General features: G+C 34.9%; 3 protein-coding genes across 4 annotated transcripts in view; 2 read left to right on the top strand and 1 right to left on the bottom strand.

The window, feature by feature from the left end:
* The window catches only part of LOC127870835 (transmembrane protein 87A-like), a 78,014-nt gene extending 48,773 nt beyond the window's left edge, over positions 1 to 29,241 (bottom strand). The window contains exons 1-5 of the mRNA XM_052413367.1: positions 29,015 to 29,241; positions 15,067 to 15,121; positions 14,654 to 14,748; positions 13,163 to 13,309; positions 11,400 to 11,438 (exon numbers count right to left, since the gene is read on the bottom strand). Of these exons, the coding sequence (XP_052269327.1) occupies positions 11,400 to 11,438; positions 13,163 to 13,309; positions 14,654 to 14,748; positions 15,067 to 15,121; positions 29,015 to 29,122 (444 nt within the window). The 5' untranslated portion in view covers positions 29,123 to 29,241. The remainder of the gene's footprint in view (positions 1 to 11,399; positions 11,439 to 13,162; positions 13,310 to 14,653; positions 14,749 to 15,066; positions 15,122 to 29,014) is intronic.
* Positions 29,242 to 35,264: 6,023 nt separating this feature from the next.
* Positions 35,265 to 64,238, top strand: LOC127870834 (endoplasmic reticulum lectin 1-like). 2 transcript variants are annotated; one of them, XM_052413366.1, is made up of 14 exons: positions 35,265 to 35,629; positions 36,239 to 36,331; positions 38,817 to 38,897; positions 42,235 to 42,312; positions 48,411 to 48,462; positions 49,868 to 49,917; positions 50,623 to 50,843; positions 54,116 to 54,227; positions 55,291 to 55,482; positions 56,446 to 56,505; positions 57,208 to 57,317; positions 59,827 to 59,904; positions 60,755 to 60,833; positions 61,828 to 64,238. In XM_052413366.1, exons 1-14 carry the CDS (start codon positions 35,483 to 35,485, stop codon positions 61,900 to 61,902), a joined length of 1,428 nt encoding a protein of 475 aa, XP_052269326.1. In that variant the 5' UTR covers positions 35,265 to 35,482; the 3' UTR covers positions 61,903 to 64,238. The 2 variants fall into 2 exon arrangements, with proteins under 2 accessions (XP_052269326.1, XP_052269325.1); XM_052413365.1 differs by having other exon boundaries at positions 35,266 to 35,629; positions 48,408 to 48,462.
* Positions 64,239 to 68,982: 4,744 nt separating this feature from the next.
* LOC127872467 (prostatic spermine-binding protein-like) lies at positions 68,983 to 70,297 on the top strand. Its single transcript, XM_052415801.1, has 2 exons — positions 68,983 to 68,989; positions 69,933 to 70,297. Exons 1-2 carry the CDS (start codon positions 68,983 to 68,985, stop codon positions 70,295 to 70,297), a joined length of 372 nt encoding a protein of 123 aa, XP_052271761.1.
* Positions 70,298 to 72,089: the final 1,792 nt, after the last annotated feature.

Below are 72,089 nucleotides of genomic sequence, written 5' to 3'. Positions count from 1 at the left end.
TTGTGTATTGGGCAAATGTATACATGTATAAGTGCAACTTGACCACAAGACCAGTATCATGTGTTTACCACACACAGAAGTCAGTTATGTAATAGACCATTAATTCCTCTCCCAACTTTGGCCACTTGCCAAGATACTGACCAGTATCAGATGGGGTTGTGAAACTGTGTAAACAGTGAACACCAGTCCATGTAATACTGGCCTACCACTTGTACTAGTTGATTTGGAGTTAATACAGTAATGCATGTACAAATGAGACACTAAGCCTAAAAGTTAATTATATGTGCCTCTGAAAACTAACCAGACAAGTGGGTTGAAATTTACAATCTTTACTTGGCATTTGAGGAAATCTGAACTCTCAGGGTTTGGATAGAACATCCCCAAATTAACTTTTCTTTACACTGTTGTTATTTTTGTTCAATACACAAATATTAACCTAACTTTACAAATCCTGTACAGTAAAGGAAACTAAATCTAAGTTGATATTTTAATATGCTTGATCCTATTTATGTATTAACATTGTTTTATACATACAAACTGTGTTGCTGTTTTTCAATTAACAAGCAGATTAAAAATTAATTATATTTTTATGTATAATTTGAATTGACAAAATTAAATGCAAGTTGCGTAGCAAGAATTACATGTTTGATTTATTGTCAGTGAATCGTGACATTTTCTCAATGTTTCAGACCATCAGTTTGTCAAAGCTATCAACCGCTTGGATGGTCAAGCTAAATAGAATTGACCCAGCAAATCGCAACTGTCCTGTTGCCATATAATATTACATATCATATTACATTGGTTTTTTAAATGTTGAATTCTCACGTCATTTCCATAAACATAGTATTTACTGGCACAGAAACAAAGGCTTATACATCATTATGAATTAACATGTGTCAAAAATTCAATTTGTAAGTCTCTTTACTGGACAGTGTGAAAACAGAATAAACTAGTGACCTGAAAATCAATAGGGGTCATCTGCGAGTCACGATCAATGTACCTATGAAGTGTCATGATCCTAGGCAAAAGTGTTCTTGAGTTATCATCCAAAAATCATTTTACTATTTCGGGTCACCGTGACCTTGACCTTTGACCTTGTGACCTCAAAATCAATAGGGGTCATCTGCGAGTCATGATCAATCTACCTATGAAGTTTCATTATCCTAGGCATATGCGTTCTTGAGTTATCATCCGAAAACCATTTTACTATTTCATGTCACCGTGACCTTGACCTTTGACCTAGTGACCTCAAAATCAATAGGGGTCATCTGCGAGTCTTGATCAATCAACCCATGAAGTTTCATGATCCTAGGTGTATGCATTCTTGAGTTATCATCCGGAAACCATTTTACTATTTCGGGTCACCGTGACCTTGACCTTTGACCTAGTGACCTCAAAATCAATAGGGGTCATCTGTGACTCATGATCAATCTACCCATGAAGTTTCATGATCCTAGGCGTATGCATTCTTGAGTTATCATCCGGAAACCATTTTACTATTGCGGGTCACCGTGACCTTGACCTTTGACCTAGTGACCTCAAAATCAATAGGGGTCATCTGCAAGTCATGATCAATCTACCCATGAAGTTTCATGATCCTAGGCGTATGCGTTCTTGAGTTATCATCCGAAAACCATTTTACTATTTCGGGTCACCGTGACCTTGACCTTTGACCTAGTGACCTCAAAATAAATAGGGGTCATCTGCGAGTCATGATCAATCTACCGATGAAGTTTCATGATCCTAGGCGTATGCGTTCTTGACTTATCATACGACAACCACCTGGTGGACGGACCGACCGACCGACCGACCGACATGAGCAAAGCAATATACCCCCTCTTCTTCGAAGGGGGGCATAAATATTGAAAGTGTCAAAAATATTATGTGGGCTTGATAGTATCAATTATATTTCCTCAACATAAAAAATAAGTATTTGAACTTTCTTATACTGATATTTATACCCCAATACAACAAGGGCTGTTTGTAAAACATGCATGCCCCCCATATGGGCTGTCCGTTGTACTGGCAGCCATTGTGTGAATACGACTTTTGTCACTGTGACCTTGACCTTTGACCTAGTGACCTGAAAATCAATAGGGGTCATCTGCAAGTCACGATCAATGTACCTTTGAAGTGTCATGATCCTAGGCAAAAGCGTTCTTTAGTTATCATCCGAAAATCATTTTACTATTTCGGGTCACTATGACCTTGACCTTTGACCTTGTGACCTCAAAATCAATAGGGGTCATCTGCGAGTCATGATCAATCTACCTATGAAGTTTCATGATCCTAGGCATATGCGTTCTTGAGTTATCATCCGAAAATCATTTTACTATTTCGGGTCACCGTGACCTTGACCTTTGACCTAGTGACCTGAAAATCAATAGGAGTCATCTGCTAGTCATGATCAATCTACCGATAAAGTTTCATGATCCTAGGCATATGCGTTCTTGAATTATCATCCGAAAATCATTTTACTATTTCGGGTCATCGTGACCTTGACCTTTGACCTAGTGACCTCAAAATCAATAGGGGTCATATGCAGGTCATGATCAATCTACCCATGAAGTTTCATGATCCTAGGTGTATGCGTTCTTGAGTTATCATCCGGAAACCATTTTACTATTTCGGGTCACCGTGACCTTGACCTTTGACCTAGTGACCTCAAAATCAATAGGGGTCATCTGCAAGTCATGATCAATGTACCTATGAAGTTTCATTATCCTAGGCCCAAGCGTTCTTGAGTTATCGTCTGACAACCACCTGGTGGACGGACGGACCGACCGACATGAGCAAAGCAATATACCCCCTCTTCTTCGAAGGGGGGCATAATTAATGTCTACCACATTGACTATTTACATACATTTTAAAAGGCAATTAAAATAATATTGATAATATTACTATTATTTGCTAACACCATTCAGACCATTCAGAAGGTTATATTAAAATATTCACAATTAAATATAGCATGCTAATGGTGCTGTGTATTATTCAATAAATATTTTTGATGTTGAAGTGTGCCTATCAGTGGATATTTCCAAGATTGAGTAATTGGCTGAGACAGTAGATCAGATAAGAGATTAGCATCATAAACATTAATCCCTATCAGTGCGCCATCTAAGCCTAACAAAGGGGTGTTGATAGACTTTTGATTGGTTGAGGCACCATCTATTTCAAAACAAGCGACTTTTGATTGGTTGAAGGGCAGGAAGTTATTGAAAACAAGCTTGTTTCAGCCACTGACTTTCTTTGAGTTAAATTTTAGGTATCATAAAATTTTGAGCAACATTAAGACATATAATTCTAGAGTTAAATGTCTTGAAATACTTTCAGCATGAAGTATTGTGTGATGAAAACAATGTGTATTTACTACAATGTGTAAATCAACAATATGTTTGTTGCAAAGGAGATTCAAAGTAAGTGGTTAAAGACATTTAAAGTGATATGGTCTAGTTCAAAAACTGCCTGTATTTTTGGAATACTGAAGAACAGTCTGTTGTAACAGGTTTATATTTTCAAATCTGCATCCCTTTTTTATTAAGTTTATTGAATTAATTATGATCATTATCATATTTATGTATTGTCACTAGGAAATGTAAATGGATGAGTAAATGTAATACAATTTTAAGGAAAAACAACACCATTTGAATTATTATGGCTGTATTTTATGGTTATTGTCATCTTATATGTTATTTATACCCATTTTTGGTCATTAATGAACAGATGTTTTCCGCCATATTAAATGAGAACTTTTATTTTTTAAATTTAAAGGTTACATCCCATGGTAACCGTGAAATTTACATTGATCAGAAGATCCTTTGGAAAGAATGTGCATCATCGCATCGCCTGCCAAAAAAGGGAGAAAAAGGGAGACTACCAGATGTATTGACTTGAATACCAGGTTTTACTGCTAGTAAAACGATATATATTTAACAACCGTAATGTAAAGTCTTTCTTCTTTGTTAAATATACTTTGTCTCAAATTGTTATATTACATTTTGTATATTGTTATAACCCATACGTTGTAATATATAGACACGTGACAATATTTTGTATTATATTTTGTGTATTTAGACGATGTACATTTGTATAAGTCTTAATAAACTGTCTGTTCTGTTCTTTACCCTGCACAAGCTGGCCAACATGAGGAGAACAGGAGTGGGAAAACCACGCCCTCTCCTTGACCAAGAAAAGCTGGATTTGTTTAGAGGTAAAACTATACAGGATACTGGTTATTGCATTATAAAGGCGTCACACTTTCGACCAGTCCACACAGCCAAATGAGAACACATATCTTGGTACATTTTCAAACAGTATTTTCTACCAAACGTATTTATTTATGAAAAGCATTAAGTCACATGTGATCAGGGGATTAAAATTGCAAAAAAATAAAAAAACAAAAACAACAAGCAAACAAACTAGTTTTGATTTAAATTTATAATTTTTATAGCAACGAGATTACCATAACAGCAATATTCAACACTTACATTATAAAATATTTTTCAGGACCTGATCAAATGAGATCATGCACGAGACGCACCGTGCAAAGGCCATGACAGTATAATAGTTTTAAAGAAGTTTGACTGGCTGGTGGCAGACATGGAGAGAAAGATGAGAGCCGCACTCCGCCGCCTCAAAGAAATGACAGGCCTTGATTGATTCTCATCTTTTTTATGTATATAGATGTTCTTGTGTATATACTGTACATGTTATTTATTAGTATGCTATTATGTTTGGTTTATTTATAATCTAATTACAGTCAATCTTGTGGATGCGACCACTTGTATTAAGCGACCTTTGTCTTATGCCACCATTTTGAAATCCCACGGAGCTTTTTCGCTATATAATGATATTGTATTCAGCGACTTTTGTCTTACGCGACCAGCGACCGCTGATTTCTATGTATTTTGATGTCCAAATCTTGAATTAAGCAACCACTAGGAGGTAAAAGTGGTTAATGTATTGATCTTTCAGGGACAAATACGTGTTAATTGTTTATCTAAGCCGATAAGATGTACTGTTACACCGCTGCTTTGTTTTCACACCAACCATTATGATTATGCTTTGTATAGTTGACCTGTTCTAACCGGTATTGTTGTTGACTGCATATCAATTTATTGAGTTCAATAATAGAGGATGTTTTACGCACAGTCTACAGCTTAAAAAGTTTACTATGTGGAACTTTAAGAGACAACGCCGATTTTTCTCGAGTATAGATAACAGGTGCAGAAACATTGCACTGTACGCGACAAACGTTTCCTGAGAAGTGCGGAAAATAAACTATTAATCGGCAACATCTGTTGAAATCCGTACATTACCAATTTGTAATTATGCTAATTAGTAGATATTTGTTAGCCAATCACATTGTTATTTACTTAATAAATTTTCCAATCAGGTCTGTTTTTTTGTTTTCAATTGACGTGTTTTAATTTTTTCAGCTCATTATGTATCATAATCGAGTCAGATTTCCTTAAGCGTACATACAGAAATTAAAATGTCAAAACGAAAAGTGTTAACGTTGAACGAGAAAATTCGGGTTTGGGAATTGTCAAATAATAAAAGTGCACGTAAAATTGCATTTGAGTTTGGAGTCGGTAAACCTCAAATTCAGAACATTCTTAACCGTAAAGCCGAGGTGCTTGAAGACGTGGAAAATTATGTGTCAGGGGTTCTTGGGTGCGATGGTTGGATGGTATTTCAAACATAAAATAATAAAAATAAATAGTTGTGTCTTTTAACCGTAAAAAAAAAAAAAGAGGTGGGGGGGGTATAGTGTGAGGGTGTGGTGGTCATTTGTGAGATGATCTTAAAAAGAAATATTTTTTTTTATAAAAATAGGGGGGGGGATTCGGGGTTTGGGGGGGGGGATTCAGGGGGGGAGGGGGGGCACGGGGGATGGTTTGGGGGGAGTCTATTGTGGTATGTCATGTAAGAGTAGTTTTGTCAAAGTATCAATCAAATCTAATCATAAATAAAGAAGTTATGGCAATTTTACCAAAATTTAATAATTTGACCTAGAGAGTCAAGGTCATTCAAAGGTCAAGGTAAAATTCAACTTGCCAGGTACAGTAACCTCATGATAGCATGAAAGTATTTGAAGTTTGAAAGCAATAGCCTTGATACTTAAGAAGTAAAGTGGATCGAAACACAAAATTTAACCATATATTCAAAGTTACTAAGTCAAAAAAGGGCCATAATTCCGTAAAAATGACAACCAGAGTTATGCAACTTGTCCTTTTACTGTACCCTTATGATAGTTTGCGAGTGTTCCAAGTATGAAAGCAATATCTATGATACTTTAGGGGTAAAGTGGACCAAAACACAAAACTTAACCAAACTTTCAATTTTCTAAGTATAAAGGGCCCATAATTCCGTCCAAATGCCAGTCAGAGTTACATAACTTTGCCTGCACAGTCCCCTTATGATAGTTTATAAGTGTTGCAAGTATGAAAGCAATAGCTTTGATACTGTAGGAACAAAGTGGACCTAAACACAAAACTTAACCAAATTTTCAATTTTCTAAGTATAAAAAGGGCACATAATTCTGTCAAAATGCCAGTCAGAGTTACATTACTTTGCCTGCACAGTCCCCTTATGATAGTTAGTAAGTGTTGCAAGTATGAAAGCAATAGCTTTGATACTTAAGGAATAAAATGGACCTAAACACAAAACTTAACCAAAATTTTCAATTTTCTAAGTATAAAAAGGGCACATAATTCTGTCAATATGCACGCCAGAGTTATCTAACTTTGCCTGCCCAGTCCCCTAATGATAGTAAGTAAGTGTACCAAGTTTGAATGCAATAGCATTGATACTTTCTGAAAAAAGTGGACCTAAACGCAAAACTTAATCAAAATTTTCAATTTTTTAAGTATAAAAAGGGCACATAATTCAGTCAAAATGCACGCCAGAGTTATCTAACTTTGCCTGCCCAGTCCTCTCATGATAGTAAGTAAGTGTACCAAGTTTGAATGCAATAGCATTGATACTTTCTGAGAAAAGTGGGCCTAAACGCAAAACTTAACCGGACGCCGACGCCAAGGTGATGACAATAGCTCATTTTTTTTTTCAAAAAATAGATGAGCTAAAAATGGCAAGTGTATTTCAATTTACATGGGTTTGAGTTAAATATAAGAATGTTGCATGGTCATTATGTTTTTCTGATCTTTGTAGTGCATTTTACCAAAAAAATCTGGAAACTTTTTCTCTAAATTAAATACAAGTTGTGTACCCTGTATCTACTGGGCTACCGTTTTTTAGATCTGTTACATTAACAGTTATTGTATACACCTTCATGTGTTGACAGCATGTTTACAGCTGCGTGAATGCTGATTAGCTGATACGATACCATGTCAGAACAAGAGCACTGCATAACGGGTGCCACGCTCGGCTACGGGTGCAGTTTTTAATAAATTAAAGCTTGTCTGTTTGTTTTTTAACGGTCACAGTGACCTTGACCTTTGACCTAGTGACCCCAAAGTGGGTGTGGTGTGTAGATTGACTCATCAATGTGCATCTACATATGAAGTTTCAAAGTTGTAGGTGGAAGCAAATTTTTTTACAAAATGTTAAGGTTTTAGCACGACACGGACGGCGGACGTCAGATGATAGACAACACGACGAGCTGGCTATGACAATATCTCGGGTTTTCTCCGAAAAAGCAGAGCTAAAAATCAAATAAAACAAGTGGGCCAAGATGGCCCTAGTTCGCTCACCAGAGGAGTAGGTTCATTCAATCTTTACCAAATGTCAAACTTGACCTAGATATTGTCCAGACAAACATCCTGGTCAAGTTTCATCATTATTGAACCAAAACTTTGGCATATTGAGAGTTTTTGTTTTTGTAAGATTTGACCTGGTGACCTTTATTTTTAGTTGACCCCCCCCTTTACCAAACATCAAACTTTGCTTACAAAAATAAATATTATGACCAAGATTCATAAAATCTGAAACAAAATTGTGACCTATAAAGTTTTTACAAGGATTTTGTTTAATATAATTAAAATTTGGACAATCTAAGGGCAATAATTATGGCATTAATTATGTGATATATATAAAACCAATCTTTGTACCAAGTTTCATGATGATTGCACAAAAAATGTGATTTCTAGAGTGTTAACAAGCTTTTTTATACTATATAAATATGAGAAAACTGCCTCCCCCCGGCGGCCATGTTATTCAACTGACCGGAACCATTTTCAAACTCAACTCTCATATCAAGGAAACAAATGTTCTGACCAAATTTCATGAAAATTGGGCCAAAAATGTGACTTCTAGAGTGTTCACATGTTTTCACTATATATATAGAGAGAAAAATGCCCCCCCCACTGGCGGCCATGTATTTTCACCGATCTGGACCATTTTCGAACTCGTCCCATCTTTCATGATGATTGGGCAAAAATTGTGACTTCTAGAGTGTTTTCAAGGTTTCTATATAGCCAAATAAGGAAAACTGCCCTGCCCACTGGCGGCCATCAGGGGTTCTGAAATATGCTGTCCGAGTTGTCCGAGTCGTCAATATCCCCTTCCGGGCAAGCAGTTTTTGAAAGTTCAATATTTTCCGAAAATAAAAAACGAAAGTTTATATAAATAGCTTATGATTAATCTGCGGACTAGCACACTTTTTTTAACTGGAGGTAGGTTATTTTCAGATAATAATTATTTAATGAATTAAACAAGTCCACGCGTATATAGCAAAAGCCAATCACTCATCAGGTAACATTTTTAGTAGAGAAACCAGCGCACGTGTATAGCAACAGCCAATCACGCATTAGATAACATTTTTCGTAAATTGCAAATGGCCGCAAACATGTTTTACCGACCTGCATTCGATTTTTAAATAAAACCACTTTAACGTCAAGCCATGACGCTAATCAGACCAATGATAAAATCATTTCGGCTTCGAAAAAGAAGAGAAAAGCCAAGTATGAATATGATAACGCATACGACGCCAAGCGGAAACAAGAATTTGTTGAGTCTTGGCTGATTGAATTTCCTTGGATTGAAAACATTACCGGTGTGTGTAAATGTAAACTTTGTAAGGAGTTTCCTTTATAAGCGGATAAGTATATACTTATATTTAGCGGAGATTATTTTATTTCAGGTCAATTGTCTAGTCATGTTGAGATTATTCAATATCCGAGATGGTACCATGTGTGAATTAAACGTGTTCTTATTGTTTGCACATCTTGCTTGTATTTTCTAGTTAACTATGTATATACTCAAAAATAGTACTTAAGAAAAGTGTATGTTTGTATTATTTGCTTAATTAGTAATGATGTTTTCCTTTATTTATCTTAAAAGTACGGAAAAGTACTTCTTTGGTACGGACAAGTGAATTTGTGGGTCCAACTTGTCCGTGGACTCATAAAATATTTCAGAACCCCTGGCCATGTTTTTCAACAGATCTGAACCACTTTTGAACTCGACCAACATATCATTAAGGCAAACATTTTGACAAAGTTAATGAAGATTGGGCATGAAATGTGACTTCTACAGTGGTTACAAGGTTTTTCTTTTTTTTTGACCTAGTGACCTAGTTTTTGACCCAGCATGACCCATTTTCGAACTTGATCGAGATATCATTGGGACAAATCTTCTGACCAAGTTTCATGAAGATCAGACATAAAATGTGGCCTCTAGAGTGTTTACAAACCAAATGTGGACGACGGACGGACGGACGACAGACAAAGACCGGTCACAAAAGCTCACCTGAGCAATCAGGTGAGCTAATAAAGAACATTATCAAAAGTCACTCTTGCAAGGACGTTTAACTTGCAATCAAATGCAGGGCAATTAAGTGGGATATAGTTTGTCGCACTTCACAAGTGTGAGGTATAATGAAGGCGCCAAAAGTCTGGACCAACTGGAATTAGTTATGTACAGAAAATTGAAGTGCGTGAAAAAAGATAGGGTCCTCGGCCAATTCGTGATATATTGGACATTGCAATATAAGATACCCCTATAAAACAAAAAAGCAGTATAGACCGGAATAATTTTCTAGCTAGGCCCATTAGTCATAAGAACAAATATTCTGACTAAGTTTCATGCAGATTGGACTATATGTGACTTCTACAGTGTCAACAAGAATTTACTACAGCTATATAGGGAAAACTGATTTTCAACGAGCCGGGACCATTTTCCAACTCAACCAAAACGTCATTAGAACAAATATTCTCATGTAGATTAGTATATAAACAAGACTATAACTAGAGTGATAACAAGTTTTTAATAAACCCATAAAAAGAAAACTGCCCTGTCCCCTATCTGCCACGTTTTTCAATAAACTAGAACCATTTACAAACCAGCTGTGATATCATATCAACAAATATTCTGACATATAACTGCCCGACCTTCCCCACTCACACTCATTATCAAACTCGCCAAGATTTCATTTAGACAAATGTTCTGACAAAGTGTCATGAAGATTGGAGATAAATTTGGCAAATAAGGGTATTTAGAAGGTTCATTATAGCCATAAAAGGACTACTGCCATGCCTCCTGGTGTCCAGGTTTTCTTTAGACAAGAAGCATTTTAGAACTAGACATCTTTAGAACAAATGTTTTCACAAAGTTTAATAAAGATTGGACAAAAATGTGACTTCTATAGTGTTAACAAGGTCACACAAACGCCATAAAGGGAAAACTGATCCACAACCTGGCAGCCATGTTTTTTCACAAAACGAAACCATTTTTGAACTCTGCCTAGATATCATTTGAACAATTTTCTTACCAATGAAGATAAGAATTAAACATTAACAAGGTTTAAATGAAGACATTTAAGAAAATACTGCCCTGCCCCCTGGCAGCCATGTTTTTGACAAGCCAGGTTCAATTTATACTCAACTAGGACTAATTAGAACAAATGTTCTGACCAATGTTCTGAAAAAGTTTGATGAAGATTGGACCAATCTTGCGACTTCTAGAGTGTTACAAATGTTCAATATAACCGTACACAGAAAACTCCCTGCCCCCCTGGCATCTATGTGAACCTTTTCTTTTCAAACTCATCATAGATATTGTTAGAACAAATGTTTCATAATGCTTGGACTTTAAATAACATCAAGAATGTTAACAAGGTTTTTCTTTCATTTGACCTAGTGACATTACAGTTTTTTAACAATAGATACCCAGTTTCAAATTACTGCAAAGATTTCATTGGGACAAATGTTTTGATCAAGTTTCATATAGATTGTACACTAAAAGCGCCCTCTAGAGGGATCATGAAGGTAAATGTTGACAAAGCACGACAAACAAGAGACAAAAGGTGACAACAAAAGCTTCCCACGAGCACGCTGTGCAAAGGATAAATATAGGTAAAGGTTTGAAAGCAAACCTTTACAACAGACTGATTACAAATTAAAATGTGAGCTCTAATGAGGCATATTGGACATACTTACATTAATTTTTTCTTGTTTAAATGATGGAAGCACATCATTCTGAAACAGATATATTCCTTTAGACATTTTCTACCAATAGAAAGCATTCTGCATGGTTCCAAACAAGACAACATTTACAATACAGGGCTAGATATTATGCAAATAAACATCCTGATCAGGTTTCATCCAGATTGAGTCATCAACATGACACTTAGAGTGGTTAGATGTTTTTTTTAGGATAATCATGTGACCTAATTTTCTTATGAAAGTGACACAGCTTAATAGATAATAGATATTATCCTGATAAACATTCTGAACAAGTTTCATCAAGGTCTAGTATTTTTTCCACGCCCTTTTTGCAAACCTGTCTCAAAACTTGAATCGTGTCAAGCTGTTTGTAACAGAATTTGACATCTGACGTCTCAGTCTGACATTTGTAAACCTTTGAGGTGATGAGAAAGCTAATACTTCGAACACTCAGACCCTTCAAGGTAGTCATTTAAGGTTACTTGTGTTAAACTGATTGATGAATTAAAAAGTTACAGCCTGGACAAGTTGTTTAATCACCAAATTCACCGTCACATCTAAGAGTGACCCTTAACTGTGAGGTTTTACAAACAAAAGAGTCGTGTTCTGAGAAAACTGGGCATTATGCATTATGCACAGGCTAATCAGGGACGCAACTTTCTGCCTAAATTGGATTTTTGCTTCGAAGAGACTTCATTTAAACGAAAAATGTCATAAGCGGAAAGTGTTGTCCCTGATTAGCCTGTGCAGACTGCACAGGCTAATCTGGGAGGACACTTTACGCACATGCATTATGCCCAGTTTTCTCAGAACCCAACTCAAAATTTCTGATGAATGAAAAACGCATTGTTGCAATAAGCTTTATATCCAACTAAGACCTTTAAAGCAGGAAGACAAGTGTAACATGCTCCATTCCTTACATGATAAATGTTTTTCTCAGGTAATTTTAAAATGCGTCAATATTCATTCCTGAGACAAGAATTTTGAAAGCTGTTTTATGGACATATTTGACTTTTTACCTCTAAGTGTGTTTTTGTCCTTTGAGGTAAGGAGATGGTTGTTATGCAAGAAATGCAATCCCCTCATGGTTGTCAAAATAGCATAAGGAATGACAAAGTTACAGTAAGAACAAGACTATTGCCAAACAATATTATGTCCCCTACCAGCTCCACTATTGTCAGATAAAAAAAATAAAAATAAATTTGTTGCCATAGCAACCTGAATTTTTGATGTAGGAACAAACTGATATGACTATATTGCCATTTATCCATGTTTGAAGTTTCATGAAAAATTATGAAGAACTTTTTAAGTTATCGCAAGATCCAGAAAAGTGTGACAGACCGACAGACGCACAGAGCGCAAACCATAAGTTCCCTCCGGTGAAACAGGAAGGGGACAACAAGCTGTTACATGGCCACATTTTATCTTTGAACTCTTGAGTGTAACGCTGACCTTTGAGGTAGAGAGAGACAAGTTTTACAAGATGGATTACATTTGAAAAAAGTACACGTGCAAATACTGCTGGAAGATGTTGACAACATGGAATCCTGAAAGCTCTGGATGAGAACTGTGTGATAAGGTGAGCAAATAAACAAAGCCCACTCAAATGTTGTTAGAATAATGCACAATCGGGTATAATATCTATCATGCACTGCACTAGATTAATTATTTATTTATGTTTAATTAATAATGTCTTTAATAATTTAATCACAACATGCTAAGCTTACAAATATAGTATGACAGATACATTTACTTACAACAAGATACATTTTTTGGTTTCCATGACTTTTACACTTGTTTGTTGTTGATCCCCTCATGAATTCCACTTCAGAATAGTTGAACGGTAAATACTGTTTTTTTGTATCATCTAGGTAATATTTCAACATTAAGCTTGCTTCAGCCCCCTGAAACAAATAAACAACAGTCCATTGAAACCAGAGGACCCTGAGGATCTATGCAGGGCTTTTTCCAGCCATTTTGAAAAGGAGCCTGGTCAATTTGGGATTTGTTTAATCAATAAAAATGGCAAATTTGGGAAAACAATTTCGACAAAAAGGACTAAATTGGGATTTTTTTATCAACACAACAGGACTTTTTCTTAAAAAATGCCATGAAAAAATCATATACATTATAAATTATAGTTATATATTTTGTAAGATGTTTAATAGATAAAATTGAAATATAGATTTTTTATAATTTCAGTTTGGGACCAGGTCTGTTTGCTTTTGGATGGGTCTGTTGTACGGCCTTTTAAACATAGCAGATAAACCCCTGCCTTGAATGCTCACCTAAGAAACTGTAATTAAGAGGTATAATTCTCAAGAACCCTGGATAATGAAAACTTTAGAAGACGGGAGCATAATTGAACACACCTTTGGAGGGCTTTTGTCCCATCTTTGTGAAGTGGCCTTGGCTCCCTCATTTTGTGAAAAAATGAGTCACAAACTTGTCAAAGTTGTGAAAAAATGAGTCGAGAACTGTTCAAAATTATGAATAAAAAGTTGCCAACTTTTTAAAATTTTGTACATTTGAGTGGTGACTTTTTTAAATTATGAAAATTTAAATAGCAAACTTATTAAATTTGTCAAAAACGCCATTCCATAAGAAGGAAAACAAGAGCACCGCCTAGCGAGTGCAGACCGCTCATCTATTTTTCGTTTAAAAGGTGAAGGGACCTATCTCAATACTTCAATGGACAAGAGAAGTGTTTGTCAGAAACACAATGCCCCCAACTGCGCAGCTTTGAAGCCATATATTTGACATTTGACCTTGTAGAATAACCTTGACCTTTCATCACTCAAAATGTACAGCTCCATGAGATACACATGCATGCCAAATATCAAGTTGCTATCTTCAATATTGCAAAAGTTATGACCAAGGTTAAAGTTTTGGGAGCAATATATTTGACCTTTTACCTTGAAGGATGACCTTGAACTTTCACCACTCAAAATGTGCAGCTCCATGAGTAGACATGCATGCCAAATATCAAGTTGCTATCTTCAATATTGCAAAAGTTATCGCAAAAGTTTAAAGTTCGGACACAGAATGACATCTGGACAGACAGGCCAAAATCAATATAGCCCCGATCATTTGATCCGGGGGCATAAAAATAGATGAGCTAAAAATCTTTGTATGTCGGTTTATACAAGAAGACTCCGACGATCCCTGAAAAACTGTAACTCAGAGGTTAATTTCTTGAGATGCCCCTAAACAAAATGTTCAAGAAAAAGAGACAACCAATGCCTTACATTTTCCAGCACCTGATACTCTTGAGCACACGGAGAATATCGCAGCATCCACTCAATTACAAATGGTCCGGTCTCCTCATCCTTTTCGCAAGATACTGAAATTACAAAAATCAAAGTAAGTAAACCAATACAAAATCCAAGTTTATTTAAATAAAATTGTCGTTCAATACTTTTTTTGTTTTAATTAAAGGTGATTTAGTAAACCCCTCATACAGCAAGGGTTTAATCATACATTTGTATGTAGTAGTTTACAATTTTTGATGCATTGATGCAAACAATTTTAATCTGTCTAATAGTCCTACACCGTTGTGTTAATAACATTCTCACTTATGGCTTTCATGTTCTTCTAACAATCAAGCTACACACATGTAATAATGACCACAATACCAAGTAAGGCAAAAGTAAATAAATACCGTCTACTGTGATGTCTGTGTTTTTGTACATGCTTTTGACGAAAAACAGGTGATCCTGCAACAAAAAGTACAATCACTGGTCGAAACCACGGTTTATCAAAAACAAGAAGAAACAAGGGACAAAATTGTCACAAAACCAGGTTTTCATTGTGAAAAAAAATCTGATAAAGGGAGAAAACTCAAACTGAACTTTTGAAATGAACAAACAAAATTAACCCCCTTTGTAATATATATTTTTTTTAAATCTATTTTTAGTCGTGGCGACCTTGACATTGGAGATATTGACGTGATTCTTTCGCGCGACACACCGTCCAATGATGGTGAACAAATGTGCCAAATGATTTTAAAATCTGACAATGAACGACATAGTTATGGCCCGGACAAGCTTGTTCCGCCCGCCCGCCAGCCAGCCCGCCCGCATTCGCCAATCTTATAACCAGTTTTTTCCTTCGGAAAACCTGGTTAAAAACCTGGTTAAAAACTATATTAGTACACTGCAACTCCATAATATAGCGTTCCATTATGTCCTATTTATGGTGAGTTGTCTGTGGATCCCATTGTTTTCACCCACTTCAATTTTCTGTATAATCAGGGTGCAGGATCACATGACTTTTTGGGGTTCCCCCTTTTAACTTTAATGGATTTGAACACGACGGTAAGTGGTGCTTTATTTCAAATAACTTTTTTAAATAAGTTTTCTTAAGAGTTTCAACTAGTGCATAAAAACAGATGTGTATGCTGCTTATGGCAATGTGAAATACATTAAAATTGCTTCATTTAATAAGCATGTGTTCTTTTTAAAAAAATTACATTTTTACTGCATTCATTGAACACGGTTATGTTTCACGCAACGTGAAATTCTGTCACGGATATCAGACGTATTCAAGGATTTATTCTTATACTTTAACATATCAGAGCAAGAAAAACTGTCTTTTATGAACTATAGATTTTTGCAAATGTATTTCAATAACTTGAGATATTTGCAAAAAATAAAGTTCTTAACGGTGTGATTACATTCTGTCAAGCCCTTGAGTAAACCCCTGAAAACACCATTGATTCTGCACCCTGATAATCTGACATCCATAAATCCATTTTGGTCTAGATGGTTTGCCTTCATTGCACATCACATTCAAGGTGTATACATGTACAATAACTGCAAATGTCACAGATCAATACTGACCTATCTCAGCAGGGTGACAACACTTTCTGTTTAAACGAGATTTTTGCTAAGAAGAGAATATCTTTAAACAAAAAATATCATTAAAGCTGAAAGTGTCGTCCCTGATAAGCCTGTGCGGACTGCAAAGGCTAATTCTGGAACGACACTTTACGAACATGCATTAAACCACCTTTTCACAGAGCATGGCCCAATTATAATTGGAAATACAAAACAAATATAATACCAATACAAGTTAACAAAAATACCAACTATTTACCTGTTAAGTTTGTTAAATTTTAAATCAAATGAAAAAAACTCAATGTGCATGTTCTGTACATTATGTAGGGTATTTTCCAAGGTCACAATCAACTATATTTTACAGCAATAAAAAGTTTAGCAACCTTCTTCAAATTTAAAAGTACACTTCGTAATACTATTTGAATATGAACATTGATATAATTACTTGAAAATATTGTATTATAAATGTGTCATTTTCAAAATATCCAAATTCATACATGCCATAATTTTTCAGACCAATTCCGGGACATTGAGTTAAATTGTCTGGGACTTTTGACGATTTTCCGGGACATGTATAAAATGTAGCGATATTTATAGACATATGCATTTTTGGTATGTTTTTTTTGTTTCGCATCGTTTATTGCAAACGTTCGAAAGCCTATCCGAAATACACTTGATCTATTAACGTCAAATTAAACATTACTACTTCCGTTACTAGATACAAGCCACGTGTTTTCAGTGTAAGCGTTATAAACATAGATGGTGAAGTCACTGCGTTATTGTTATTAAGACTGGTGTGTAACGCGTAGTTGTTGAAACGCCTTTATTCATTCATTCACTGGGGGTTTAGAACAAGACAATAATAAACCTAGTGAGGATGACGTTTTTATATGCTTACTTTTTTACTCAACTTCTTTGTCGGTTAAACGTGCGAACATAAACTGCATTTAATTTTTTACTCAGCGATGTTGGACTTCAGATGTGTGAACAACTATCCTTTGCCCTTATGCAGCGGGAAATAATGACGTAGTAGATTAAAGTCAATTAACAACCACATTAAACAATGCCGCCTTTTCGGTTTGACCGCGAACGTGAGACAATCGATATGATAACAGGACCCCTGTTAATTGATCGATTTTGACACGTAGCGTAGTCTGCCTATTCGGGTAGGCATTGTCATGGAGACGCTGCAGATATACACAGATTCGAGGTGCAGTTAAGCGTAAGATAAGGTACATGCATATATGGATTTTGTGAATTCCGGGACATTTGACAGATTTCCGGGACAGCGGGACAAGTTCTTCATTTCCGGGACTGTCCCGGACAATCCGGGACGTATGGCATGTATGCCAAATTGCTCTCTTGTGATAGTCTAATATTCTAAGGTGCAGCATTGATAAAGCATGGATCCATCAAAATTTTAATTGTGAACAACCATCATTACAGGTTTGATAGAACCATTAATTCTTGTAGTCATTTATTAAATCTGTCACATGTCACATTAAAGAAATTCATTAAAGTATTTATTTGGATAGGACATGTGTTTAATATCCTTAAAGATTTTCACTTCATTTACACCAAATTCTTTTTTTCATAATAATTCTTTCTGTTAAACAGTATACCATATATTCTATAAAGGGAATCACAAGGCTATACTGATGCTCATTGGGTCAACCTGAAATGGCTTGAAGTCACCCTGGGGTGACTAGAAGCTGATTCATGTCACCCTAGAGGTGACTTCAAGCCGATTCATATCACCCTGGGGTGACTTCAAGCCGACAGGGTGAATAGAATCGGCTTGCAGTCAACCCAGGGTGACATGAATCGGCTTCTAGTCACCCCCGGGTGACTTCAAGCAATCAAGCCATTTCAGGTTGACATTGACCCAATGAGCTATACTGATATGTTCTGTATGAAAAACAGACACAATGAAAACAATATGGATTCAATCAGAAATTATTTATATGTTAAATGATGACTTAAAATATTAAAGGATAATTTGAAAAGGATGACACAGTGATTTTTTTTTGCTCAAATTTACAGCCGATTTTCGACTGTTCCCAATCGCAAAAATACACGTTTTTTCCCAAAAATCTGACCAAAATTTTCCCAAAAAAGCCCAAATTCCCCCCCCCCAATTATTATTTTTTTATTTTTTTTTAAGAAAGAAGTCTCATATAAGTTAATTATGATTTCTTAAATCTAGGTCTCAACTTTTTTTTTTAAACATCTTACAAAATATATAACTTGAATTTAGTCATTTTTGTCCATAAATCATTCCCAAACTTGCCACTTTTATTGATTAAAAAAAATCGCAATTTGACCAGACTCCTTTTCTAGAAAACTCCCTGAACATGCACTTAAAAACAATATCAGTTCTGTTACTTATAATCCTATGTATAATGCTTATTTTTTCCCAATTTCATGGTTTATCGCGCTTTTTTCCCCAATTTCACGGTTTATCACGCTAATTTTCCCAATTCAAATGGCACAGGCTGTAACAAATTAGAGCAAAACAAGATCACCGCCTTGCGGGTGCAGACCGCTCATCTATTTTCTTTTTAAAGGTGAAGGGACTCTCATTTTCAATCACAAAGGAGGGAGGGGTGGAGTGAAGAGGGGTGTATAGTGTGGGTGTGTGGACATTTTTAACATTATTTTCCAAAAATGCGAAAAAAAATGCGAAAAAAAAAAATATTGGGGGGGGGGGGGGTTCTTGGGTACGATGGTTGGACGGTATTTCAAACATAAAATAATAAAAATAAATATTTGTGTTTTTTAACTGTTTCAAAAAAAAAAAAATTGGGGGGGGGGGTGGGGTGGGTATAGTGTGAGGGTGTGGTGGTCATATGTGAGATGATCTTTAAAAAAAAAAAAAAAAAAAAAAAAAAAATTAGGGGGGGGGATTCGGGTGGGGGGATTCGGGTGGGGGGAGGGTGGGGATTCTTGGGTGCGATGGTTGGACGGTATTTCTAACATAAAATAATAAAAATAAATATTTGTTTTTTAACCGTTTCAAAAAAAAAAATTGGGGGGGGGTGGGGGGGGGGGGTGGGTGAAGTGTGAGGGTGTGGTGGTCATTCGTGAGATGATCTTAAAAAAAAAAAAATTGGGGGGGGGGGGGGGGATTCGTGGGGGGGGGGGGGGGGAGGGGGGAGGGCACGGGGGATGGTTTGGTGGAGTCTATTGTGGTATGTCAGGTAAGAGTAGTTTTGTCAAAGTATCAATCAAATCTAATCATAAATAAAGAAGTTATGGCAATTTTAGCAAAATTTAATAATTTGACCTTGAGAGTCAAGGTCATTCAAAGGTCAAGGTAACAATCAACTTGCCAGGTACAGTAACCTCATGATAGCATGAAAGTATTTGAAGTTTGAAAGCAATAGCCTTGATACTTAAGAAGTAAATTAGTGGATCGAAACACAAAATTTAACCATATATTCAAAGTTACTTAGTCAAAAATAGGCCATAATTCCGTAAAAATGACAACCAGGTTTATGCAACTTGTCCTTTTACTGTACCCTTATGATAGTTTGCAAGTGTTCCAAGTATGAAAGCAATATCTATTATACTTTAGGGGTAAAGTGGACCAAAACACAAAACTAAACTAAATTTTCAATTTCTTAGGAAAAAAAGGGCCCATAATTCCGTCCAAATGCCAGTCAGAGTTACATAACTTTGCCTGCACAGTCCCCTTATGATAGTTAATAAGTGTTGCAAGTATGAAAGCAATAGCTTTGATACTGTAGGAATAAAGTGGACCTAAACACAAAACTTAACCAAATTTTCAATTTTTTAAGTATAAAAAGGGCACATAATTCTGTCAAAATGCCAGTCAGAGTTACATTACTTTGCCTGCACAGTCCCCTTATGATAGTTAGTAAGTGTTGCAAGTATGAAAGCAATAGCTTTGATTCTTATGGAATAAAATGGACCTAAACACAAAACTTAACCAAAATTATCAATTTTCTAAGTATAAAAAGGGCAAATAATTCTGTCAAAATGCACGCCAGAGTTATCTAACTTTGCCTGCCCAGTCCCTACATGATAGTAAGTAAGTGTACCAAGTTTGAATGCAATAGCATTGATACTTTCTGAGAAAAGTGGACCTAAACGCAAAACTTAACCAAAATTTTCAATTTTCTAAGTATAAAAAGGGCACATAATTCTGTCAAAATGCACGCCAGAGTTATCTAACTTTGCCTGCCCAGTCCTCTTATGATAGTAAGTAAGTGTACCAAGTTTGAATGCAATACCATTGATACTTTCTGAGAAAAGTGGACCTAAATGCAAAACTTAACCGGACGCCGACGCCGACGCCAAGGTAATGACAATAGCTCATAATTTTTTTTCAAAAAATAGATGAGCTAAAAAATCACTGTGACAGTTATTGTACAATGTATATCAATGCGAGTTTGTTTATTTATCATTTCAATTGCCATAAACAACAGGCCTTTTCCTGGTCATTTTGGGGGAAAATGCATTTCGGGATTGGGAACTTTTAGAAAAAAATAATTTAGTATGACTCATTATAACAAGAAACCGGCGGAGACGGGTGATGCATCCCAAAGGCTTTTTTGTCACAATATTGCACTATATATTCAGATTAAAGGAAACGTCTTGAGGGCACAGATGTTGGGGGGACAATAAATTTTTTATAGAAAATTTCAAAGGGCCATAACTCTGTGAAAAATCATCCTACCAGAACCCGCTGATAATATGCACATCTCCTCTTAGTAGTGAAGCTTCCCATAAAGTTTCATTGAATTCCGGTTATTAGTTGCTGAGAAATAGACGGGACAAAAATTGTGCACGGATGGACAGACGAAGCGGCGACTATTATGCTCCCCCCAAAATAAATTTTGGGGGAGCATAAAAATCATCCGATCAGAACCTGCTGATAATATGCACATCTCCTCTTGGTAGTGAAGCTTCCCATAAAGTGTCATTGAATTCCGGTCATTAGTTGCTGAGAAATAGCCCGGACAAGAATTGCACTATATGTACAGTTAATGGAAAATTTCAAAGGGCCGACAGACGAAGTGGCGACTATATGCTCCCCCCAAAATTAATTTTGGGGGAGCATAAAAATCATCCGATCAGAACCCGCTGATAATATGCACATCTCCTCTTAGTAGTGAAGCTTCCCATAAAGTTTCATTGAATTCCGGTTATTAATTGCTGAGAAATAGCCCGGACAAAAATTGTGCACAGACGGACACACGGACGAAGCGGCGACTATAATATTATGCTCCCCCCAAAATTTTTGGGGGGAGCATAACAATTCTAATTTAAGAATAATCAAATAATATAAATCATATTTATATTCTTTGTTAGATGTAATTGAAATAAAATTGAGATATATCAGACACCTTTTTATAAAAATGTGTGTGGATTTTTATTTTTGGATTTTTTCAAATTGGGATTTTTTTTTTCAATTTTGGTTTGGGAATTAGTCCGTTTAACAGACCAGTAGACTTGCCAGGAATAGGCCTGAACACTAAAATAAAGCCACCTGTTGAATAAACTGTGTGTATGCAAATTTTATAACATCTGATTAGAGTCAAGCATGCGCAACACGCATGTTTTCATCGGAAAGTGGTGATTGATGATTCTACCATGGCACGTGACTTGTTTTCTATATACAAAGAAGGAAAACTACTGTTGGTTATTACCCCGATATACCAACGGTTGTTTAAAGTGACGTCACTTTGATTGTCCGCGCACATTTTATGAATGAAGACGACGTCATTTGATTGTAATTGTTGTGGTGACGTCACGTTTTCGCGGAAAAGTGGAGGATGTTCGGTTAATATAATTCTCATTTATAACCTTTAAATCGCGGATAACTTATTAATGAAATCGTGTTAGAATAAAAATAATCCATGGGTAACCGTTGGTTATTGCGGTAATATCCAACGGTATGTCGTTCCGAAGCTTGTTATCAAACCACGAGGGCGTAGCCCGAGTGGTTTAATTCCTACGCATCGGAAGTCCATACTGTTGGTTATTACCGCAATAACCAACGGTGACCCGTCGATTATTTCTTAATTATACCCCAGTGTCAAAAACACACAATATGATGAAAGGTTTAACAATTGTGCTATAAGTTACTCATTTGTTTAATATATATTATAACAACATGCAAAAATTCCCCTTCAGGAAATACACATAGAAACAAACCTTAGCAACCAATCAGAAGAGACAGACCATTAAGAAACATTGTGCATTTCATAGATTAAAATGGGGAGAAAAATATAGCCAGATATTTGGAAAAATATTGCCGACTACTTAGTTTAAGTTTTTTTATTTGAAGATTATCACTACACTTTTGACTCAACAATAACATCATACATGTATGTGGGTTTAAAATCTGTTTACTTAAAACTGGTAGGTGTTTTCATTAATAATAAATACACATTCATATCAATATATTTATGCAGCAAACAGTTAATATGCTAAGCCTTTTTTAGGACATAAATTTGATCTCAATGCGCTATGTCCCAAATTTGTTTCCTCACACTGACCTCTTTATCTTATACCGTAAATACATGTACATGAAAATAATACACACTTTTTTACCTTCCGAATTTTTGTTCAAGTAGGGTGTGCATATTATAAACAAATGTAGAGCAGAATAAAAAATTTCCTGTGAAAATTTTCAACTTAATTGTTGTTATTCGCTGCGTGGCAGCCATTTCGAATTACAACATTACATCAAAGGGGACAACTGTGCTTACGGTAATTGTCATGGCTACACCGTATATTACCATACATGCTAAATAAACCAACCATCGGTATTATAGATGTATAATAATAAAAACTTATTTTATTATAATAATTATTATTGTTCTGAATATTGTCAAATGGAATGGAATCAAATATTATAAACAACAGCAACCCATAACGGATGCCACGCTCAGCTACGGGTGCAGTTTTCAATAAATGAAAAATTGTCAGATATTTTTATTAGAGGTCACAGTGACCTTGACCTTTGACCTAGTGACCCCAAAATGGGTGTGGCGTGTAGAACTCATCAAGGTGCATTTGATTTTAGAGCCAATGTTAAGGTTTTAGCACGACGTGGACGGCGGACGTCAGACATTGGACGACACGACCAGCTGGCTATGACAATACAGGTTTTTTTTAAGCCCGATTTTATAGCCGAAATTTGGCTATGTTCCCAAACCCAAAAAGTATACTTTTTTCCCAAACTGTGGCAAAAAAATCCCAATTTAAAAAAAAAACAACATTGTTTTTAATTTTTTATTTTTTTTTTAGAAAGAAGTCTAATGCGTATTTTATCTCAATTTCAATTCAATTATATCTAACAAAGTATTATATGATTTTGTTCTTTTAATTTGAATGTTTATAAAGAGTTATATCAAATTTAGTATTTCCCTAATCAGTGGACTTTTCATGTGGAAAAAAGGCTAATGAATTTATTTTCCCAATTTCATGAAAATGCCGATAAAATTCCCAATTCCAAAGCCATGGGCTATCTTCCCAAAAAGTGGAAAAAAAAACCTGGCCAAATACGCAATCACTCCGCCCACTAAGTTGTGTTTTCATAAAACGCTTATTGCATTACTCTGCCAGTCTTTGTTTGTCAGACCATGTGGCCGCAATAAACGAAATCTAATTAATTATTATGTGAGTTTGATTGACAGCTGGCGAATGGTAAATTATGACTGCTTGATCCGGACATCAGCATGTGGTTGTGTGTTATTGGTAAAGGTGAAGGGCCATCGCTTGTCAGCGGGACGCGTGTATTTGAGGTGTTGATAAAAGCCGGGATATTACTGTGACACAGGTGGTTGATAACGCAAAATTCATTTGCTATTTTCACAACACAAAAATATAAAAGACACATTTTTTCCGAAATGACAGCGTCATGCCGATTTCGGACACTGTTTTTTAGTGCGTATTTTACTCGAATTTTCAATTTTTACCAATAAATTTGGACTAAACTCAGGGGGGGGGGGGGTATTTTACATGAGGGCGTATTATATTCGTGTATTTACGGTAGTTATATACAACAGTGCTTTCCACAGGCGATTTAACAGTCCATTGCCGGAGCGCTTGAATTTCAAAATCAGAATCGTTTGAAATTTACGGAACAAAGCGATATCGACTTGGCAAAATAATTCTAGAGCTGATTTACCATCTTATGTCAATAACATGTATCTCTTTACCCAACTTAAGCCGGCTTAAATGAGGAGCGTGGTTGTATTGGCCTAACAATATGGGTCAATGAGAGCGCACCTTTTGCATTAGGGACAGCACTCGTAGGCATGCAATACTTGCAGTAAAATTATTCAGGAGACAAATGACGTAATTGCCATAAGTGTGTGGTTTTGTGACATTTATTGTTTTAGTCACCTACAACTCCCATCAGTCCCTAGCTTTACACTTCAAAGATTACATGTACACCATAGGAAGTTACTTAGAAGACTGATGATGGCAACCAGATATTATAATAATCCTCGTGGAAATTGTGCATTGCATTCATAATATTGTCAAAGCATTTATTTGACTCCTCAAGCGTTTTAACAAATGGAATTTGAATTCATTACACACAACAAAATGTTTTGTTGTATTCCCAAATTAGCATAATTAAATTTGCATTCCAAAACACAATTCTGAATTTTAATGTTAACAGGACATAAACAAATTCTATCTTCAAACAAGACTATTGCCAAGCAATAAAAGTCCCCTACCGGCCCCACCATTGTCAGAAATTCCACCATTGTCAGAAATTTTTGTTTATTTGTTGCCATAGCAACCAGAATTTTTGACGTAGGAACAAAATGAAATGACGTGCATAATGTCCATATTGCCATCTATCCATGTTGCAAGTTTCATGAAAAAATATTAAGAACTTTCAAAGTTATCGCAGGATCAAGAAAAAAAACTTTTTTAGCAGTATTTCTAGTCTATTTGTTGCCATAGCAACCATAATTTTAGACGTAGGAACATAATGAAATGACGTGCATAATGTCCATATTGCCATTTATCCATGTTCCAAGTTTCATGAAAAAATATTAAAAACTCTAAAGTTATCGCAGGATCCAGAAAAACACCATTTTCAGCATTATTTGAAGTCTATTTGTTGCCATAGCAACCAGAATTTTTGAGGTAGGAATAAAAATTAAATGACGTGCATAATGTCCATATTGCCATCTATCCATGTTTCAAGTTTCATGAAAAAATATTAAGAACTTTTCAAGTTATCGCATGATCCAGAAAAAACACACCATTTTCAGCAGTATTTCTAGTCTATTTGTTGCCATAATAACCAGAAATTTTGGCGTAGGAAAAAAATGAAATGACGTGTATAATGTCCATATTTCCATCTATCATATTTCAAGTTTCATGAAAAAATATTCAGAACTTTTAAAGTAATCGCAGGATCCAGAAAAAAACACCATTTTCAGCAGTATTTCTAGTCTATTTGTTGCCATAGCAACCACAATTTTTGACGTAGAAACAAATGAAATGACGTGCATAATGTCCATATTGCGATCTATCCATATTCCAAGTTTAATGAAAAAATATAAAGAACTTTTAGAGTAATCGCAGGATCCAGAAAAAAACACAATTTTTAGCAGTATTTCTAGTCTATTTGTTGCCATAGCAACCACAATTTTTGACGTAGAAACAAATGAAATGACGTGCATAATGTCCATATTGCGATCTATCCATATTCCAAGTTTAATGAAAAAATATAAAGAACTTTTAGAGTAATCGCAGGATCCAGAAAAAAACACAATTTTCAGCAGTATTTCTAGTCTATTTGTTGCCATCGCAACAACAATGTTTGATGTAGGAACAAAATGAAATGAAGTGCATTATGTCCATATTGCCATCCATCCATATTCCAAGTTTCATGAAAAAATATTAAGAACTTTAAGAGTTATCGCAGGATCCAGAAAAGTGTGACGGACAGACGGATACAAAACCATAAGTCCCCTCCGGTAAAACCAGTTCCCTCCGGTAAAACCGGCAGGGGACTAATTAACAGTGCTTCATGTATTTCTTCTGTTCCTTGGTCTAAAAAGCACATGAAAACTATACATACATGAACAATATTACTTGAGAAGTGTGGGTGTAGCTATTTTATAAATACACATACAGCACAGCAAGTCAGGTGATATATGTGTTTAAAGTTGGATAAAACCCGTCCTGATTGGACGTTATTTCATCAAATCTAAAAAATTAAGTAACAAATGCCAAAATTTATTTCTTACTTAACAAAAAAAGCGAATGTCTGTGTTAATGAAATTCTTGAGCACTTTTATACTCAATATTTACCAGAATTTGCTTTTAACAAGAGATGTGTTGTCAGAAACACAATTCCCCCTACTGCACTGCTTTGAATTAAAAAAATAATTTAATATCCCTTTAAAAAATATTACTTCCCTTGTGAAAATGATCTGTACCTGCCAAATGATATAAAATCGAAATTATCTCCCTTTAGAGCTTGTTACTTCCCTTGGATTTTGATTTTTGACCTTTGCCCTTGAAGGATGACCTTGATCTTTCACCACTCAAAATGTGCAGCTCCATGAGATACACATGCAAGCAAAAAATATCAAGTTGCGATCTTCAATATTGCAAAAGTTATGGCCAATGTTAAAGTTTTCAGACGGATGCACAGACTGCTAGACAAACGGACTGTTTCTTTGAGCCAACCAGTTTTTGTTTTTCGTCTCTTGAAAACTAATATAATATATAGTATCAACTTGTTTATATTTCTTTTAATGACAACAAGGGCATATCACATATAAATATGCCACATACATAATTATTAATATATACATGTACTAATTGTTCTTTTTTATAGTCTTTTCAATTGCAATTTCAGGTGAATACAATATAAAATATTATAAACCACACCATCCGTATCTGCACCGCATTTGTATTCATCATTCTATTTCTTCTATAAAGAACTTCGAAAATAGCCTATGGATTTTGGGAAAAAATTGCTCATTTTGGGAAGAATTCTTGCTAAAATTACTGCTTTGGGAAATGAAAAAGCTGGTGTAAGTTAGGATTTTTGGGAAAACTGCATGATTTTAAAGGAATTTTCAATTGGGAAGGGGCCTTTAATATGCCCCTGTTATATAAGGCTGAAAACCCCTGCCTTTCACCACTCAAAATGTGCAGCTCCATGAGATACACATGCATGGCAAATATCAAGTTACTTTCTGAAGCGACATAGAAGTTATGAGCATTTTTCAAAACCTAAACGCGAAACCTAAATGCAAAGTGTGAAGGAAGGACAGACAGACAGACAGACAGACGGACGGTCGGATCACTATATGCCCTCCTTCAGGGGCATAAAAATATAGAAAACAAGTCTGGTTTTGAATGGCGGATGTTTTTAATGAAATTTTACGAGAATTTAGCATTTCCCCAAATTAGATTTTACTTGAGCCATATTCTCAATATTTTCGCAAATGGCTCAAATGGTGAACGACAGCGCGAGCCCTACTGCCTACTGCATACATGCCATACGTCCCGGATTGTCCGGGACAGTCCCGGAAATGAAGAACTTGTCCCGCTGTCCCGGAAATCTGTCAAATGTCCCGGAATTTACAAAATCCATATATACATGTACCTTATCTTAGGCTTAACTGCACCTCGAATCTGTGTATATCTGCAGCGTCTCCATGACAATGCCTACGCGAATAGGCAGACTACGCTATGTGTCAAAATCGCTCAATTAACAGGGGTTCTGTTATCATATCGATTGTCTCACGTTCGCGGTCAAACCGAAAAGGCGGCATTGTTTAATGTGGTTGTTAATTGACTTTAATCTACTACGTCATTATTACCCGCTGCGTAAGGGCAAAGGATAGTTGTTCACACATCTGAAGTTCAACATCGCTGAGTAAAAAATTAAAAGCAGTTTATGTTCGCACGTTACTGTTTTGTTGTATTTGTTTTATTGTGATTGGTTGTATGTATTGTGAATTGATTTGAATTGACGATCTAACGGTACTGTATTGTTGTAATTTTTATTATATAAATGTTATAAATGAATAAAGGCGTATCAACAACTACGCGTTACACACCAGTTTTAATAACAATAACGCAGTGACGTCACCATCTATGTTTAGAACGCTTACACTGAAAACACGTGGCTTGTATCTAGTAACGGAAGTAGAAATGTTTAATTTGACGTTAATAGATCAAGTGTATTTCGGATAGGCTTCCGAACTTTTGCAATTAACGATGCGAAGCAAAAAAAACGTACCCAAAATGCATACGTCTATAAATATCGCTACATTTTATACATGTCCCGGAAAATCGGCAAAAGTCCCGGACATTTTAACTCAATGTCCCGGAATTGGTCTGAAAAATTATGGCATGTATGCCTACTGACAGTTCAACTGCTATATGCCACCCTACCGGGCGCATAAAAGTGAAATATACCGGATTATACGGTTATGAAAAGCGACGGGAAAAGAAGTCAGTATGCAGAAATGGATAGTCAAGTTGATACGAAAGCATTGGGAATTGATCGTGTCAGTATTATGCATGTAAGTGTTAAACCGATTAAACAAATGACTGAAATGTTGTTATCCATGACTTATATCTTTTTTATCAAGAGTCATAGCGCCCCAAAAAAAATATATAAAAAGGACAAAAAAATGCTACCACCCCCCCCCCCCTCCTCCTTCCCCCTTATGGACCCGGGGCGTCTAAAACAAGCACTGTTAAACAATTGTGTTAAGTTTTGTTGTTACACTGACTCACTGTCACCTTTTCAAACTTCACATCTTTCCACTTCCCCAGGTGAGAAACAGCCTTCACGACATGAAGAGATGCCAAATACGTTACAAAATACAGCAACTTAAAAATCCTTTTCATTTTTCAGTGTTCAACGACAAAAACAACAATAACACTGCAATCATTAAAGTGTAAGCAACTTTTGTCGAAAACAATATGTATGACTCATAACGAGTTTTAGAGAACCACCCAAACATTCTCCAAACAGAGTTGTCGTTTATGCCTCAAGAATGTAATGAACCGCACACTCTGGATCAGCAGACGATTTATTTCATACCTTACGGAGGAATCCGAGATAGCCGATTTATCACGATTGATGAACCGCAGTGTAAGAGAGTGCAACCCAAAGTAAAAATGACTAACTGTAAAATTCAAACGTTCATATCGACCCCCACCACATACACACAAATAAATAAAATATGCAGTTTTATCTTGATGCCTCATATTAAACTGTAGTCAAGATATGCCCAGAACTACATTTTAGGTTAAACATTTACAGGGCAATAACTGCGAAATTATGAAAGCATGAGTTCTGTTTCTTATGTACTGCTCTTCCGTCATTGAGATTTACCTAGATATTAAGTCCGGAGTAGGAATTCTCTTATAATTATTTAGAAATGCCGTGGACAAAAGTTAAGCTCAAATACTATTAAAGAGTACTTACTCTAAAAATATGGAAGCAAAAGCTGTTGCTCTTGTGCAGTTGACATCCTATCAATGATATGTTCTTACCTATTAAAGCGCAGTACTTCTCAATCGACATATGGGTGACCTCATGGATGGCACCAACCGTCAACTCCAAGACGTCACCATCATATTCTCTGAAAGAAAGGGAACACACAAAATGAAAGTTAGCACTTAGAAGTCGACGGTAAGCGTGAACATGACGAACAACACAGGTGTAGATATCACCATGAGGCTGTTCGAGGTGCCCATTTTCAAGTATTATGAATAAACTCTGTCCAAGGATAGCACCAGAACTGTTGACGTCCGAATAAGAATTTCCATCGCGACCACTACCATTGGCAGACTTAGCAGTGTGTTTACAAGCTGCTCCATCAGCTTACCCCCCCCCCCCCCCCAAGCACATGCTCTACAAGTCCCTGGTAGTCTCCATATGAGGGTATGTCTGCGAGACCTGGACGCTTCATTCGGATACAGAACGCAGCATACAGGCCTTCGAAAACAAGTATCTCCTAAGGCTGCTCTGCACGTGCTACATGAAGCACAAGGCCAACGAGTTCTTCCGGAATATGAAAGCACTTGCAGGGCCACAAGAACTCTTCCTGGCGACATTAATACGACGAAAGCTGGTTTGGCTTGAACACATCTCAAGATACGACTTACTGTGGGAAACAATGCTCCAGGGCACGGCAGAGAGAGGCCGCCGCCGAATGTGCATCATGTTAGGAGTGCTTTCCCATGTAATATATTGGTCCTATATTTGTATTGCTTATGTTCAAGTATTGTTTTTGTTTTTTGAAGTCGTTGATAACGTTAATTATTTAGGAACTGTTTTGAATTAAACGGAAGTTTTAAATTAACACAAGAACCTTTGGATGTTAAAGCACGTAAGGCCATGAATACATTATTCTTTAAATGAAATGAATATGACATAAAACATAATATATTATGTCTGTTGTTTTACTCTGTTGTTGGTTCTATATTAAATTTTTCTTCAGAGGTTTGGGGCTTCACAAAGTCAGATGATGTCGAACGTATACTTTTAAAATTTTGCAAACGATTAAAATACATGTAATACATGTAATGTCGCTTCTTATTGAGAATTAGGGAGATAACAATTGTTCGTCAATAGATTTGTTAAAATTATGAAATATTGGTTTAAAATCTTAGACAATGAACATATATCCCTATTGGTGCAAAAAGGTATCATGTGCCTTCCTATTTCAATGTCACATGGTACATTTTTGCACCAATGGGGCGTTATCATAATCGAAATTGTTAACAAACAAGCGTTAAACGAATGTAAGGATATACACATTGGGTCACAAATGTCAAGAACATGTGATATAATTTTGGATTTGGTTTTTGAATACCCAAACGTTCTGCAAGTTAATAATTTTATTAGCGAGTTTAAATGTAGACTGGCTGACAATTTCAAACAAAAGTTGCATGGTAAAATGAAAAAATATAGTTTTTAAAACCTTTTTGGAATATGAAGAATATTTAAACGTGCTTCCTAGACGTCTGCGCTTATTTTTTGGTAGATTAAGAATGTCTGCTAAACCATTGAGAATCCAAACTGGCATATATGCTCAGAATAATATTCCACGAAATGAACGTTATTGTTTATGTTGCTATGACTTTTATTTAGAAGATGAATTCCATTGTGTATGTGTATGTCGCTATTACACTGACTTTCGAAACAAATTATTAGCCGTATATTAATGCTTACCCTGTGCATAGATTCCACAAGTTATTAGTTTCATGTGACAATTAATTATTCAATGATTTATAAAGTAGGTCAATATATCAAATAAGCGGTTTTATAAGAAAAACGATCCTAAATAATTAAAAAAATAAATAAATAAATATTATAATAATAATAATAATAATTATTATTATTGTTATTATTATTATTATTATTATTATTATTATTATTATTATTATTATTATTAATTTTATTATTATAAAAATAATAATAAATATTTAACACATTTCATTACCGCCTCGGTGGAACATACTTGTTCTTGAAATGTATTATGTCAAATGTATTTATATTCTTACATGATTAGTGTATGTTATATAATGTAATGTTGTTATACCAATTCAGTTCACAGAAAATAATGTGCATATGTAATTATGAAGACGATGTACTGTTGTATAAGTCTGAATAAACTGTCTGTCTGTCTGTGTTTTTTATCCATATGAGATTCGGAACTGTCGCGAAATGTATGCCATGATATGCCGGTATTTGTTCAATTTTCGCAAAGGGATTATACGACAACTTTGAAATGTATTATAAGTTAATGACCGTGACTTTGATTTAAACGTAATAGTGGACATAACCACCATATTACACAATCGTAGAAAAACGAAAGTTGTTTTCAATCAGTTTATTTATTTTACATTTTTGTATGGAGCGCAATAGTTATGTGAACCTTTATTTTTAATTCGAGTTATTATCACAAAAATAATAATCCGGTATATGTGTGCGACTAGGCGACAGTCTCATTGACCAACTGAATCTTATTGAATATTCCCCAATATCGACATACATTATACTGATGCAATGATTTAATAATTTTATTGAAAGCATTGATATATGATATTCAAATGCTTTGATACATCATACTTGTGATGATTATAATGCTTTAATTACGGCTACTATCACCATTTTATCCCAGCTTACACAATAGCTTCGTGAAAACGTCTTAAACACATAAGGCAATATTTACATTACATTATTTGTTTGCCGAAGGACAATTTTAAGAAAAACAATGTCATTGATTCCAAAACGAATGAATACATTATATTCAAACAAACAAAATATTTATTCTGACTAAGGACAATGTTAAGTTATATGTTCGTTCATGTGTTATATCACGGAGTGTATATTGTAATCTAGAGACCGTGGTTATATTAATCAAAATCCAAAAATAATAATGCATTCGCAAAGTTTTTCATCAACAATCGTGTTTTACAGACAAAGCCATTAAACTACCTTTGGAGTTTAAAAGCTTGTGTACGTAAGTTTGGATACATAGGTTGTTGATGATTTATCCTTGAGTGAAAAATATGTTAGTCTTCATAAACCTTCTAAGTTCCAGCTTCTCTTGCAATGGTCTCCATGTTTATAACACGCGTTCTTAGAATTTAAGATGTAGCTTAAACTTACGAAACGTCCTATATTATATACATCTATCATACAGTGCTTCCAAATATGTATCACATATGTAGGACATAATTTTTAAACGAAAGTAATCGAACCGTAGATAGTTCATATTGCTCATCGAAGCAATACGATACAGAATTACTTAGTTTTCATGCACAGAATAGTTTAATTTAGAAAACATACGTTTAAATATGTGAAAATTACGCATGGTTCATTATCAACTCATACTGGAACAAACAAGAGGTACCTTCACTTATCAAGATGTAATTTTTAACCTTAACATTGGATTTCAAAATGCGTTTTTCATTATGACAAAAACAGTTCAAATTAAACTATTTTACAAGGGAAATAAAGTGTGTTCCAACATTTTCGTATTTTTGTAATGTCATTTAATTTTGTTATTAACTTTAAAGTTTTAATGCCGTGGGATAAGAACCCGGTTTCCCTCGTGATAAAGCAAACGCTATCTACTCTATTTGAAAATTTGCATATTTCATTGCGTTTTCGGACAATTATCTTTTTTTATTTCGAGTAAATATTTTTTGTTGTATGCACAACTTGGAAAAAAATCGGAACTACAGGTTTAACTCATTAACGGTGTAATAACATTATTTTACAACGTCCTAACAACGTTAAACGTTACACTTCAAATACCAGTAACATATGTTCAATGTGTACATGTTGTTTTGATTTATGGGCTGGTGTGATCTCTCTTACAACCTTGGACCTTTCAGCTGAAACTATATATAAATACCAATAGTATAAATGTAACAATTTGATAGATGACACTTTATCGGACTGTTTCTTTAAATAACAGTAATTTTATGAACCATTTTAAATTCATGTTTATACGTATATATGTTGATTTTAAGCCTGAGCATGTGTCCGATTTAGGTCCCACAAAATTCCCGAACAGGTGCGCAAAATGAACTTGGAAATACACAACAACCGGTAGCACAGAAATGAAGACAAGAGGGCAATGATCGCCTTACATCGCTCATCTGAGAAAAAAATGATTTTGTTACATACGCAATAATGCAAATCGAACAATGATTCAATTGCTGAACTGATTTAAAGTAAAAAAAAATATATATCAAAATTTGAGTTATTTTACAAAATTAAATGGAAACTAGTTTTTTGATCCATATTCTCATTCGAGCCTGGATTAGATATTGGCAATATAAAAATTTTCTAGCCATGATTCCCCAAGTTTAAATCATAGTTATATTGTTATTCAATTATAAATGTATTATACTGGAGTTCAAAGCCAGCATAAATTTGTGGACATATGTAACTATTGGTTCATAAGAAGTATAATAAATTGTTGTACTTATGCGATAGTGTTTTGAACAAACTTTAATTTGTGCTGTAAATGAATTGAACACTTTGTGATTCACAATTCATAGATTTCGCACTCTATAGTTCCAAAGATAATTACACTTTGTACATACCGGAAGATAATTTTTCTTAAAAGTCAGTGGGAGTATTGTACTTTTTGTGCCACTATGCTTTTACTTGCAAATAAAGGTTGTGATGAGTTTTATTACATTTCATATGTGCTTTATTTAATATTTATGTACCGAATATACTAACATAATCTACATGTTTATGCGAGCAGCAAGGCATAAACAACAGATCAAAAATCTCAATTGATTACCCACACATATGTTTATGTGAAGTGCGTGTTATTGGAATGTACAAATGAACAAATATGGATGATAAAACTTCACAAACTTAGTGTATGCAAGGCAGAAAAATCGTTAAAAATTGCTACAATACAGCTCGTTTATTTGAAAGGCGAACTAATTGTAAACTGGCGCCAATAGGTGGCGGACAAAATTGTACCCAGCGATTTACCTGGGTTATATTAAATATTTGAAATGCAAAAAAGTCTTTGTACTTCTACATAACAAAAACCTATCAATAAAATGTTTTTTCAATGTTTGTATACACAATCCTTACATTTTCCCCGTAATTAAGGTAGCACATAATTTATCATAAAATAATGGGCCGGCATGTTTGGCATTCTATATCTCCTTATGTTGGACATTGTTTCTTGCTGAGAATTTTCATGCAGTTTGTTAATGCGATGTCTACTATCATTTCTTCGTATTGCTTTTATGGCGTTGAGTTTTATTGTTTGCCAATTTAGTTATGAGCTTGATATCTGCTTCGGGAATAATTTTTTCCGACAGTATGCTATTTCGTTTCAATTTAATGTATCATGTTGTATTAGATTTTAACTCTATGGATAAGATTTAGTGAAGTGTAAAAATGATAATTGTCATTCCAGTGTATTTTTTTCCTCAGTCCCTTTGTACATGTACAAAAACGTTCGGAGTGTAAAATAGCTCGGATTCGAATATCTCTGCAAAACACATACTAGGAACGGTCACCGATATGTGGAAAATAAAATTAATTGAAAAATGCATACAGTTTTTAATTTTATGACGTATCAAAAATAATTTACGAATTTTTGGTGCTTTCTTTATTGTTGTTAATGTTATACTTATTGACACGTCACTATTATCATCTGCACTAGAAGATGGCTGCGCCCATTACAAACTAGCAAAACAAACTGAATCATGACTTTTTACAGTTCGATTTTGACTGTGTCTGTTATACTTGTTGGAATTGGTAGAACAGGAAAAGCAAACTTTAGTCCAATAAAAGATGATGATTTATATGAGATAAATTGGTCTGGTCAAACTAACATAGAGAAAATTAAACATGTAAGTGTATTTGAAAATAATGTAATATTTATACCGTCTAGTCTAGTAGTGGCAATAATCCTACTTCCAGCTTTAGTTCTTCTTGATTGCTTTGATCTTTTATCAGTAGATACATACAGCTGAAAATTCTTCCTGGTAAAGGCAAAGACCATGTAAAAAAATATGTCCCATGTATGTTTAAGACCTATAAAATACATGTTGTTCTATCAATAGTTTCTTTCTGGAAATATCATTTAGACATTGCAAGCATGAAATGCTAATGCCATTAAGAAAATTATGAAATTGGTAAAATTCAATCTTGACTAAAGACAATATTTGGGAAAAACTGTGTTGTATCAGAAAACGTTTTTTAAAAATAAATTTAGTTGAAAAACGTTAGTATTTCATGAGATGTATATTTACATTTTAAACTCTTTTAATCTGAAGCTCTGAGATGATACCCTTAACAATTCTTTAATACCCTTAAGACCCTTTTAGGTTCAGGGAGTAAAATACCATTGGACAAAAAGTAAAGGGCCTGAAGGAATTACCGCCTGAAGTAACCTTAAGAATAGCCTTTACCTGTAGCTAAGCATTCTTTAGTTAACATTGCCATACTCTTATTTGTAGGAAAGTAATAACAGAGAAATAATCCTGATGCAAACAGAAGAAAATGAGTACTTTCAGTGCGTTATTCCAGAGTCAAGAGAATCCATTGATGCAGTAAGATAATCATATTTATGTTGTTTTTTTTTAACAAAATATGTACAGTCTTTAGAAATTGTTAATACCGGTAAGCAATAAAAGCATAAAAACAAAGTTGTGTTGTGAATAGATTTACATGTTGATTGCAATTTGCATTTTAAAATAGGAGGTTTTGGTGTGACGTCACAAGAGGGGTTTTCCGTTACTAAAAATAGATTGGCCGTCAATAGCACTGGTTACAGTAACGTAAAAGATGAACAGAGGGCTTTTGTTCAGTCAATAAATCGATACAAAAAAATCCGAAATAAACATGAAAACACCAAAATAATATTACAAATATATCATATTTAGTATTAAGAAATGTTTAATCATAAATATAATTTCCTCTTTATAAAAATACGAATTAGCATCAGAGTAAAGGTGGTCGGAACACTAAGTACTGACAAAACCAAACTATAAATTAGCCGTAGTCTTTCTTAAAGTAAGACTTTAATAAATGGTAGCTCAAATATAATAAAACATATAATAATTTGATTATAATAATAAGTTGTGTGGATTTGATAGTGTTATGTTTCATCAGCGATCAAAATTTAGTGCAACTCGAGGTGCATTGAATCAATTATAAGTCCCTTGATTTATGACACCCTGTTTTCTTAGTAATTGTCTGGACAGTATCAGATCATAACGAGATAATCGGTTTGTGATGAACAAAGGGGAAATTAAACACTGGGTTGAACATGCTTAAACAAAGAGTGTCAAAATTGGTGTGAACAATTAAATAAAAGCAATTACATTTATTACGAGGATTTATTTAATCTGTAACAAGGTAAGTTTTTACAGACTTATAAAGGTTCAAATCAGTTACCTTATGTTGATTACATTAAATAAATATATTTGTTGTTTGTCTTCGTCCTTATTTGTGTTCGTTTATTGAATTCAATTTATTCTGAAAGAATTCCATTTCTGAGTATTGTTTTGTTCTTAATAATGGTCGCGAAGCTGTGCCAAGTAGAGATTGTTATGGTAAGCTTATCACGATGCGGTTCATCAAATACAAACAATAGCGAAATGGCTGTAGTGTTGACGGCCAAAATTAGAGCATGTGCAAACGTTACGTCATCAGTCTGCGAAATAAGCGCACGCCCGGTGGCCTGGGCGTGAAAATTATAGCTCGGGCCTATTAAAATTGCGATATCGTACGCCCGGTGGGCCATTAGAAATTCCGTGTATTAATATTGTTTACATTTTTAAGTGTGATAGACGTCATTATTTTTTTAGTACTTCCCGAAGATTTCCGACAGAACTTCGTTCAACTTCGCCTAAAATACGAGATTTAAATGCGTTCCGATTGGTCCATACATTCAACGGTCATTTTCAAGTCGTAACCCAGGCCACGTGGTGAACAATTTAAACTGGTTATTTACTATTGGCATACGTCATGCTGATGTGTTTACTGCTGAAGGAAACCAATCAATGTATGCAGCTTGCATTTCCGGAATAAACATCGTTTTACTTTGTAACCTTGTATGTGTGTTTATTTCCAAAGTTGTAAGTCCCTACGCGCATAAGGCTGCATAATGCGTAAATACGTAGCTAAAGCGAAGCCTGGCAAGAAACTGCCCACTACTGATCGTAAGTCAACAAATGACTATGAAAAATCACGGAAACGTGAATTTCAAGAAAAGTGGTTAAAAATCAGTGATGAAGGAGAAGCTTCTTCTGTAAGACAGAGTTTAATAAGCTATGCTTAAAAACACAGCATAAGAAAAAAGTCAACATGTATGATAAAAGTATGCCATCGTATGATCTATGCCTTCACTTGTCAAGTAAACTTCTGGAAAATAACTATCGATATGGTTTCTGACAAAGAGGATCTCCAAGATGGCAGTGACGATGAGATGAACGAAGAAGTTGTTTATCACATGTTAAAGACTTTTGATTTGATTAATAAAGGACATAATTACCTTGACTTGTTATATTGTGTTGCAATAGTTTTTGCAATAGGCTTTACAGTTAACATGCCCTGGAGACAATTTTACTTTTAAATAGATTATCTGCTATTGAAAGATGAAACCCTTTAGCAGGGTGTATATTTTAACAAATCTACTTTGGGCTAGTAATTTTTGCTGCCGGGCTACTTGTCGTCACCATTCAAGTAGCCCGAATGGCTAGTGGATAAAATGAACTATCGTGAAGACTGCGTCATTATCCGAATCCCCAAAACCTCCTATACACAAAATGATTTAACTATATACTGTTTAGATAGAAACAAAGTCATGGATGTTTTTGTAGTAATTTTTAGGAAATTTATAAAATTGTGAAACTTCAAATAGTGCTTATTTAAATTCCATGTCAGCTTTCAAAACTTTCTCTAGCATCATTTTGCAGTAAACAGTATCTAATACAAACCAGTAAAAGTATACACTAATGAACCAGGAAATTGATAATATATAAATCGATTGTTGGCTGTTGCTTTTGTGATGAATAAACTTATTATTTTCAGACCAGGAAAGCAACTTATAATGGTCCTAGTCCAGACGAATTGATGAAGGAGTTGTTTTCTTCCCCATCCTGTTCATATAGGGTATATATTTCCATTTGTTATGAGTTTATGGTAAAATGTGCAAAAAAGAAGCAACACATTTGTGCCTAACATGGCATGCCCCAGGTTTGCTAAGGCATCTCTCTCACATTTCAAACATCCCTACCTAACAGGGCATGTCCCACTTTCACATGGTTTGCTAGGGCATTTTATACACATGTCACACATTCCTCCCTTGCCCTCTTTGATACTCAAGAGAGCAAAAAAAAGGTCACAGACCAATTTTTTACTTGACCTGACAAAGAATTCTTGGCCGTTTTCATGCCATATTGAACATCAAACAGAAATTTATGTTTAACAAATTATTGGCGCTTACAAAGATGAAACAATACTTTAAAGGAGGAAAAAACAGAGATTTCATCAACCTGTTTCATGCTTTGCCAACTTGCTGCTGAAAATAGCTTAAAATTGACCACTATGCAATACGACAAAATGACTGCGACTAGAACAGAAATGTGAGTAATCTGACGATAACATACAAAAAATGTACTTATTTATGCATATTAAAATTCATGTGCAGCTAAGATGGAAAGGTACGGTCACTTAATGTTATGTATGCCTTATTGTGTACACAAACTTAGATATCATTACATTAAATTGAAGTCAAGACACAGTAACAACAACAACTACAACAAAAGTGGGAATTTGCGGTATACATGCAGTTAAAATGTTTTTAAACAGCTATGTCTTTTGTTTGTATGATATTCTGTGAAATTAAATAGTTCACATGCAAATTTATCAATGGCTGATTAAATAGTTAATCCATCAGTTGTGTAGAAACAGGTCATTAAAGTTTCATTCACAATATAGCCATAATTAATATCCTTTAGTGTTCCAATATGCAGTGTATATACAAATATTTAAATGAAGAATAATTGAGCATGCTGCTTTGGGACAGCTCTTGTTAAATGTATGGCGTATATGTGTACTCTTGCTTTGTTGCAGATTGAAAGTTATTGGAATTATGGCGTATATGTGTACTCTTGCTTTGTTGCCAATAGAAAGTTATTGGACCTATGGCGTATATGTGTACTCTTGCTTTGTTGCAGATAGAAAGTTATTGGAACTATGGCGTATATGTGAACTCTTGCTTTGTTGCAGATAAAAAGTTATTGGACCTATGGCGTATATGTGTACTCTTGCTTTGTTGCAGATTGAAAGTTATTGGAATTATGGCGTATATGTGTACTCTTGCTTTGTTGCCAATAGAAAGTTATTGGACCTATGGCGTATATGTGTACTCTTGCTTTGTTGCAGATAGAAAGTTATTGGAACTATGGCGTATATGTGAACTCTTGCTTTGTTGCAGATAAAACGTTATTGGACCTATGGCGTATATGTGTACTCTTGCTTTGTTGCAGATAGAAAGTTATTGGACCTATTGCATATATGTGTACTCTTGCTTTGTTGCAGATAAAAAGTTATTGGATCTATGGCATATATGTGTACACTTGCCTCGTTGCACATAGAAAGTTATTGGACCTATGGCATATATGTGTACTCTTGCTTTGTTGCAGATAGAAAGTTATTGGACCTATTGCATATATGTGTACTCTTGCTTTGTTGCAGATAAAAAGTTATTGGATCTATGGCATATATATGTACACTTGCTTTGTTGCAGATAGAAAGTTATTGGATCTATGGCATACATGTGTACTCTTGCTTTGTTGCAGATAGAAAGTTATTGGACCTTTGGCATATATCATATTTGCCATAGGTCCAATAACTTTCTATCTGCAACAAAGCAAGGGTACACATATATGATATATGTGTACTCTTGCTTTGTTGCAGATAGAAAGTTATTGGACCTATGGCATATATGTGTACTCTTGCTTTGTTGCAGATAGAAAGTTATTGGAACTTTGGTGTATAAATGTGTACTCTTGCTTTGTTGCAGATAGAAAGTTATTGGACCTATGGCATATATGTGTACTCTTGCTTTGTTGCAGATAGAAAGTTATTGGACCTATGGCGTATATGTGTACTCTTGCTTTGTTGCAGATAGAAAGTTATTTGACCTATTGCATATATACGTACTGTTGCTTTGTTGCAGATAGAAAGTTATTGGACCTATTGCATATATGTGAACTCTTGCTTTGTTGCAGATAGAAAGTTATTGGACCTATGGTGTATATGTGTACTCTTGCTTTGTTGCAGATAGAAAGTTATTGGACCTATGGCATATATGTGTACTGTTGCTTTGTTGCAGATAGAAAGTTATTGGACCTATTGCATATATGTGAACTCTTGCTTTGTTGCAGATAGAAAGTTATTGGACCTATGGTGTATATGTGTACTCTTGCTTTGTTGCAGATAGAAAGTTATTGGACCTATGGCGTATATGTGTGCTCTTGCTTTGTTGCAGATAGAAAGTTATTGGACCTATTGCATATATGTGTACTCTTGCTTTGTTGCAGATAGAAAGTTATTGGACCTATGGCGTATATGTGTACTCTTGCTTTGTTGCAGATAGAAAGTTATTGGACCTATTGCATATATGTGTACTGTTGCTTTGTTGCAGATAGAAAGTTATTGGACCTATGGTGTATATGTGTACTCTTGCTTTGTTGCAGATAGAAAGTTATTGGACCTATGGCATATATGTGTACTGTTGCTTTGTTGCAGATAGAAAGTTATTGGACCTATTGCATATATGTGAACTCTTGCTTTGTTGCAGATAGAAAGTTATTGGACCTATGGTGTATATGTGTACTCTTGCTTTGTTGCAGATAGAAAGTTATTGGACCTATGGCGTATATGTGTACTCTTGCTTTGTTGCAGATAGAAAGTTATTGGACCTATTGCATATATGTGTACTCTTGCTTTGTTGCAGATAGAAAGTTATTGGACCTATGGCGTATATGTGTACTCTTGCTTTGTTGCAGATAGAAAGTTATTGGACCTATTGCATATATGTGTACTCTTGCTTTTTTGCAGATAGAAAGTTATTGGACCTATTGCATATATGTGTACTCTTGCTTTGTTGCAGATAGAAAGTTATTGGACCTATTGCATATATGTGTACTCTTGCTTTGTTGCAGATAGAAAGTTATTGGACCTATGGCATATATGTGTACTCTTGCTTTGTTGCAGATAGAAAGTTATTGGACCTATGTCATATATGTGTACTCTTGCTTTGTTGCAGATAGAAAGTTATTGGACCTATGGCGTATACATGTATGTGTACTGTTGCTTTGTTGCAGATAGAAAGTTATTGGACCTATGGCATATACATGTATGTGTACTGTTGCTTTGTTGCAGATAGAAAGTTATTGGACCTATGGCATATACATGTATGTGTACTGTTGCTTTGTTGCAGATAGAAAGTTATTGGACCTATGAGCTATGTCATGGGAAGCATATCAGGCAGTATCATGATAACAAGGAACTGGGCGTGGTATGTTTATCTATCTTTTATCAGTTAAAGCCACATAAACACTCCAAAGCAACGAATATTAAAGTAAAATAAGCATAATATTGGATTCTGGCATTGCAGAAGCACAACGTAGTTCATATGAGCTGTCGTTAATTTTCGGATATCGAAGCCGGAAATTCACATAAAATAAAAACAAGCATTTTGTATAGAGTTAATTCTATGTTACCAGACCACATCTGCGTTGACATTACAGCAATCGCTATGACCAACAATGTTTTTTTTATATTTGTTTACCTTATTTTTTTTTTAGCTCACCTATCACGAAGTGACATGGTGAGCTTATGTGACCGTGTGATGTCTGGGTCCGTATGTGCGTGCGTGTTTGCGTGCGTGTTTCCGTCAACAATTTGTTTGTGTAGACAGTAGAGGTCACAGTTTTCATCCAATCTTTATGAAATTTGGTCAGAATGTTTATCTTGATGAAATCTGGGTTGGGATTGTGTTTGGGTCATATGGGGTCAAAAACTAGGTCACTAGGTCAAATAATAGAAAAACCTTGTGTAGACAATAGAGGTCACAGTTTTCATCCAATCTTTATGAAATTTGGTCAGAATGTTTATCTTGATGAAATCTGGGTTGGGATTGTATTTGGGTCATCTGGGGTCAAAAACTAGGTCACTAGGTCAAATAATAGAAAAACCTTGTGTAGACAATAGAGGTCACCGTTTTCATCCAATCTTTATGAAATTTGGTCAGAATGTATATCTTGATGAAATCTGGGTTGGGATAGTATTTGGGTCATCTGGGGTCAAAAACTAGGTCACTAGGTCAAATAATAGAAAAACCTTGTGTAGACAACAGAGGTCACAGTTTTCATTCAATCTTTATGAAATTTGGTCAGAATGTTTGTCTTGATGAAATCAGGGTTGGGATTGTATATGGGTCATCTGGGGTCAAAAACTAGGTCACTAGGTCAGATAATAGAAAAACCTTTAACAGCATAATTAATTGTTTTTCACTAAGTGTATAATAATAATTTATATATCAGATTAAAGAGAATAAAAAAATTGTAATCATGGTTTTTATTTCATGAAAATCCATAAAGGATAAGTGTTATTAATCGTTGCTTAATTATTGAGCAATGCGGTTTATTGGTATTTTCACATGTCCGCGGCAGACACGGTTCGGTGACGGTGGGTATTTTCCACGTGTTTTGCTGTGAGGTAAATCCTTATGAATATTTATGAAGTTAAATTAACCAAACAGAGGAGGAATTCCCCTTCATGATGATGCAACTTCCGTTAAAATCGGCTTGTAAACAATTGTGTTAGAATGGACCAAAGTCTGCGTGAATTTGTCGGAAACTTAATCGGTATGTATCAATAAAAGTTATATCGTTAAATAGTACATACTCTAAGCTTTAATTTGATATATTTCATGACAAAATCGGTTCACGTTTACCCTAACGCATTTTTGTTCAAAGTTCAGTGGTTACGAAAATCCCAAATCTTCTACGGCAAAGCCGCCATTTTGAATTTCCTTCGCTTAGCAAAAAATTAACGAAATATTCACAGAATAAAGCCTTATTAAGCAAAAGAAAAACACTACAGTGGGTGTTACTCAATTCATCTAATATATTTCTGTGTTTTCTGTCACTAATTAGTTATTTTCTGTTTGTAAGGACATTTAAATTCTAAACAAATTATGTAAACAGTACTGTATATAATTTCAGATACGCATCATTTCGACCTGCGATTTTAAACCATAATATACCAATTAGTTTTGGTAAAGTGATTGATTTTTCTCGAAACAAATAATGGTATACATGTTATATAAGTATTAAGGATTTTAATGATTAAGTTGTTTCAATATATATGTACAATATTAAATGTGCAGAGGACAGTATTTAGGTCTTAACTACTTAAGACATTTGGTTCTCATTATTTCTCAATTGTGCACATTTTTTTTATGGCAGACTGTTCATGTTATTTTATTGCAATGTGTGTCTTAATTATGTTTCAGGTGTATTGTAATCCCACAAAACTTCCATGGTCTGGTCTGAAGGGAGGATATGAAGATGGACTCCGGAAACTTCCCAGGCCCTTACTGCCAACAAATCGGTTTAACTTTGCAAGTATTGAATGACTATTCAGCCCATAAAGGCAGAACAACTGACCAACAGACTTGTTATTGAGTTAAAAGCTTATGTTAACAAAGACAATTTTCCAATAACAGTACTGATGGAATGGTTGAGACATTTACATCCATCTGATGCAAATGACAGTACACTGAAATACAGGGTGAAAAATGCTGGTGAAATAAACATAAAATGGAAAGAAGAAAGTGAAAGGATTTTTATATTCAATAATTGTATATAATTATATTTTAGTTTTATTAATGTTTATATATATTTGTTTGTGAATTTATTCTGTTATAAATAAAAGGAAAAGGCATTATTTTCATTATAGATAATCATCCTGTATGTAAACTATTAAGGGACATTTTTACAATTTTGTACTCAATGTATTATGTCTATTTGTGTGTATTGGCAATAAATGTATTCTGTTCAACCACATGTTTGTTTGTTTAATGATTTAACTTATATTGACATGTTTAATATGTTAAGTTTTATGTAAAAATTTAAATAGACAAAAGCAGTTTGGGAATGACATCAAAGTAATCCGACATACAGTTATTAACTTAAAAAAAATAAAATAATGACATCATGGTTTTTATAGGAAAAAAATGTTTGCACTTGCAGATAGAGAAAAATGGACCTTAAAAATGAAAAGAACATGTCATTTAACATATGCATACCAAGTTTCATGAATATTTCTCAATAAATAAATTTTTTATAATAATTTACACTAAAATATCATCTGTGTTGGTGCCGCGAATTCCTGCGAAATCAGTCTTCTAGAAGCCACGGTTTTCATCAGATTTTTATGAAATTTAGTCAGAATGTTTATCTTGATAAAATCTGGGTTGGGATTGTATTTGGGTCATCTGGGGTCAAAATCTAGATCACTAGGTCAAATAATAGAAAAACCTTGTGTAGACAATAGAGGTCAGTTTTCATCCAATCTTTATGAAATTTGGTCAGAATGTTTATCTTGATGAAATCTGGGTTGGGTTGTATTTAGGTCATCTGGGGTCAAAGTCTAGGTCACTAGGTCAAATAATAGAAAAACCTTGTGTAGACAATAGAGGTCACAGTTTTCATCAGATGTTTATGAAATTTGGTCAGAATGTTTATCTTAATAATATCTGATTTTGGATCGTATATGGGTCATCTGGGGTCAAAAATTAGGTCAACGGGCCAATTCTAGTAAAACCTTTTGTAGATGAAAGAGGTCACAATTTTCATCATGTCTTAATGAAATTTTGTCGGAATGTATTAATTAATGAAATGTGGCTTGGGATTGTATATGGGTCTGATAGAATTTAAGTTGATGTAGCAAGATTAGTCTGGTGAGCAGCTCAGGGCCATCATGGCCCTCTTGTATATTTTACTTAATATTCGTTGATTGTGAGGGTTTATGGGGCTTAAACATGATGGAAGGAAGTGTTACAATATTATAATAAACATTTAAATGTTCTTAATTAAATCAAATCTGCAAAATATTATATTTTACAAAATTAAGTATTAAATTATGCTAAAGATTATTAAATAAATCCGTATTTGTTTGTAGTATCAAACTCAGAATTATGGCGATTTTTATGGTGGCATCATCTTGTAACATTTGTATGTTTACATTATAGATACTTCTCTTTTCATCCAACCTTGAACTTTCACAATCTGTATAAAGCCTTAAAAAAATCTTCATGTTTTTTTGGCTATTTCCATTTAGAATTTAAAAAACATTAGAAATCCTGTAAAGCTTCTTTAAATTTTTTTTATTTTCTATGCCCTTACATTTAGAGGATTGTTGGGTCATTAAGTGCTTTTCTCTCCGCCTTGCATAGATGGATTTTCAAATAGCTTGGCCGAAGTGATGAGGATGATAAGACAAAATGATGCACACAAGGTAAGGTTAAGGGTACAATGCAAGGTCAATTTGGTCACATCTGTTCTTTATACTGCCATTCCCATATGTAATTGCCCAGAAATTAAATATTTATGTTCATAAAGAACGTTAATGGGTTTGATCTCTATTTTGTCAGAATAGTTAAGTTAGGGTCTCAGGTGAGCGCCTTAGGGTCCATGGCCCTCTTGTTGTTTAGATCCCCCCCCCCCCCCCCTTAAAAAATAAAAAAATATTTTTTTATTGCTCTGCGCAATTTCAGTGAGCTGGTCAGGTTATTCCAAATGAAGGATTTTTTAAGCATGGCCTTTGTTTCTTTGTTTTATATTTGTAAAGATTGTGTTTTTTAAGTGCTGTTTAATGTCAGGATGGATCTTGTTGAAACTTTCACAGTTGAAAGCCCTTTATGTGAAGAAACTTTGGCTGCAACCTGGTTTGGCAAAGTTAAAGCCCTTAATCTTTATGTGTTTTTTTTTCATAATGGAGAATAATTATGTACCCAAATAATTCTAATATCTTGGTAGCAAGATTCCGCACCAACTTTCATAGCTAAATGACCTTTATGAGAGGATGATTGTAAAGAAAGGATTTTTTTATGCAACCAGTTTAAGCTACATTATTTCCCTCCGTCTTTTTGTTCCAATGTAGAATAGTTAGTGGATTTATCTGTGTCCAAGTATGTTGTGGGGGCATCATTTATGTGACACTTTTAGTTTTGACCATATCTAGGCCAAGTTTAAAACTTGGTCACATGAAGTAAGAAGCAAGGTTTCCCATGTCTAGGCAGAGTTCAAAACTGGGTCTCTTGAGTAAGAAACTATGTTACCCATATCTAGGCCAAATTTAAAACTGGGTCACATGAAGTAAGAAACTAGGTTACCCATATCTAGGCCAAGTTTAAAACTGGGTCTCATGAAGTAAGAAACTAGGTTACCCATATCTAGGCCAAATTTAAAACTGGATCACATGAAGTAAGAAACTAGGTTACCCATATCTAGGCCAAGTTTAAAACTGGGTCTCATGAAGTAAGAAACTAGATTGCCCATATATAGGGCAAGTTTAAAACTGGGTCACATGAAGTAAAAAACTAGGTTACCCATATCTAGGCCAAGTTTAATACTGGGTCTCATGAAGTAAGAAACTATGTTATCCATATCTAGGCCAAGTTTAATACTGGGTCTCATGAGTAAGAAAAAAAAGTTACCAATATCTAGGCCAAGTTTAAAACTGGCTCTCAAGAAGTAAGAATCTATGTTACCCATATCTAGATCAAGTTTGGATCTGGGTCTCATTAAGTAATAAACTAGGTTACCCTTATCTAGGCTAAGTTTTAAACTGGGTCTCATGAAGTAAGAAACTAGGTTACCCATATTTAGATCAAGTTTCAAACTGGGTCACATGAAGTAAGAAACTAGGTTATCCATATCTAGGCCAAGTTAAAGTCTGGGTCTCATGAGGTTAAACACTAGGTTACAAGTCAAATTTTCAACAATGATTACACAAATCTAACTTTATAATGGCACTTATATTGTTCAAATTACTTGGTGAGGAGTGTCAAGAATGAGGCTCAAGGTCACAGTTTTAAATGAATGTAAAAAAGTTATCTCCTAACCATTTGTACCTAGTGCAACTTTATGAAGCATCAATGGATTGTTAAATTATATTGCAGAAGTGACAAGCAATGTTATATTAAAAAAACAAGGTCCAGCTTTAATCCAGAATAATCAAAATAAGTATTCTAGTTGATCTTGACAAATGAAAGACCTATATCAATTTTATTATCAATGTGCACATGCAGTATTAAAAATGTGTTTCACATTTTGACAAATTGGCTGCCAAAAATAAGGGGGATGGTATAGATGTTTGCAGACATTTCTAATTGAGATATTCTGAGAGGCAGATTATAAACACTATAATCTCCAGGATAAAAACTTTTTCTCCACAATTAAGGCGGGAGTATAGAATATGTACTTAGGAGTGTGTGAGAAATAGACACAGTACAGTGTAGTTACAGATTATTTAATTTATTGCTAAATATCATAAGCATAAGAGAATAGTTAGACATGATTATAGCTTAATTTTATTTTTCAGCAGGTCAAAACACAGGAGTATTTTCTGGGGAAAATGAATACTCCAAAAGAGCCAGGTATTTAGTATTGCTTTTTGATTGATATATTTTATATATATATATAAATATATATATATAAAAATTATATGTCTTCAATGATGCAAAATGATATTGTGTGTTCTGTTGATTTTTTAGCTCGGCTGTTTTCGGAGATTCGGTATTGTCAAAGCCAGCTTGTCGTCGTCGTTACGTGTCGTCCTCGTCGTGCTAAATCCTTAACATTTTGTCAAGGTTTTAAACATTGGCTCTAAAATCAAAGTTCTTCAACCTACATCTTTGAAACTTCGTATGTAGCTGCACCTTGATTAGTTCTACATGCCACACCCATTTTTGGGTCACTAGGTCAAAGGTCAAGGTCCATGTGACCTCTAAAAAAAAATAAAAATTGACAAGCTTTCATTTATTCAAAACTGCACCCGCAGCCGAGTGTGGCACCTGTTATGCGGTGCCTTCGTTCTAATAAGAGACTTTCTTGAAACATAAAATATCATGAAAGCAGAAAATGTTGTCCCTGATTAGCCTGTGTGGACTGCACAGGCTAATATTAACACTTTAGGCACATGCATTAAACCCCCTTTTCACAGAGCACAGCTTATTTCATTACCAAAAAGGATTACATTTAATTTATAAGCCTTATATCAAATGTTGACATTAAAAAAATAAAATTCATTTTTCGTCTGTGAATAATATCATTTCTTGTTTTTGTTTTTGTCAAAATAACATTTAAATCTCTTACTCTGAAACCACAGTGTAGTATTTGGTTTATAAAATTGAAGAATGATCCTCTACAAAGCTTTTTTTAACCACGACCCTGTGGTGAAATCTGGCCATGGCTAGCGGCCACAACCCTGTGGTCAAAACTGAATATGCCTAGTGGCCACGACCCTGTGGTCAAAACTGAATATGTCTAGTGGCCACGACCCTGTGGTCAAAACTGAATATGCCTAGTGGCCACGACCCTGTGGTCAAAACTGAATATGACTAGTGGCCACGACCCTGTGGTCAAAACTGAATATGCCTAGTGGCCACGACCCTGTGGTCAAAGCTGGCCATGCCTACTGGCCACGAACCTGTGGTTATAATTAAACATGCCTAGTGGCCATGACCGTGTGGTCAAAATTGACCAGGCCTAGTGGGTATTTTTTTGTATAACCATTCTACAAGTACATATTCAGAAGGGGTAACCACGTGATAGTCATGCTTTTGACGTCAATGCTGAGTGAATAGTGAGTGGCATTTAAACATTTAATACAACAAAGCAAAGGTATACAACGGCAAAAAATACCTGCCTCTGCATGGACGTTGCAATCTTGACTATCAAGCGATTACCCCCTCAGATATTATGATGGGATAAGAGCTTATTGATTATCATTATTGTGACAAGCTAAAGTAGTGTGCTAATTGGAATGCTACTCTTTTTTAGAACATAAAGACCCGCCATCTAAAGATGTTGAAACACAGCCAAATAGAGAAGTATGCATACTATTTGTACATATAAGCTAGCCATCTCTTGTTAATTTCTTGCACCTGTCTGTTAGTAGCACAGTTGGGTCTGTATACCATAATCATTTTCAAAGGTTAAGATTTTAAGGTGAAGGTTAACTTATAAAAGGTCAAGATTCAACGAGCCAGTTTGCTCAGGTAGCAACAAATCAGGGTATCACAGGTTCAAGTCCCAGCCAGGACACATACCTAATGTGATGAATGGTAGTGAAATTTTGTGGACTCGTCTCAAAAAGGCTTACAAGCATCCCTGTGTAAACCTTTCTTTAACTTGTCAGACAAATTCAAGTACAAATTATACTTACATAGTATTCTGTCAAATCTATTTGAACAACCATACACTTCACAAATGGCATGCATTTGTATTTCTTTTTAATGATATTTAAACACAATTATTTTGTTGTTTATTGAATAAACCCGTAACTGGGTTCCTTTTTTTATGGTACAAGATTGTGGCTAGCGCTGTTCATTTCTTGACCTCACAATATTTTTTTTTGCATGTGTTGTTTTCCACAAAAAATATTTAAGCACAAAATTTTTCGAAAAAAACTGATTTTTCCCAGATGTGACAGATATCCCGACATGTATATGCTTTGTTGTAACTATATTGCTGGTTATAATTGTGTGCACAATTTATGGTTTATTGTTGAGGTTTTGTTGTCTCTGGATGATTAGTTGAGAACTGTGAAGATTGATGGGCTTGAGCTACCGTACTATGGAGTGGAGATGGGTGAGGGCACGACCTGTGACTTGACTGGCAAGCCCCGGCTCAGTCATGTGAAGTACATATGTCAGCCGAACGGACGAGGTGAAATATACCACTTGAAAGAGACCTCCAGCTGTGAATATGATGTCATCATTCTCACAGCTGTCCTGTGCAGACACCCTAGTTTTAAGTAAGTTTTTTATGTAAGAACCAATTAAGTTCTCATAAATATTAAGATATGGCTTTTAACAATTATTTAATGAAATTGTAAGACTTCAAAGTTTATATGCGCTAGGATTCAATCATGGCATAAAATGAAGACAGGTTTGTCAAGCCTGTTTGTGGTCATCATGATAAAGGGTTAACATTTTGTTCACATTATGCCCACGGGGTCAACATTGTTTCCCTCGATCATATGTTTATAGTTAAAACTTAAATAATCTCTGAAACTACCTAAAAATTTATTACATGCAACATTTAATGGTGGTCCTCTACGTCGTTTATTTAAACCTTTCTGACTCATAAGCAAAGTGAAAAGGCAAAAAGGATGAAACCAGAACAGCCTGTTAGTAACTCGCAGTCTGTTCAGGTTTTATGCTGTTTGCTGCGCATCAGTATCTAAGGTCTGGAAATGAAGCCTTTAAAAATTGAATCTAGTAAGTATATTTCTTTAATTAAATTTAACTTTCTAAGGGACTACAAATGGGTCAAAATACTATCATATACATAAGTGGCAAAGGGTTAAATCCTGCTCCTAAGGTCAACATCGCTCCACCCAAGGGTTCACTTGTTTCACCTCAATGTTTATAGTGTAATTCAACAAAATTCTTCTCTAAATCATATTTGCCTATATATTTGATCTTTAGTATCATGTTGTTGACCTGTACAAAGTTTGTTCAAATTTTGAATCTTGAATGAAAACAGGGCTCATCCTGTGCAGGGCCTTCCCTGGTCATAGGGGTAAGCTACCCACTTCTCTTGGGAGGGGGAATTTTTGCATCATTTTCCAGTATGGGTTTGTTTGTTTTTTTTACAAATTGAAAATACAGTTAAATAATAATATTATTTTAAGACAGTGTATGCCTACAATTTTAACAAAGTGTCTGCAATTCAATAGGTTAAATCATCATATACAACTGACCCTCAGATACCTCCAGGAAAGTATCAATTTTATGCTTTTGAAATTTTGCAAAACACAGGAGCCTTGGTTAAATGGACAACCAGGCAGGGTTCCATCTGGGTTTTAAAAACATATTAGAAATAGAATCAGGGTCAACTCAGCTCAAATCCCAACTCAGACGTGTCATATTTGACCAAATTACGAACTAGACCCGGTCTTACTTGGCCTAATTTTATCCACTGGTTATATTATTCATAATAATAAGAGAAAACAAATAAAGCTGTGCAATCAATGTCATGAAAAAAATTAATATTTGAAAACAGCACTGTAAAACAGCTTTTGTTAGATCAATCCAGGCAAATTATTAAAAAGCGAAAGAAAGGCTTACAGAGATTAGTTGATCATTCATTGCTGGCTGGAATTTATGAACATCAACGAATTTTGGAATGTTTTAACGACTCATCACAATTTTCTCCTTTCAAATTAACCAATAAAATGGCGGAAATATACATGTACGTCATTTCCTGTGTCAGCCAATGGGGTTGTCCAGAGCACATGTCATTCCTGTAATTGAGTTACCATGGTGTTCACATAAAGAAGCAATGAAAACTAATCCTATTTAAATAAAATTCAGAATTGTAGATTCAAGGTTTGTATTAAAGGGGCCTTTTCACAGATTTTGGCATTTTTTAACTTATTCATTAAATGCTTTATATCGATAAATGTAAACATTGGATCGTAAAAGCTCCAGTAAAAAATCAAGAATAAAATTAAAAAAAGGAAAAGAACATTGCCCGGACTAGGTTTCGAACCAGTGACCCCTGGAGTCCTGCCAGAGTCCTGAAGTAAAAACGCTTTAGCCTACTGAGCTATTCCGCAGAGTACATATGCTTGAAGTATTTTATACCTTATATAAGCAATCTTCGTAGTTTCACAAAATTTAACGACAAAAACAGAACTCTCCAAATTATTCAATCGTTTCGCGTTGCAACGCTTTATAATTTTTAGGTTTTAAAATCGTCAAAAGATGCATATAATGGCTATATTAGACCATGGTAAATGTTCAGTATTACTGTTTCCTCACAAATATCATAACTAAAACGAAAATTTGCGAATCTGAAACAACTTTTTTCAATTTTGTCAATTTACCAAAGCGTGAAAAGATCCCTTTAATTCTCACTATGTTTTCCTTACAAGAAGTATTTTTAATGAAAAATAGAGGAAAAATATATACTTTTTTAAGTGGGGTAAGCTGCCGAATATTGGCAGTAAAAAAAGGCAGATGGAGGGCCCTGCTAAGGGAAAATGTGTATGGTGACTTATAAAAGATTTTGAAAGTGCAAGGCCCAGATGTTAGGTTCTTGTTTTGTAACATAATACGAACATAACATCATCTTCTTGAGAATTTATTCAGATTTTTAGCTCGGCTGTTTTCGGAGAAAACCCGAGGTATCGTCATAGCCAGCTCGTCGTCTGACGTCCGCCGTCCGCGTCGTGCTAAAACCTTAACATTGGCTCTAAAATCAAAGTGCTTCCACCTACAACTTTGAAACTTCATATGTAGATGCACCTTGATGAGTTCTACATGCCACACCCATTTTGGGGTCACTAGGTCAAAGGTCAAGGTCACTGTGACCTCTAAAAAAAGAAAAAAATAATTTCCTGACAAGCTTTCATTTATTCAAAACTGCCCCTGCAGCAGAGTGTTGGCACCCGTTATGCCGTGCTCTTGTTTCTTTTTGGTCCAAATGGTTCCTGCCCTGCTGGACCCCTGATTCCAGCTGTGTACATGATACTTAAACAAATCTTCTCATAGCTTTGGTCACTCTAGTATTACAATGTAATTCAGTTGAGCAATTGAAGGTTATAATGGCCCTCTTGTTTACAAAATGTATCAAACTATAGTGCACAAATTTGGGAATAAAATTCCGATTATTTGACAAAATATTACATATTAAATAGTACCATATTTAACTAAACAAATAAAACCGAATGGAAGCCATTAATAACAACAGCTGCAATTTCCAGAAGTTCCAACAAATCTGACATAGTGTATTGGAAGCACTCGGTAATGAGAACTAGTATGTGCTAGGAAACAGTCAAGCATCCCAATATCTGCGGAACAACATGTGATCCACAGATGGAAAATGAAATTATCAAATTGTTTAAAATCTGTCGAAATATTTCTTTAAATGCTTATAGAAACCAACTTTATAACATGTTGGAGATCAACATTTGTTTAAGTATATGCAATGGTTTTGTGACAAGGCCATGTTTGTGGGTTTATTTTAGTGCAAATTCAAATGTTTGTATTAACATTATATTGACGGTATTTCTAATAGACCAAAGGACCCTCCAGTGAGTCCCATTGACTGTCATGCTATGGATGGTTCACCTCAGAAACCTAGCCATCTTGCACAGCTGCTTCAGGACGAAGGAATATTGTTGGAGCCTGTAAGTTCTTACAAATGAGGCTTGCTCTGTGAAACGGCAGTTAAATGCATGTGCGTAAAGTGTCTTCTCGGATTAGCCTGTGCAGTCTGTTTGTAATGTATGAACAATTCACAAGACTCTCATCCCTTTAATTGAAAGTTTTACCATATGTTATTTAAGAACAGGTATTAAATTAGTTATTATTATCCCCCGCCATAGGCGGAGGGATATTGTTTTGGGGTTGTCCGTCCGTCCGGAGCCATATCTTGGAAGTGCTTGGGCGGATTTCATTGAAATTTGGTACGAGTATATATATGGATAAGAGAATGATGCATGCTAAATGGCTTTATACACCATCTATTAATAACGGAGTTATGGTCCTTTTGTATCTTGAAAAAATGCTTTTTTTGTGTGTCCGGAGCCATATCTTGGAAGTGCTTTGGCGGATTTCATTGAAACTTGGTATGAGTATATATATATATATATATATATATATATATATATATATATATATATATATATATATATATATATATATATATATATGTGGATAAGAGGATGATGCACGCCAAATGGCATTGTTCACCATTTGTTTATAACAGAGTTATGGCCCTTGGTATTTTGAGTGTCAAATATAATACTTTTGTGTCGAGAAGCATATTGGCGGGGGATATTAATTCAACGAATTTGCTTGTTTGACTGTATTTTTTATTGTAAAACATCATTATGATAGAAATAAATTCATAAAAGTCATTTTCTTTCGTTTGCTTAAAGAAGAACAAGGTCAGAAAAATCTTTTGAGGTCCTGCAAATTAAAAAAATTACAGGACCTCATGTCCAGTGCAAATTGTTTGTCTTTGGCATTGGTTGCAAGGTCAAATTTTAGAAAAACCTCATAAATATTCTAAATTTGTAATTTGTGACCATATTATGGAACTTTTGTTTCAATCATATTTAGGATTCTAGGTGTCAAAATTTGACAATTATTACACCACTTGTACTGAGGTGGCCATCATGGCCACTTTTTAAAATGTATTTAATGATATTTCTTGTCGGCGTATGTCTGTCATTTAATCAATTTTAGCAAACAGCTGACAACATTGAGGCCCCTTCTGAAGGGTCCCCTCTGCCACAAGGTGCCCCAGCCACTGCAATACCTTCACAGACGACTGCCCCACAGAGGACAAATGCACAAGAGGCTAATACCAAAATTGGTATAGAAGCAGATAAATCATTATTGCGGGATTTCCTGGCTGGAGATTATTGTATTCATGGGGTATGTTTCTAAATACTGACAATATTATGAACTGTCATTAGCAGATTACTGTCTTCACTTATGTAAATGAACCTTGATGTCCCATATTCATATAGAAGCTACATACTATGAGGTTAACTTAATATCAGGTGGTGTGCATACTATCAGGTTTTTATCCCTAGCCAAAGGCGGAGTGATTTAGATTTTGGCATTGTCAGTCTGTATGTTAGTCTGTCCCTCCATCTGTCACAAATTGTTTAGGGCTATATCTCAGAAACTATAAAATATATTAACATGAAACTTCATAGGTTTATAGATATCAATGGAGAGAAGTTCCATGCACAAAAACACATAACCATACCCTTTCTTAAATAAGAGTTACTAGTATTGCCTTTGTTTTATTAACCAGGTTTTCCGAAGGAAAAAACTGGTTATAAGATTGGCCAATGTCGGGCGGGCTGGCGGGCGGGCAGAACAAGCTTGTCCGGGCCATAACTATGTCATTCATTGTGAGATTTTAAAGTTACTAGGTACATTTGTTCACAATCATTGGATGATGTGTCATGCAAAAGAATTTCGTCGATATCTCCAAGGTCAAGGTCACACTTGTGGTTCAAAAGTCAAAAATGGCCATGAATGAGCTTGTCTGGGCCATAACTATGTTATTCATTGTGAGATTTTAAAATGACTCTGTACATTAATTTTGTTCACAGTCATTGGACGGCGTTTAATGCAAAAGAATTCAAGAGTTCAAAGGTCAAAATGGCCATAAATGATAATGGCATAATGATTTTTAAAAATCGCCATAAATTAGCTTCTCTTGTTTTGTGAAGACAGCATGCAAATATTCTGTGTCAATGCAGCATGTGGGGGTATATGTCACGTCTGTGACAAAGCTCTAGTTATAAATGTATTTTTTTGAAAACCAGGTTTGTGACAATTTTGTCCCTTGTGATACAAATCTATTTCTATTTACCAACACAGGGCAGTGGTTGGTGGAAACACGAGTTCTGTTATAAGAAACATGCAAAGCAGTACCATGAGGTAAGAAATAGTTTTTGGTTTGTTGTTGTTTTTAATTTGTGTTCAAACAGTTCCAAAAAGTTTATAAAAAATAGAATAGTGGAAGTGCGTGATCAAAATTTGATGAGATGCACAGGAAATGGCTGCCAAAGTTAACAATTTTGTGTTGTAATGACATTCAGACTGGTATAGAAATTTATTGTTTCTTTAAAATAACACTTCCAGAATTATTTTTTTTCAAAAACGCTTTCAGATACTGTCCAAGACACGTAACTTTGTCATAACAATGGATGATAACTATGTCATGATGTTTTAAATTGGGATATAGCTGCTGTGTGGCTTCCAAGGGCAGTAGGGGGCATTGTGTTTCACAAAAAGGCAGATCTTGTTTTTGTATGCTTGCCAACAACTTATGTTACTAAAAAGAAGTTCCCATAGCTCAGAAGTTCTACAATTAACTGACCACATTTAAAGTGCTGTTAAAATTCTTAAGTTAACCAAGGTTCTAAGATGTTTCATGCGCACAGACTAATCAGGGACAAAACTTTCTGATTTTATGATATTTTTCGTTTCAAGTAAGTCTCTTCTTAGCAAAAATCAAATTAAGGCAGAAAGTGTCATCCCTGCTTAGCCTGTGCAGACTGCACAGGCTAATCTGGGATGACACTTTAAGCACATGCATTAAACCCCCTTTTCACAGAGTGTGGTCCATATGTATTTCAGGATAAGAACGGCGACACAGTTGTGTTTCTGGGTCATTGGGACAAGGAGCAGCACTTGCAGTGGTTGAATAAAAACCCATCCAAGAGGCCAAAACCTTTGGAGGAGAGAAAGTACACATATAATGTCGTAACCCTTTCCCACTCAGAAGAAAAGTGAAAATGGCTATGTGCAAACAGCATAGAACCAGAACAGCCTGCGAGTAACTCACAGTCTGTTCAGGTTTTATGCTGTTTGCTGCTCATCCGTATCTTAGGGTTGGAAATGAGTCTAGTAAGAAAGGTCTTTAATAACATTTAACTTCCTAAGGGACTACAAATGCGTCATAGTACGTATCTAAGTGGTAAAGGGTTCATAGGACAAATGCACAGTTTTGGAATGTTGGAAATAAATCATTTTGTTTCTGCATCATATCTTGGTATAATTGTTCATGTAAAACCATTATAATTCTTGGGACAAATTGTGTGAGATTTATGGTTGAAGCAAACCAGGAATTAACGTTTACACTGCAACGCCGATATATCGCGGTTGGTGGGGTCCAAAGATCGCGAGCGATTAACTCTTCAGTTCACATTGAGAGTGACTCCATGAAAACATCCTTTCACAGAAGTATCTTTAATAAGCAATGGATTGTCAAGAGTATACAGTTACTGTTTGTCACTCCTACACTGACCTTTCTGGAGGAAAATAACATGGTCTTAAGTTGCTTAATTTTCTTACAATGCACACAAAAAACAATTAGTTTAAACCTATTTATTTTAGCTTAATTGCATAGTAAGCCTAAGGCTCATTTGAAATGCTCTCGAGTCCATTTCCTGGGACTAAAACCTCTTGGTGTCTATGGCGGAGATCTAAAGAACGCTCCCACAGAGGGCATTGAACCCATGACCTCCCGGTCGCTAGGCGGACACCATATCCATTACGCCATGGTGACCACAAAACTATTACACCATGGAAAGATGTTATAAGTGCTACAAATGCTTTGGCTCAGCTGAGCACACAGGGCTTAAGGGGAGCTATTTTGATCAGTTTGTATACAGTGTCAGGCGTTTTCAATAAATAGCTCTTTACCATGATAATTGCCACTGTTTTGGCATAATCTTGATGGAACTTGGTCAGAATGTCTATCTTGATAATATATAGGCACATAATCTTGATGGAACTTGATCAGAATGTCTATCTTGATAATATATAGGCACATAATCTTGATGGAACTTGATCAGAATGTCTATCTTTATAATATATAGGCACATAATCTTGATGGAACTTGATCAGAATGTCTATCTTGATAATATATAGGCACATAATCTTGATGGAACTTGGTCAGAATGTCTATCTTGATAATATATAGGCACATAATCTTGATGGAACTTGGTCAGAATGTCTATCTTGATAATATATAGGCACATAATCTTGATGGAACTTGATCAGAATGTCTATCTTGATAATATATAGGCACATAATTTGATGGAACTTGATCAGAATGTCTATCTTGATAATATATAGGCACATAATCTTGATGGAACTTGATCAGAATGTCTATCTTGATAATATATAGGCACATAATCTTGATGGAACTTGATCAGAATGTCTATCTTGATAATATATAGGCACATAATCTTGATGGAACTTGATCAGAATGTCTATCTTGATAATATATAGGCACATAATCTTGATGGAACTTGATCAGAATGTCTATCTTGATAATATATAGGCACATAATCTTGATGGAACTTGGTCAGAATGTCTATCTTGATAATATATAGGCACATAATCTTGATGGAACTTGGTCAGAATGTCTATCTTGATAATATCTAGGCAAAGTTTAAATTTGGATCATAAGTGATGAAAAACAAGGTTACTTGGTCAAATCTGAGAAAACCTTGTTGCAACTCTAGCAGCCATATTTATTACTCAAATGTATTGATCATGACAACATCTAGGTTAACAATTTGAATAAAGGTCAAGCACAGTTAAAACTAGGTCACCTGGTCAATTATTAAGAGAAACCTTGTTATTATCAAATTTTATGTTGTTACCACTCTATAGAGACCAACTTTATTACCAAGTTTTTATGAATTTCAATCAGAAAGTTTATTTTTACACTATCTAGACTAAGTTTGAATCTCGGTCTAGTGGGGTTAAAGGTCAACAGGGGTCAAAAGCAAGGTCACCTAGTCAAATCCATTATCCTAGAATCTTTTGCCACATTTGAAGCCAGATTTATGACTCAATCTTTATGAAATGTCATTCTAATGTTTAAATAAGAAATATCTGGTCGAAGTTTGAACATTGAGTCAGGTCAAAAACTAGCACAGACCAAAAACTAGCACACCATGTCAAAATTCCGAGAAATTTATTATACACAAATAAAATAAACATGTAATGTAACCCAAATGAATAATAAATAAAACATATCTATGTTTGATCAGATGCCTTCTCGCATGCAATTAAACTAGTGCAATTAAATAATGCAATTAAACTAGTTTGTATAGACAGGCTGTCTGACGTAATGATAATCCCTTTCAACAGCTTTTGCAAATGTAAGATTAAACTGTGTGTCACATATAAAACTTTCAAAAGAACTTAAATGATTTATGTTTATAATGTCCTTTTTTCCAGATTTGTGTCAATGCTGTACACCAACGGGGATGTATGTGATCTGACAAATAAACCAAGATTTGTTGAAGTGAAATTAAAGTAAGTAGTAATATACCACTTTTCCTAGTTTATGTGTGAAGCTTGTAAATGTAAAAGGATTCACACATTTTTACATCTTTTCCTCAATCTTATTTGATAATTTGAATACATTTTTTCTACAATAATGTTTTATTTAGGCCCTGCTCTGTGAAAAGGGGGTTTAATGCATGTGTGTAAGGTGTCGTCCCAGATTAGCCTGTGCTAATCAGGCTAATCAGGGACAACACTTTTCGCCTAAACTCATAATTTCTTTACACAAAAATATCATAAAAGCGGAAAATGTCATCCCAGATTAGCATGCGCGGACTTCACAGGCTAATCTGGGATGACACTTTATGCACATGCATTAAATACCCTTTTCACAGAGCATGGCCCATTTATATAATTGCAGTTTTTCATGTGAAAGAGTGTGTATGTTTATTTATATACATTATATTAGCTAAGTCTGATCCTGTAATTTTGACCAACAGATTTCTTGAAGGTTCTCAAGATCTTTATTATTTCAAGGTCTACAATTGTGAAACAAAAAACCAGGGAAGCATAAACAGGATAGAAACAGAGGAATGTTTTCATTTAAAAGACATATGAAGTTGGTCACCTTGTAAAAATAGCGTCTTTTAGTCCTTATCAGGAAAATTCAGAAAACACATGCCATTTTGTCAGCCAGTTACAACTAAACTCACTTAAGTTAGCTCTACTATTCATTGAAAAACAATATTAAGAACACTCTAGAAGTTGCATTTTAGCTCAATCATTATACTTACTTGCTCAGCCAATCTCAACTTCTCATCTGTTAGTATGAATGTGGACTTGTTATACTCCTGGATCTGAGTACAATTTAATATTTCAGATGTTTAAAAGATGCAGTACAGCCACATGCAGTGTCAATATACTTGGTGGAGCCTAGTCCTTGTGAATACATACTAGGGGTAAGTTGTTTAACCCTTTGCATGCTGGGAAATTTGCCGTCTGCTAAAAACGTCGTCTGCTGATTTTCTAAAATTAGCATTTTCTTTGATTTTTTTCAAAGAATACTATTAGAATAGCAAACAGTTTGGATCCTGATGAGACGCTACGTTCTGTGGTGTCTCATCTGGATCCAAACTGTTTGCAAAGGCCTTCAAAATTTGGTTCCATCACTGAAAGAGTTAACCTATAACGTTTATTGATTTATGCCCTCACTTTAGGAGGAAGAGGAAGCACATAGACATGTCTGTTTGTCCTTTAATTCATATGTGTCACACATAGCTCAAAAAGTATAACAAACAAAGTTCTTGAATATACAAAATGGCATTTTGTTGATTTAATCAATTTATCGATATGGCTGGCTGGTAGGAATTTTGACCTGGAAATTGTTTGGATGTTTACATCTTTTGGCAGATGTTCATCTAAATGGTATACACTTTATCTGCACAATGTGGAATACATATTACTTCTTGCCTGGATGAAATTTTAAATGGATGTTTGTGAGCCATTTCTCATAAAAGTCTTAAACAATAGTAAAAAATTGTATTAAATTTACATGAAACTTTTTACGCCTACGACCATTGATGTATTAATCTGATTCAACATTGCGCTTGGTGGCCATCTTTAATGAAAGTTTTGCCTTTAAAATAATCTTCCTTTGGACATGCAGTGAAGGATTTTGAAACAACATTGTCCAAATAATAAATCAAAAATAATAAATTAAAGATTGTGTGTTATGTGTGCTTATCCACATAGATACCTTTTAAGGTCAAGGTCATTCTTACATTGACATTGTAGACCAGAAAACATTACTTTTTGTCAAACCTCTATTTCTGAAGGGGGGTTAATCGCCTTCAGTAAAAGCTCTTTAACCTGTATGGGTTGGATTTGATATATTTTCTTTTTGGATCATTATTCTTGGTTGAAAACAAATCCTTTTATGTTTTATTGTTTCAGGTTGAATCTCCATTGTTATGCAATATTTTAGAAGAAGCTGATCAGAATGGTCTACTGGATCATGTAGTTCTTTAAATCCAACAATTTTTTAGATATTTATTAGCTCGGCTGTTTTTGGAGAAAATCCAAGGTATTGTCATAGCCAGCTCGTCGTGTCGTCCGCGTCATGCTAAAACTTTAACATTTTGTCAAGGTTTTGAACATTGGCTCTAAAATCATAGTGCTTCCACCTACAACTTTGAAACTTCATATGTAGATGCACCTTGATGAGTTCTACACGCCACACCCATATTCACTAGGTCAAAGGTCAAGGTCACTGTGACCTCTAAAAAAAAAAAAAAAAATCTGACAAGCTTTCATTTCTTCAAAAATGCACCTGCAGCCCAGCGTGGCACCCGTTATGCGGTGCTCTTGTTTTGGGTAATATTGTGTATTGTTTGTTTTTGTTTTTAATGCAGACATAGGTAAGCATATGATTTGTTCACTGCCATTCTGTCCAGACCTTTTGGTCTCCGTCCTAAACCAGATTTCATCACCAAACATGTTTATTCGCATGAAATTGAGGCCTAATTCAATAACTAGCCAAAATCTCATCAGGCTCATTGGAGTTCTTGCCCTTTAATTTCTCAAGTTTCGGCACTTTGATCATTTCTGCTCTCAACCTTGGCCAGTTTTCAAATGCTTGTCAACCAACAATTATGCAAAAGTAAACAATCATTATTATGTATGGGCTGCTCTCCCAAGCTCAAATGGTCAAGTTCATACATTGACGTCAAATGTCAAATTTTGGGCATACAACAGCTTGAAAATTCCTGTCTTAGTCATAACTTTGCCATGTATTGATTGATTTTGAAATAATTTGGCACAAATGCAAAGAATCTTAAAACATGTAAACCGTAATACTTGTCTCACTACTTTAAAGGTCAAGGTCACACTTAGAGCTCAAAGCTCTCATTGGGCCATAACACAGTTTTCCAGCCTTAAATTTTGTAATTGATCATGTCCTTTTAAAATAACTTACCAGTTATTGCAATCATGAGAAGGCTTGTCATGTGTAACAACTGTCTCCTTACCTCCATGTCAAGTTAATGGTGAAATTTTGCCATAAAACAGCTTGGCCAGACTGTACGTTTTTAATCATGAAAATTAAAAAATTATTTTCTTGACATGATCACTATGAGGAGACTGAGTGTAGTGTGTAACCTGTCTCCTGAGGTCAAATGTCACACTTAGAGGTCGAAAGTTGTCTAAAACAGCTTGTTTAAATTTAGCACAAAATGGTCTGCTTTTGTGTTCACTTAATTTGATATGATAAAAAAGGGCAAACCTAAAAAAGTTGTACATGTACTAAATAAATAAAAATAATATATTCCTCAAATATATAGCTTTGCTCTGTGAAAAAGGGGTTTAATGGATGTGCTTAAAGTGTTGTATTAGATTAGCCTGTGCAGTCTGCACAGGCTAATCAGGGACAAAACTTTCCGCATTTAAGATATTTTTCGTTTCAAGAAAGTCTCTTATTAGCAAAATTCAAGTTTAGGCGGAAAGTGTCGTCCCTGGTTAGCCTGTGCAGACTGCACAGGTTAATCTGAGACGACACTTTACGCACATGCATTAAACCCCCTTTTCACACAGCGTGTGTCATATATATTTGCATAAAGCAAGTACCAGTTAGCAAAAACAAATTCAACCCAAAGTATACTTTGGATAGTAAAGTAAGAACAATGAAAAGCCACAACAATACAGTCATTAAAGGTCTTCTGCCTTTTAATTGTTCTCATTACCTTATAAAGATAGATTAATGCATAGCTTCTTTTTATGCCCCAGGTAGGGTGGCATATACCGGCTGAAGTGTCCGTCAGTCCGTCTGTCTGTCCGTCCGAAAACATTAACATTGGCCATAACTTTTGCAATGTTGAAGATAGCAATTTGATATTTGGCATGCATGTGTATCTCATGGAGCTGCACATTTTGAGTGGTAAAAGGTCAAGGTCATCCTTCAAGGTCAAAGGACAAATATATGGCTTCAAAGCGGCACAGTAGGGGGCATTGTGTTTCTGACAAACACATTTCTTGTATTGATAAATTTTAAAACTACTACATTATTATGTCGTCATCTTACTAGAATAGCAATAAGTGGAATGTTAAACCAAGCTTATTGGATGCATGATATGTATGCATTTATTTATATATGTATGTCTGTCTGTCTTTGTGTTTGGCCTTTCTTTTTGTCTGTCTATTTATTTATGTAATGCACTTTTCTGCTCCACCATCCTGAATAGACTGCTATTTAAATGATAGGAGTTATCTGTTCGTAGTGCACAGATGACGATTTAATCTATATATCCTTATGTGATGTTTTATCAGTCGTAGTATATAATGTTTATGATAATAAATTGGTGGATGTAAAAGTCGTATTTTTGTCCTGTCCATTTTCCCTGTTGAACCATGTATTTTGAAACTACATGTAGTTTCTATTATGATAAAAAAGATTATTTGAAAATTGGAGTCGTACCTTGACGTGAAGAGACATTAAAAGCTGAAATTACTAACAGTGGTTAAAGTGAGTACCCGGTATATCGATTTCAATGTTAACATTTTATTCTCGCAACAGTAAACCAACATAGGATATGTATGATGAATGTTATATAAAACAACAAATAATAATCACTATATAGCACCATCGAATATTGTTTACTTCATTGAAATTAATTACAATGTTTAGGGGGACACTGGTACTTTTTCCACGCATTTGTTGCAGAATCAAAATTGTGTGTTATGAACGAATCTTTAATGACTAAGTGGGATTCCCTTATTGTAATTTTCTTTTGTACATGAAAGATTTTTTGCTGTGCATTAACTTATAATTTTCAATTGAATTGAACTCGACCTTCGTTTGGGTTCTGGTACGTCTTCTTTTGAACTAATATTCTAGTTTTTTATATTCGTGAACGTTTAATATGTTTTCACAAAAGTAATACGATCCCATATGATCTCTTTAAGTATAATAATGTTTGGTGACTAATTTTATTATAATTAAAGTGAAGAAGGACAAACAGAATATATTTTACTTCCAAAACATATATGTAACAACCTGTTTATGTTTTATAGTAAGTATACAATATGGCTTGTCTTAAAGACACATCGGACAATTAAGTTGCAAATACAGCGAAATTTAGCATATTTTTTTTACTGTTTATACCCAAGCCCACCGGGCTCATTGTGAGCTTTTGTGATCGCCTTTCGTCCGTCGTGCGCCGTCAACATTTGCCTTGTGAACACTAGAGGCCACATTTATTGTCCGATCTTCATGAAACTTGGTCAGAACATTTGTCTCATTGATACCTCGACTGAGTTCGAAACTGGGTCATGCTGGGTCAAAAACTAGGTCACTAGGTCAAAAAAAAGAAAAACCTTGTGAACACTGTAGAAGTCACATTTGATGCCCAATTTTCTTGTAACTTTATCAAAATGTTTGTCTCAATAATATGTTGGTTGAGTTCAAAAATGGTTCCGGTCCGTTGAAAAACATGGCCGCCAGGGGGCGGGGCAGTATTCCTTATATGGCTATAGAGAAACCTTGTGAACACTCTAAAAGTCACAATTTTTGCCCAATCACCATGAAACTTGGTCAAAACATTGGTTTCATTGATATCTCGGACGAGTTCGAAAATGGTCCAGATCGGTGAAAAAACCATGGCCGTAAGGGGGGCGGGGCTGTTTTCTCTATATGTATATAGTGAAAACATGTGAACAATCTAGAAGTCACATTTTTGGTCCAATGTTCATGAAATTTGGTCAGAACATGTGTTTGCTGGATATGACGGTTGAGTCCGAAAATGGTTCGGATCGGTAAAAAAGCATGGCCGCTGGGGGGGGGGGTCATTTTCCTTATATTTTTATAGTAAAAACTGCTTGTGAACACTCTAGTTAAGCATGTCAAGGGAAGTAACTGCAAAATGGCTTTTTAAAAATTATGTTGAATTGACAGAGTTGTCTCCCTTTTTAAAATATTTTTTTTAAGCACAAGAAGATTAAGTGGAATTAATTATAAATGATAGTGTTACATTCTGGAAGATAGCAAACTTTTGAATATGTTTTTATTGTTTGATGATTCTGTACAATATGGCATTCTTTTGTCAAACGATTAAAGCGAGACTATACGATTTTTATATGTGTTAAATTGTAATATATTGATAAATACATGTTACAATAACACAAAATAGGCAAGACATTGAAGACGAATTTCATTAAATGCAGCAAAGACAAATTAGCGCCCCGAGCCGATGGTGACGAAAAGATATTTCGTACATATTTTCCTACAATAACCGAAGAATTCGTCTCTTTATTAGGATCGGAGTTGGTGTTCGTGTGTCGTATGAGTTAAGATTCACATCGTACATGCATGATATACATTCTGGCGAATTCGACTGTACAGACATTTTCGATTTCAGAATTAAATATCTGGCTTATTACGCATTTTTCGACACATGTTCTTCTTAACTTTTATTTTAAATTATATTGAAATGTATGACCTTGTTAACACTCTAGAGGTCACATTTATTTTCCGATCATCATGAAAATTGGTCTGAACATTTTTCCCAATAATTTCTTAGATGAGTTCGAAAATGTTTTTGTTGCTTTAAAAACATGGCCAGCAGGGGCGGGGCATTTTTCCTTATAGACCAGTTGAATGTTATTGTTTGCATTCGGGATTTTCTGCGCATGCGCACTCACTGGTTGGCAAAAACACTGGTTACAGTAACTTTAAACATGTATAAAAGGCTCTTGTTAAGTCAATAAATTGGTAATAAGATACCAAATACCAAATAGTACCAAATAGATGTATATTCACAAATCAAATTTCCTCGTCATAAAAATACGAAGTAGTTATAAGCATAGAGTAAACGTGATCGGAAGACTAAATACTAACAATTCCACAAAACAAAACAATAAATTAGCCGTATTCTTTCTGATAGTAAGACTTAAATAAATTATATTTCAACAATAATAAAAATGTATTAATTTCATTAGAATTGTAAGTGGTGTGGATAGTGTTATTTTTCATCAGCGATCGATAGTGTCAGAGCTATATGTGGCTTTAGTAAAACCTTGTTAACACTCTAGAGGCCACATTTATTGTCCAATCTTCATGAAATTTGGTCATAAGATTGGTCTCAATGATATCTTGGATGAGTTCGAAAATAATTATGTTTGCTTGAAAAACATGGCTTCCAAGGGGCGGGGCATTTTTTCTTATTCGGCTATAGTAAAATCTTGTTAACACTCTAGAGGCCACATTTACTGTCCGATCTTCATGAAACTTGGTCAGAAGATTCATCCCGATAATATCTTGGAAGTGTTCAAAAATGATGCCGGTTGGTTGAAAAACATGGCTGCCAGGGGGCGGGGCATTTTTCCTTATATGGCTATAGTAAAATTTTGTTAACACTCTAGAGGTTTATTTTCTGATCTTCATGAAACTTGGTCAAAAGATTTGTGCCAATAATATCTTGTTATCTCAGGTGAGCGACTTTGGACCTTTCAGACCCTCTTGTTTCTGTGTTCTTACGGCAACTCGGGATGTGCTAGAATCACCGAGAGAGCCGTAGGTTTGTCAAGACGCATGATGACCGCGATCGAACACCGAAGATTGCGACCTTATGAACCTGTCAGAGGCCGCAGTAGAGTCAAAGTCAGGCCAACAACGTAGTGTTGACGCAGTAATGCCGCCAAATTTCGCCGCGTGAACGCAGATGCATTGATATATATAAACATATTAAAAAGGCTTATTATGTGGTGGGAACGCCTTGTAAACGCGAAGAAAACAGCATGAGTCCGCGGCGGTTGACGGTATTATTATTTATTTTAGAAAAAAAAGAACCTACACGTTTTAACGACGACTATTGGCGGTTTTCAAAAACGGACTTTTTCGGCGTAGCTGTTTAACCCAGCTGTTCACCTTTAATGACATTTACATAACGACAACATACTCGAACGAATACATTAGAATATTTCATGGGCTGATTCGAGAGAAGTCCCCCAGAACTTTGGCCACATCTCTGCGTCTGCGTATTGAATGTACCACTGTTCAATGTAGTGAATTCCAGACAACTCTCTGTATGTTCATACGTCACATACATGTACAATGTAGACTTAAAATCCAGCTCGCAGAGTTTCATGGTCAGTACCCGGTCAATTAATCGTCAGGGTAAGAAATAATGGACAATCGATAAACGCTGATAACACAGTATTGCTTTCAATATGAAAAAATAAACAATACCGAAATGTATAGCTTCATTATAAGACGGAAATCGTTAAATTATCTAACCACACATGTTTGGCGTACTCGATCTTGAAATCGTTGCTGAGAGCCTGAATAGGCTACCGAAATTCGCAAGAATGCTATAAAAAAACATAGTTTGACTTTAATGTTCTATCGAAAAATAATTTCCTTAGATGTTCCATTTTCAATACGCAATGAGAATGAAGACCTGCTTCATGCGAAAATGGGTCTTTGCCATATAAAAAGCGGACAGCGTTGCTCTTGTCTAGACTGCGCACTTGTGCAGTGCAGGCTGGGCTTGAGGTACGCTGGCCGAAACGTCATAAGACCCATTTTCACATGACGCGGCTCTGAAAGTGTGATTTGAATGTGTCGAATGAAAACTGCGCGTAAATCAAATATATGATGCGAAATCCCGTAGTCATCGTCGGATACCCACGGAATGAATTAGTCGTGGGTATCCGACGATGTCCCGTAGTATACTTTATATCATCCTTGACGATCGGCGCTTTAGCACATGGGGTATGTATGGTTTCGTCTGTTTGCATGTGAAAATGGTGAAACGCACTATTATTCAAAATTGATTTCAATTTTATCATTTAATGTGGGTTCTTACATCATAACAACATAAAATTAGTTGTTCAAAATGTATGGCTCATATGAATATTTAGTAGCGCAAGCGCGCATTTTAGCAAATTGCAGGTTACCTGCAAGTGTATCGGAGATATTTTTAACGCAACAATTTTCAAACTTCAATACATATCTTGTAAGCACGGATAATCGTTGAAAATTGTAGATGTGATAAGTTAACTCCAGTCGGTGCATGCTAACGATGAAATCGTTCATCCGTGACGATTGGACGCTTAAGCATGTGGGGTAGGTAGCATGCAATTAGCCAAAATACGAGGTTGCGCTTCTGAATATCCATATGAGCCATAATTTTTTAACTATTGTTTAGTTTTCATGGTGTAAAATCCCACCTTAAATTATGAAATGGAAATAAATTTAGAAATATATTGTGTTTCACCATTTCTACGTCGAAAAGACGAAACTATACATGTACATACCCCACGTGGGGCTCGATGTCAATATTGTACTTCAGTGATAGAGAGATCCTTATGACCACTGTCGTTTTTGGTCTGAGTGCTTCCATAAATGGAACGGGAGTTCAAAGAAACTGTACACTAATTCAGGTTAATTGTGATTGTTTATGATATAAATACGTCTTTTCCATTTCTGGATGTTATTGTCGGAAATGACATGCTATCAAAGCTTTGTTTGGATTTAGAAATATATGTCAACGGTAAGCTTAGACAACCACGACGAAAAAAGTACAATACAAGACAGGCATTTGTTGGAAGTATGATAAGTTGATGCATTTAACATGTAATCGTAAAACATAAATACCTACAGTTTGTTTTGTTGACATTATAACGTCATGACGGCACTACGGTACAAACCTGTCATTACGTCATTTCTAGTAATCACATAGTGACGGCGTTATAAAGTTTCATAAATAACGAAAACGAGCGCAAATTTTCGATGATGACGGTGACGATAGAGATGACCATCATGATGGTGATGATAGAGGTGACGATGACAATGTTAATAGTTCATTTGTTGTATGACGATGATTTTCATGATGCTATTGTTAAATATTATATAAATTACGATAATAAAGAAGACGATAGAGATTACGATGGTGATGAAGATGATAGAGATGAGGATGGTGATGAAGATGACAGAGATGATGATGATTATGAAGATGATAGAGATGAGGATGAAGATGAATATGATAGAGATTACTATGCTGCTGTAGATGATAGAGATGACGATGGTGATGTAGATAATATAGATGAGGATGATTATGAAGATGATAGAGATGAAGATGAATATGATAGAGATTACGATGCTGCTGTAGATGATAGAGATGACGATGGTGATGAAGATGATAGAGATGAGGATGATATAGATGATGGTGGTGATGTAGATGATAGAGATGGGGATGTTGATGAAGATGATCAAGATGGGGATAATGATGAAGATGATAGAGATGTTGATGGTTATAATAATGAAAGAAGTAACGATGGTGATGAAGATGATAGAGATGACGATGGTGATGAAGATCATAGAGATGACAATAATGAAGATGATAGAGATGACGATGTTGATGAAGATCATTGAGATAACGATGTTGATAAAGATTATAGAGATAACGATGTTGATGAAGATGATAGAGATAAGGATGATGATGAAGATGATAGAGATAACGATGTTGATGAAGATGATAGAGATAAGGATGATGATGACAATGATATAGATGACGATGATTTTTAAGATAAAAGAGATGAGGATGATAATGAAGATAATAATGATGACAACGGTGATAAAGATCATAAAAGTAACGATGGTGATGAAGATGATAGCGATGGTGATGGTGATGAAGATGATAGAGATGGTGATGAAGATGATAGAGATGGTGATGAAGATAATAGAGATGATGATGGTGTTTACGAGAACTGAAATTGAATTGAGCTGAAAATAACAATTATAACGAAGTGGATGACACAATTGAAAAAGATGACATTGGTGACTATCAATATATTGCCTTTATTGGACTTAAATGGAAGAGACAATGAAGTCGATAATGGTGCTTAACAACGAGTGAAATCCATCTTTTATTTTGTAAATGACACGATTAACGATTATTTCACAGACTGGTTTAATTTTGTAATTACACTTTCTTCCTTGTTTATTTTTTTTCTGAAATTAAATGGAAAAAAAACATATAGTCTATGTATTATACTTAACATTAATATACTGTTGTTGCTATGTGTTTCTGTGATAATTACTATATACTATTACTTTATATATATGTCAATATTTAATGAAGTATAAAGGAACCAATTATTTTTTAGGCTATTGATCGCCAACTTGGGCAAGCTAGATAATAATCTAAATATACTACCTCTCAGTTTTGATCAACTGGGCGTACCAGTTTTTTCGTACACCAACACCAATAATAAATGTAATAGGAAACAATCTTGTGCACTTTTACACCTTTGAACATACGAATAGCCCGCAACTTGAAAATGCAATTACTGGTCAAAATTTAAATCACGTGTAAGCCAAGGCATAATATTAGATTTATTGACTCACTAATATTTGTTTTCTTTAATTCGACTAGTTACCACTCTTAAGAACCTATTACATTGTAAAGCCTAGCGTGTCTCTCAATATTGTAGGTTTTTATTTAGAATATTATACAATATATTAAACAATATATTTTTGTTTATGGCAAGGTCATTTTTAAGTTAAAAAAATGCGATTAGAAGTGCGTTGTTAAATGTTTCAACTTCAAATAGTTTTATATGATTGCAGAATTTAATTGTGCAATCAACGGGCTGTATACTCATACTTATATAATAATAAAGGTTTTTATCAAATTTAATGGGTCAAATGAATATTATAAACACCAAACGGAGCTTCTGAAAATAAATAAGTTGCTTACACAGGTACATAATTTATCTTTCTCAAAGATTTGCACATGGAAAACAATTCAGAAACACGCATTAACTTTACCTTGCAACATAAACATTAATGCATTAACTGTATGTAGTAATTATCAATCTCTTTTGAACTAAACTTATTTAGCACTCTAGGAAATCTCCGAAGTAAACTGATTGATGTTAAGTCATACATGATGTGTACGGTCCCCGGGGGGGGGGGGGATAACTTCCTAAACACGGGTATATGGGGGTGTGCCAAAAATATGGGGGGGGGTGTTTTTCGACTTAAATTATAGATATGGGTATGGTTTTGAGCACCAAAGTATAGATATGGGTATTGAAATCAGAAATTTGCTTGTATATAAATGCATATAGATTTGAAAGTATCAGTATCAAATAGGTTAAACATGCTTAATCGAATTCTAGATTTTGTAAATAAAGCTATGCTATTTTGAAAAATAAAACGT

The sequence above is a fragment of the Dreissena polymorpha genome, chromosome 3 (assembly GCF_020536995.1).
Source record: "Dreissena polymorpha isolate Duluth1 chromosome 3, UMN_Dpol_1.0, whole genome shotgun sequence".
In the NCBI taxonomy this organism is placed as follows: Eukaryota; Metazoa; Mollusca; class Bivalvia; order Myida; family Dreissenidae; genus Dreissena; species Dreissena polymorpha.
The sequence above is the reverse complement of the archived record's forward strand: the minus strand, read 5'-3'. Positions and strand labels throughout refer to the sequence as shown.

Excerpts from the sequence above, each read along its gene's own strand:
- LOC127870834 (XM_052413365.1), top strand. The coding sequence starts at position 35,483 with ATGACTTTTTACAGTTCGATTTTGACTGTGTCTGTTATACTTGTTGGA. Across the intron at positions 35,630-36,238 it reads ACATAGAGAAAATTAAACAT|GAAAGTAATAACAGAGAAAT; the intron begins GTAAGTGTATTT and ends TCTTATTTGTAG. Across the intron at positions 55,483-56,445 it reads GAGATTATTGTATTCATGGG|GGCAGTGGTTGGTGGAAACA; the intron begins GTATGTTTCTAA and ends TTACCAACACAG.